General features: G+C 41.8%; 10 protein-coding genes across 32 annotated transcripts in view; 3 read left to right on the plus strand and 7 right to left on the minus strand.

Moving 5' to 3' along the window:
• On the minus strand, nt 3223–6560 carry LOC8054567 (receptor-like protein kinase HSL1). Its single transcript, XM_002462182.2, has 2 exons — nt 3988–6560; nt 3223–3784 (listed from the first exon to the last, which is right to left on the minus strand). Exons 1-2 carry the CDS (start codon nt 6491–6493, stop codon nt 3405–3407), a joined length of 2886 nt encoding a protein of 961 aa, XP_002462227.1. The 5' UTR covers nt 6494–6560; the 3' UTR covers nt 3223–3404.
• On the plus strand, nt 16163–17189 carry LOC8054568. The gene has a single exon (XM_002460012.2). The coding sequence runs from the start codon at nt 16390–16392 to the stop codon at nt 17131–17133; it is 744 nt and encodes a 247-aa protein (XP_002460057.2). The 5' UTR covers nt 16163–16389; the 3' UTR covers nt 17134–17189.
• LOC8067717 (ras-related protein RABA1f) lies at nt 18558–20698 on the minus strand. Its single transcript, XM_002462183.2, has 2 exons — nt 20256–20698; nt 18558–19487 (listed from the first exon to the last, which is right to left on the minus strand). Exons 1-2 carry the CDS (start codon nt 20471–20473, stop codon nt 19055–19057), a joined length of 651 nt encoding a protein of 216 aa, XP_002462228.1. The 5' UTR covers nt 20474–20698; the 3' UTR covers nt 18558–19054.
• On the minus strand, nt 23094–28996 carry LOC8054569 (pentatricopeptide repeat-containing protein At4g02750). Of its 15 annotated transcripts, none has more exons than XM_021452518.1 (6): nt 27366–28996; nt 26162–27186; nt 26054–26059; nt 25126–25176; nt 23939–24746; nt 23094–23844 (listed from the first exon to the last, which is right to left on the minus strand). In XM_021452518.1, exons 1-2 carry the CDS (start codon nt 28815–28817, stop codon nt 26380–26382), a joined length of 2259 nt encoding a protein of 752 aa, XP_021308193.1. In that variant the 5' UTR covers nt 28818–28996; the 3' UTR covers nt 23094–23844; nt 23939–24746; nt 25126–25176; nt 26054–26059; nt 26162–26379. The 15 variants fall into 15 exon arrangements, with proteins under 15 accessions (XP_021308193.1, XP_021308186.1, XP_021308183.1 ...); XM_021452511.1 differs by having other exon boundaries at nt 23939–24743; nt 25971–26059; XM_021452508.1 differs by having other exon boundaries at nt 23939–24743; nt 25625–26059.
• LOC8054570 (bifunctional protein FolD 1, mitochondrial) lies at nt 36220–39709 on the plus strand. Its single transcript, XM_002460013.2, has 5 exons — nt 36220–36539; nt 37882–38201; nt 38583–38819; nt 38918–39085; nt 39381–39709. Exons 1-5 carry the CDS (start codon nt 36278–36280, stop codon nt 39552–39554), a joined length of 1161 nt encoding a protein of 386 aa, XP_002460058.1. The 5' UTR covers nt 36220–36277; the 3' UTR covers nt 39555–39709.
• On the minus strand, nt 39931–43389 carry LOC8075824 (putative glucose-6-phosphate 1-epimerase). Its single transcript, XM_002462185.2, has 10 exons — nt 43145–43389; nt 42913–43029; nt 41947–42060; nt 41823–41874; nt 41317–41454; nt 41078–41176; nt 40907–41004; nt 40509–40616; nt 40343–40424; nt 39931–40234 (listed from the first exon to the last, which is right to left on the minus strand). Exons 1-10 carry the CDS (start codon nt 43219–43221, stop codon nt 40169–40171), a joined length of 951 nt encoding a protein of 316 aa, XP_002462230.1. The 5' UTR covers nt 43222–43389; the 3' UTR covers nt 39931–40168.
• Nucleotides 45779–46999, minus strand: LOC110432725 (translation initiation factor IF-2-like). The gene has a single exon (XM_021453513.1). The coding sequence runs from the start codon at nt 46997–46999 to the stop codon at nt 45779–45781; it is 1221 nt and encodes a 406-aa protein (XP_021309188.1).
• On the minus strand, nt 47509–49902 carry LOC110432571. Its single transcript, XM_021453312.1, has 6 exons — nt 49697–49902; nt 49432–49555; nt 49162–49347; nt 48802–48924; nt 48224–48367; nt 47509–48137 (listed from the first exon to the last, which is right to left on the minus strand). Exons 2-6 carry the CDS (start codon nt 49537–49539, stop codon nt 47679–47681), a joined length of 1020 nt encoding a protein of 339 aa, XP_021308987.1. The 5' UTR covers nt 49540–49555; nt 49697–49902; the 3' UTR covers nt 47509–47678.
• On the minus strand, nt 50141–57833 carry LOC8054571 (putative disease resistance protein RGA3). 3 transcript variants are annotated; one of them, XM_021453311.1, is made up of 6 exons: nt 57384–57827; nt 55238–56383; nt 52529–53039; nt 51699–52024; nt 51444–51606; nt 50141–50554 (listed from the first exon to the last, which is right to left on the minus strand). In XM_021453311.1, exons 1-6 carry the CDS (start codon nt 57696–57698, stop codon nt 50340–50342), a joined length of 2676 nt encoding a protein of 891 aa, XP_021308986.1. In that variant the 5' UTR covers nt 57699–57827; the 3' UTR covers nt 50141–50339. The 3 variants fall into 3 exon arrangements, with proteins under 3 accessions (XP_021308986.1, XP_021308984.1, XP_021308985.1); XM_021453309.1 differs by having other exon boundaries at nt 51699–53039; nt 57384–57828; XM_021453310.1 differs by having other exon boundaries at nt 50479–50554; nt 51400–51606; nt 51699–53039; nt 57384–57833.
• LOC8055524 (putative disease resistance protein RGA1) overlaps nt 61187–69260 on the plus strand; it is a 22238-nt gene continuing 14164 nt past the window's right edge. For 6 of the 7 annotated variants that reach the window (XR_002449660.1, XR_002449661.1, XR_002449658.1 and 3 more), the window contains exons 1-4: nt 61187–61551; nt 62285–63439; nt 64054–66312; nt 66414–66495. Coding sequence is in view for 2 of the 7 variants with exons in the window: in XM_021452262.1 (XP_021307937.1) it covers nt 61264–61551; nt 62285–63439; nt 64054–66312; nt 66414–66495 (3784 nt within the window). In the remaining 5 variants the exon portion in view is untranslated. The remainder of the gene's footprint in view (nt 61552–62284; nt 63440–64053; nt 66313–66413; nt 66496–69260) is intronic. The other variant, XM_002460017.2, reaches the window with a different exon arrangement.

The raw sequence follows: 69260 nt of genomic DNA on the forward strand, positions 1-69260 counted from the left end.
GTTATTCTATTTGTTCTTCAAATTCCTCTTCCAATGTTGGAGCTGGCTCCTCTGAAGAGCTAGCTTGAGCAGCAGAGGGTGTTCTTGATGGTGATTCGGATTTGTCCCATGCTTCTACAAACTTCTTCTTACTAAGAAGTTTCTTTGGATCTTCAATAAAGTTTCTTGGAAGATCAAAACCATTCATTCATCACCCTGCATAAGATAAGAAAATGATAACAACGAAGGGTGTACCTGATTGAGTAGAAATTGATCGGTAATATGACTTTATCCATACATATATATGTTATCAATATATCCTAAGTTTATTGTTCCTTCCCTCGCAATGGCGCAAAAAATGCTTGTTGAAATTTACTACCGTCATTACTAACAATAGAGATAAACCCTACCCCTAGTAACAACACCAGAACTGCACAGTATATAATTAATTTGTCAAATAGCAACTAACCACTCTAACATTCCTAAGCATAAAGTAGGTTGTCATCCCTAATTATATTGCTAGGAATTCAATATAGATTCACATGTTCTATTACAATAGGCAGAGAATAAAAGATATGAATATAATTATAAACTAAATGGGTTCTGCAAGCGAATAGACAATTATACCGTTGTAGCATTTTACCTAGGGAAGTATCCAGGTTGTCGATTTATATTTATACCACTGGGAAGGCTAAGTGTTAAACTATAATCTATTATATTGATAAGAAACTATATAGGATGAATAAATGATATTACCCAAGTCGTATAATCTACTCATAACAGGCAGACGTCACAACATAAATATGGATAAATAATAGTGATAGCATAATCATCAGGTATCATAATTAAAGATAATCATCAGAGCATCTACTAGTCATAATCATAGTTAGCCAATGGATGAACTAGGGAGTTGGATCTAAGGTAATTCTATAACTACGTCAATGAATAACTCTAATTAGTGCAATGACATCTAGAAATCATTGTTAAGTCAACCCTATATCATAATCACATGTAAAGAGACATCAACTAATGAGGGTATTAAGACACAAGGGTCACCTCCTTCGCGACCGCGCCCATGGTAGACCTACGTACGGAGGGTGGACTATAGATGAACCAATGCAGCTGTCACCTACGCGGACTACCACACGTCCCGGCACGTCAGGGTGCACTCGTAGATAAACAAGATATCTAAACACCTGTCTACATATTGTCTACCATCTACCCAACGATCAATTAGGTAAACGCTATACGAGCAATTACATGAATTCAATAAGATCAAACCAACTATCCTAGACATATAATCAAAGTAGACAATGACTATTGCAATTAAGAACATATGAATCTATTAAGAATAAAGTCTCCCTAATATACAATTGAATACTATAAAATAAGAACTAGATCTATTACCAAACTCTTGTGCTCCAAACTGACGCCACGGGCTCTAGATCCTGTTGAAGAACTAGATCTCCTCTACTTCTAATCTAACTAACTAGAACTATGAACTAGAAGGATCTTGATGAACTTGAAGGTGCTTGATGGCTTGAGGCCTTGATGAATAATGAATTGGTTCTCTCCAGGGGGGTCTACCCTATATTTATAGTCTGGTGGGATGCGCGTGCGTCGTAGGATCAAACCGACTTAACCAAGGGCCAAGATGCATCAGGAGAGGCGGTGGAGGAAGCTTCCAGAAGAGGGGGCCCAAACCCTAAGGGGGGCACCGGTCGGTGCTATGGTCGGGCCGATCGGCCCCACCTGGTAGCCGCCAAGCCCCCCCATTGCTTCTGGTGTCTTTTCCATCCTTCTTGAGTCTTCCCACGACAAGGTCATCATTGTAACCTACATGACCAGGTCGTATGTCGCGGGCGCTGTGATGGTGAGCAAGGGCGAGCCAGCGGCTGCACGCGTGGACTTAAATCAGGGGTCATGTGCTAAAATAATATTTATTTGGATGATAATGTCAGCTTCTAACCCTCCTATATGTGTATTTTGGACCTAGATGAGATCACTTAAATACATTAGGGAGTTAGACGTGCGATTTCGTAGTTTGGGGACCTAGATGAAATCACTTAAATACATTAGGGAGCCAGACGTGCGATTTCGTAGTTTAGGGACCTGAACGAAAACCACGTAATACTTTAAGAACCGGCCGTGCAATTTACTCAAAAATTTATATTCGAAAATCTAGATGAAGCTTGCATATGTACATATAATGAATTGCACTGATACAAAGAAAAACATGCAGCCTGCATGAAACATTGAAACCTCAAAGTGTTCATTTCCTATTATTTAAGTTTCTCCTTATCTGATACTTTGTTAGTGAAAAAGTTACATGAAGAGTCAATGGATGGTTGATAGACAAAGTTATTTTTCAAGCGCAGTTTTATCAATTGTTTTTGCTTCTATGGCATGGCAAGCACACAATTTTTGGTGGCTAATGATCTAGGCTGATCATACATCGGGGGATATGCAGAGTCATGTTTTTTTTGCCATATACAAAGATAAAAATTTTATGACTGTTATGCAGCTTGCATGAAGCATTGAAACCTCAAAATTTTCATTTCTTCTTTAAGTGTCTCCTTATCTGTTACTTTAGTACATGACAGATCAAACGAGAAACTCAACCAACTTATGTGTGGCTCCTCCTGTGAGGGTGGCGTGTCGTCATCATCGTCGTCGTTCCGCTCGGTAGGGCAGCCACGCGTGTGTCGATGAGGTGAGGTCCTCCCCTACTGACTTGTCTGCTCAAACACCGAGCAGCCAAGATGAGACTGGCTGGTCACAAGCTGAAGGAATCAAAAAATTAGTAGTACTGCGAGGAACAGAACAAAGGAACAATTAAATACAGTCCTGTTCTTGCCAATAAAAAGGCAGTCAATACATCTGAAACATTATTTAAATAGCAATGTTCCAGTTTCATGTGCAGCTATATATAACAGTGTACAAAGCATCTGAAAGATATATCCAAAATTGTTTTCTATGTATTTATATGTCTCTTAGATGCAGATAAGTGCATAATATTGTATACAACCGTGTTTTCAGTAGTTAGATTGACATCCATAGAAGTTTTAGGTCATTAGGCACTGTATCATGTCCACAAGATGTTCCGAAGTATCTTACCAGAACCAGGTGGAAAGGATTGGAAGATAGACCTTTCAGGAAACAGGTACAAAAGAACGAAAGTGAACCCACCCATGATGGGACTAGCCCATCATGAACAAAAATAAGAAAAATTCCAGAGACAAATTGACAGCAACCAGCACTTTCTCATTCAGAGCCAAAGGCTACTACAGTTACAAGCTTTAGAAATCACCATTCTGTGTTTAAGACCTAGCTAGCTGCTACCTGGAATGAACTTCTCAAGATCAGATTTAATGCAGATTGTTTTAGTACATTATCCCAAGAAGAGCAAACACTACTTTTATCTATTATTGTTCAGATGGGTTTGCCACCCCAGGTCCGACAGGCAGAGTTGCCGCCACCTTCGTCTTTGGCTTGTTCTCTTCCTTGACCTCCAGCAGCATCGTCACCACGGACCTCATTGGTGGGCGTTTGATTGGAAGCTTTGAGACACAGAGCAGTGCAATTTTCAGAACCTTGCACATTTCATTCTTGAACTGCTCAGCGAGGTTCTGATCAAGCACAGACTCTAGCCCGTTCTGCTCAATGCTGGCAGATACCCACGCCACCAGGTCCATCTCGCCAATCTCTGCTGCCATCGGCTTCTTTCCAGTAACAAGCTCAAGGATCACCACACCAAAGCTATATATGTCACTCTTTTCAGTGATATGGAGAGTGTAAGCATACTCTGCAATGCATAACAGATCAATCAGGCATTAGAACTAGTAATATGCAATATATGTTAGCTCTAACCTGTAGCTTCACTTTACTAGAATACTACTTTTCAAAGACTGTATAGAGCAACTAAGGAAAAAAAAGGATAAAGTAAAAAGCTGAGGCACAACAACTTAAGTGAACATGTAGAACTACAGTTAGGCATCAGCAACTAACCAGGAGCGATATATCCACAAGACCCTGCAATGATGGACATCGTAGCTGGGCCATCCCCAATAGCCTTTGCAACACCAAAATCGGCAACCTTGGCACCATACTCGGCATCAAGCAAGATGTTGTTTGACTTCACATCTCGATGAATGATTGGGGGCTTACAGTCATGGTGCAAGTATGAGAGTCCTTCAGCAGCGTTAACAGCAATCTTATACCTCATGGGCCAATCCAAGATGATGTGTTTCGCACTGTGGAGCATATCCCCCAGGCTACCATTTGTCATGTACTCATAGACAAGCAACCTGCTGACACTGTTTGTGATGCTGCATGCAAGCTTTACAATGTTCCTGTGCCGAACTTTGCTTAGTGTTGCAACCTCGGCCTCAAATGAGTCTATCCTTTTGCTTGCCACACCGCTAGGCCAAAGTTTCTTGACAGCCATGGCCTCACCATGAGGCCCAACAACCACCTTGTACACCTTGCCTGCACCACCCTGGCCAATCACATTGCTCTCATCAAGGCTATTGACAATGGCCCTCTCACTAAAATCCACCCTATGGAAGGATGTCAGCACCCAACTAGATTTTCCATCATCCAATTCAGCAACATTCATCTTGTACATCCTGCACTTGTAGCCGAACCAAGTAATGCCAATGAGTAGGATGAACCCACCAACACCTATGATGGAGACTACCGTCTTGATAATCTTGCCTCGTCTGGCATCGGCATCGTTGTTGCTCTGACAGAACCCATAGCACAGGCCAGGGTTGCCCAAGAAGCTGTCCTGGTACTGTAAGCCATTGAAGAAACTAGGTAGAGGCCCTGAGAGCTTGTTATAGGATATGTTGAAACGAGCTAGCTTGAGATTCCCCAACTGCACAGGCAACTGACCAGAAAGCTCATTGTTTGACAAATCAAGTGTATTTATCTCGACGATCTCCGCAAGCTCCGAAGGGACATTCCCGGTGAGGTGGTTATGTGAAAGGTCCAACTGTGCCAGTTTCTTCAGCTTACCAAAATCCACTGGGATCTCTCCAGAGAGAGAATTATTGCTCAGATCAAGATTGTAAAGCAATGAAAGCTTGGCAATCGACCGAGGTATGGGTCCAGTGAAACCATTGTTGGAGGCCTTGAACTCTTGCAGGCTGTCCAACGTCCCCAGTTCGGCAGGCAGAGTACCAGTGAACCGGTTGTCCTGTAGGAGCAGCGTGGATAGGTTCCTGGCACTGCCAATGGCTGGATCAACCGACCCTGACAGTGCATTCTCACGAAGCTCCAGCAAGTAGACATTGGGCAATCCCCAAAAATTTGGTGGCACTGAGCCAGACAACCTGTTGCTCTGCAGCCGCACCCTCACGAGTGTCCGGCACTGCCCCAGTTCATCCGGAATGGGCCCCTCAAACTCATTATCCAGCAACATGAGCTGGTTTAGTTTCCCCAAAGCACAAAGCGTCGCCGGAATCGGACCCGACAGCCGGTTGTCCGACGCGTCCAGGAATCCGATCGGGCAATTCTTCCCAAACTCCGGCGGCAGCGGCCCTGAAAACTGGTTGCCAAAAATCCTCAGGTCAGACAGACTTGGCGCCGCCGTCCCCAGCGTCACCGGCAACGGACCGGACAGATTGTTCTGGTACAGGTGCACACTAGAAAGCATCGGCGCCGTGAACATGTCCTCCGGTATCTCCCCAGTGAGCTGGTTCATGGAGATGTCCAGCGAATGCAGCTTCTCGAGGCCCCCTAGACCCATGGGAATACTACCGGAGAGCTGGTTCGAGAAGAGCTCGATCTGCTCCAAAGAACTCAGATTCCGAATGCTAGGTGGCATTTCACCAGATAAGTTGTTCCTCGAAATGTCCAGATTGACGAGATTCTTGAGCTTCCCGATGGAAGAGGGAATGGTACCGTTGAGGGAGCAGTTGGCGATGAACAGCACGCGGAGGCCGGCTAGGTCGAAGAGCTTCTCCGGCAATGGCGACGGAGCGAAGGAGTTGTAAGCGAGTTGGAGCTCCCGGAGGCCGGTGAGGTTGGCCAAGAACGCCGGGAATTCGCCCGAGAGCATGTTCTGGACCAGGTTCAGCACGGCAAGCGAGCGGAACCCGGCGCCCCACGACGGCGGGACTTGGCCGGACAAGTTGTTCCCGGCGAGGTTGAGGTGCACGAGCGCCGGGAGCGCCGCGACGCAGGCCGGCAGCGGGCCTAGGAGTTGGTTCGCGGAGAGGTCGAGGTGCTCCAGGGACCGCAAGGAGCAGAGCGCGGCGGGGAATGGGCCGCCGAGGGTGAGATTGAAAAGGTGGATCCCAGCGACGGCCGCCGCGGAGTCGTTGGCGCAGGATACGTGCGCCCAGTGGCACGGCGAGCTGTTGTTGGTGGCGGCGGCCCAGTCGGCGAGCGCGCCGGTGGGGTCGCGGAGCGCGAACCTGGCGGCGATGAGGTGGTTGGTGTCGGAGGATGCGCCCGCAATGGCCTGGAGCAGAAGCAGCAGGAACGCGAGGGAGCGGGTGGCATCCATGGCTGGCGGTGGCGGTGGCGGTGGCGGTGGTGGGCGAGTGGACTGTGGAGAGAGCGTGGAGTGGCCGAGTGGGCAGGTTTTGAGGAGGGAGTTGCCTTTTGGTCACAGAATTGGCGGCTCCACGGTTTACGCGTTGGAAGTCACACAAGGGTGATTTTGGTAGGGGAACCCAACGGAGGTACACCCAGATTGGCCCTGAGTAAGGCCATGTTTAGTTAAAATAAATTTGCAAAATCAACACTGTAATTTTTTCGTTTGTATTTGACAAATATTGTCCAACCATGAACTAACTAGGCTCAAAAATTCATCTGCAAATTACAGACAAATTGTGCAATTAGTTATTATTTTTATCTATACTAATGCTTCATGTATATGCCGAAAGATTCAATGTGACAGGGAATCTGAATTTTTTTATAAAATTTTTTGAGAACTAAACAAGGCCTAGCTCAAAAAAAATGGCCCCAAGTAAGAAACATGACACCAAATGCATCTATTAAGGTAATTCCACCCAGATGACTCGCACTGAGTGGGTAGATGTATCACTAATGAAATCAGTGAAGTGTGGCGAGCAATTGGGATTTAGAAAGGATACATTTTTGACAAGTAAATCAACGTGACAATTGTTGACAAGTAATTAGAATCTGTTTGCTTGAGCTTATCTATCGAATATGTCAGTTATTCTTATTGGGTCAATGTAGTAGTTGGTAACTAATCGTTTCTCATCCTTGTTGGGTCAAAATAGCCGTTTGTCGCCACCCAAAAACGTTACTGGTGGACTTATGAAAGTTGCGACAAATGACGATAGCAATAGACCAAAGCATTTGGATATACCTGTATTTATAGTAGGTTGACGGCACAATTCAAGTAACCGATGATTTGGCTGCCAAAACTCAAAGGTAAAAATTTCAAATCACGGCAAAATGGCTAGCACATTCTTTGTAGGATGTCATTTGCCATACTTAAAGGTCATTTACCATGTGTTTTACAAAGAGAAAATGTGAGTAAATTGATCTTGATATTGTTACGGCCAGATAAATAAATCCAGTGACTGGTTTTACCAAGGAACATCCTAGTCTGGTGTGTTCAATCCTTTGTGGCCTTAGCCACTATAGTCAGAGTCACAAGGAGTCACCACAAGGCCACAAGAGATCAGTTTTGAGAAATGCAGCCCCTCACCCCTACTGCTGTGTATCCCTTGCAGACTCGAGGGTAGGCGTAGTAGCAGCTAGCACCTAGGAAACGAGTTCGAGGCCGGGGCGGTTCGGCAGTCCACGAGAACCGAAGCGGCCTCTAGCCAGAGGATAGAGATCGAGAGAAGTGTGTGACAGAGAAGCCGGCGTTGGTGTCCAGTCCAGGCGTAAAGGGCTTTTATGGCTTGGCATTGGCTTCTTCCCGGTGGCAGGCGTTTGGCACGCCTCACGCAGCGCGCTACACTCTCTGCCGTCCACTCCAGCCGGTGTGCAACTGAAGCGTTTCTACCGGGAGAGCGGTGCTGGAAATCGTTTTTGGCTGGCGGCATGGTCGAGCATGGCGTGGCGCGTGCATGCTGCAGCCAAGATTCGGCGGCGCGCGCGACGCGGGTGACTCTCCGCCAGCTTTTGTGCGGGCGCGGGCGGGGCTGGGTCGGGAAGTTTTGGAACGGGATGTGCCACGCCATCGATCGGCGGGAGCGCGTGCTGGCAGAAAACGTGAGAGCGCGAGGAGGACCTCCCGCCGGGCGCCGGTTCCTTGGACGGCGTCTCCCGCGCGGCGCGCCCCGCGGCAGCCAGGCGAGCTAGATAGGAGTAGGATGCAGCGCGTGAGGATGCGCGCGAGGCGCCGGAAGAACGCGCGCACCGCCCGGGGAGGTTAGGCCTGGCCTCCGGGAACGGACGCCGATCGAGAAGCTGGCGGGCGGGCGGGCGGGCGCGGTGCGGTGCCAAAACGGCAAGTGCGCCACCGCTACTCTGCAGCCATCGGTTCATGTGATGCAGTCGTATGCGTTTCCACGGCTTTCTTAAAGCCGCTTTGACTAGAGATGCAAAGATTGCGGGGATGAACTTCACCAAAATCTGATACTCCTATTTCGTAGGCAAACCCGTAATAAATAAAATCTACATAAATTCGCTCGTGCATATATGCAGCCGTCGTCAATAACTTCGCATGCTAGCAACGCAAAACAGAATCTAATTAAAAGAAGAAAAACAAATTATTTACCTTTGGAAACACCACGCAGCAAGGAGATCCCATCTGTATCCATATACTCATCCTCCTTCTCGGCGTGGTGTAATAATTTCGTCAATCTCAAGATTTGTCGGCTTGTTTTTTCAAATGATATGCCCGCATCAACGTAAACATCTACATTTTTACTGTGTGGTTACAAAAAAAGATAACTCTTAATTATTGTTTATATAAACAGTAGAGCGAGAATAAATCTACAAAAGTATTGCATCATATAAATCTATATGTGTTGAGATATAAACAAGAAAATATCAAGAAACTTGATACCGATAATTCATCAAGGGAGCATGTGTCGCATCGAGCCCGCGTTCTCTAGATCCAAGTGAGGCTATAAGGTTAGAGAAGATGCAGCAAGGAAGCTTTTTCCAAATCTTGGACGCACCACTCCTTTCGACGGCAAGGCAGGGATGTGAAAGGTAACACGAACGGTAGTGGCTAATGGTCGAAGACGCTAGCGGTGCTCACGACCACTATATATCGACAAGGGCACGCGTCTCATGTTGGCAAAGTGACGAATAAACTATCCGCAGCGACGAAAGCGTTCATATTTTTTTTATGGTATACAATTAGTATAGAAAATCTTTTCTTCCTTTGTATATTTATTTAATATAATTATGTATATTGTGCAAAAAAATAAGAGGTAAAATCTCTTAAATTTTTCGGGGCCTAAGGTAATCTTCAAATTTCAATAAAATGCTTGTATGGTTTTTCAACCAGGAAGCAAAGGCTATCCTTGTATGGAATGGAGGAATATATAGTACGGTAAATTTACTTGGGTATGGTAAATTTGCTTTGTCAGAAACCTAGATACTAACAAGAGAAAGTAGGTGTACACCATGTGGAAGACTACTTCTGGAATAGAAAACAAGTGACAAGCCTATTGAAATCATTTTACTCTACTGCCGGAAGAGCACTAGGGTGTTTGGTTGGGTGTTAAAGTATAATAGGCACCGTAGTATTTTTGTTTTATTTGACAATTAGTATTCAATCATAGACTAATTAGGTTTAAAAGATTCGTCTCACAAATTATTCTTTAGCTATGTTTTTAGTTTTGTAAATAGTCTATATTTAATACTTCATGCACATATCTAAATATTCGATGTGATATATCATAAAAGTTATCACCGTAAACCAAACAGGACAAGAAAACCTACATTTTCCAAGGCATGCATGTTTGTTTGAGATGCAGTTTTTGTGCTTTTGACTCAAAAGCTAGCGTTTTGACTTTTCGCTTAGGCCTTATTTAGTTTCCATCCAAAAAAATTTTCATTCGTCCCATCGAATGTTTGGAAACATGCATGGAACATTAAATATAGATAAAAAATAAACTAATTACATAGTTTGGTTGAAAATCGTGAGACGAATCTTTTAAGCCTAGTTAGTCATGATTAGCCTTAAGTGCTACAGTAATCCACATGTGCTAATGATAGATTAATTATGCTTAATAGATTTGTCTTGCAGTTTCCAGACGAGCTATGTAATTTGTTTTTTTATTAGTTTCTAAAAATCCCTCCCGACATCCTTTCGACACATTCGATGTGACACCCAAAATTTTTTTATCTCCGATCGCCTTATAGTAATTAGCTTTTGTAAAAAAACTTGTGAATCATGCCAACCATGTTTGTGTGTAATCTTGTGAGATCATGCCAACCACCTTTGTAATATGACCTCCTGACAGAGGAAACAAGACCTGAGATGTTTTGGTCAGAAACTCAATAAGGAGAGGTCCATGAGAGGTCACACGGAGATCCACTTATGTATGAGAGGCCTCAGGGTTATCTACGAAGTTACCTAACCAGAAGCTTGATCCTTACAAGGGGCTCCAGCAAGGATCAATGGAAGTATTATCCTAATTCAAGAATCCAATACTAAGGCCTTGTTTAGTTCATCCTGAAAACCAAAAACTTTTCAAGATTTCCCGTCACATCAAATCTTGGAGCACATGCACGAAGCATGAGATATAGACGAAAATAAAAACTAATTGTACAGTTTGCCTGTAAATCACGAGATAAATCTTTTGAGTCTAGTTAATCTATGATTGGATAATATTTGTCAAATAAAAACGAAAATACTACAGTGCCAAAATCCAAAAAATTTTCGGAACTAAACAAGGCCTAATTAAAAAAATTATTTCTTAAATCCATACAAAATCTATCTATATTTATATCATTTCTTTAGTCTGTAATAAATTATTATCAAAAGGTTCAATATTAACTAAAAGATTAATCATTGTTCACAGCCTGAACAAATATATATCTATATCTATATCTATATCTATATCTATATCTATATCTATATCTATATCTATATCTATATCTATATTTGTACCTATATCAATATCTATATCTTATACTAAAATTAGAGACAAAAATTATTCCTCTGTCCATCTTCTTTTACTTCCCATAATGCCCTCACATAGTCACATCCCTCTCTATCTCGTCCATGACCTGAACTCACAACCATGGTTCCTATACAAGTTAAAATTACACGTACCTAGGCCATGTTTAGTTCCTGAACCATTTTGCAAAATGGTCAAGATTTTCTATCACATCGAATCTTGCGGCATATGTATGGAGCATAAATATAGGTAAAAAAATAACTAATTGTACAGTTCGTCTATAATTTGCGAGACGAATCATTTGAGCCTAGTTAGTCCATGGTTGGACACCAATTGTCAAATACAAACAAACGTGCTACAGTAGCACTTTGCAAAATTTTTCACCAACTAAAGAAGGCCCTAGCTATGATATGGAGCCTAATTCTAAACATATTGGAACAAATCACGCCCTTATGTGTCTTTTAGGGTATATAACAAATCACGTGTCTAAATTTGAGGCACATCTTATCTGTATGATACTGCAACAAGATGTACATACTAGTACAATGTATGAATGTTTTCTAGTCAATATATGTATCGTTAGCGGTGATTATTGTGTGTACTGCAAATAGGTAGATTTTGTCGAGCATCGAGCCCACATCCTCTTGGTCCAAGTGAGGCTATAAGGTTGGGGAAGATGCGGTAGGGAAGCTTCTTCAAATCCTAGGTGCACCCCTCCTTTTGACGACAAGGCAAGGATATGGAAGGTAACATGATGGATAGTGGCAAGTGGTCGAAGACTGTAAGAAAAATGGAACCTTGGCTCATTTAGTTTGGATTTTTGGTGTTTGATGACCATCATGACCAAGCTAGACTAATGAATTTGCAAATGTTTATTTTGTCATTCAACATGGGTGCAAAAGTGGATTGGACTTAGGCAACGTGATGATTAACCACAAGCAAGACATTAGAAGATTTGTTGAAGACCTAAAAGACAAGCATAGTCCAAGACATGGAGGATGGAACCAAGCTAGATGCAAAGATCTTGAAGAAGCATAGTCTAAGACATGGAGGATGGACCATTTAGAGGTGCAGTCCCATGGTATCTAGAAAGGTTCCAATAAGGGTTTTTGGTGTCAAGCTCAGGACGACATGCAGTTATCAAATCGTCCAACATTTAGGCCCAGCTATCAGCGAGGGAGCGGCAACAATAGTCAACTAACGGTCTCCTAGAATTTAACTGTTGGAAGGTGTCGGACCCTAACATGTAATGGTCCGATGGTGTGGTCCTTTTTGTCCGATAGTGCGTAGAGTTGCCCATCAAGGAGGCCAGCGGCTACTTCACTTTGGGTGGCTATAAATATGACCCAACCGGCCACATGGAAAGTGTGGGAGCTCAAGGAACATGTGTATGAGCTGAGGTTCATCTCTAGGAGCTTTGACACCAAAGTGCTTAAAGAATCACTCGATGATTGGCTTAGGTGCTTTTGCAAAGTGCTTAGGTTGATTAGACCACTACTATTGTGCTTGCTCTAGGTTTGGCCCTAGTGTTTAGTGAGGTTGCACCCCAATTGCCATAAGGTGCTTGTGCGCACTGTGTTTGTACTCGGTGGGGCTTGTAGTATACATCAACTGCATTTGTGGTGTGGTCACCATCGTGTACCAGAGGGAATAAGACATACGACATTTTTGCTAGAAGCCTGATAGTGAAGATGACATGGAGCGGTCTAGAAGAGGCTTACCGGAAGGCACATCGAAGAGGCACATACCCACTTGCGTGTGGGAAAGGTCCGGGACTATCGACGGAATTACATGATCGAAAGCTCGACCCTTGCAAGGCCTTCCTTGCGAGGGGCTCCAACAAGGACTAGGGGAAAACTTGTGCGCTACTCGATATCTTGGTAAAAATCAGAGTCATCGAAGGAAGTTTGCATCTCTACCACACTTAAGCTTTCACATTTACATTGTTACCTTGGTTGTGTGTTTTATCTTTCTTAGCATAGTTGATAGGCAAGTTGATAGGATTGGAACGCAGGTTGTATAACTCTTTTGCGGTGGAGATAGCAACACACCTAGCAAACGGTAATTCTACAATTAGATAGTTTACTTGATTGCATAGGTTTTGTTAAGGTTGAAAATTAGAGGTCGTAGTTTAGAAATAGAGTTTTAAGTTGCCTGATTCACACCCTCCCCTTAGGCATCACGGTCGTTACCAAGACACTAGCGGTGCTCACTACCACTATTGGAACGTGGCCTCGGTCTTCCATCATGTGGAGGTAATTATCGATTTGGTGGATTCACGACATGTCGATCCGACCTGAATCTTGCAACCTTAGCACCACGTCAGCTTTGGTTATCAACCATGTCACTATGTAGTTGACCTCATTGAAAGGGCTAATCCCTGTTATAAATCAAAGAATGCAAGCAATAACTCAAAAAAGAATGCAATCTGATTCAAGTAACAATTATGGTTGTATGATTAAGTACTCGAAGTTGGGGGTCTCAAAAAATAACCTACAAACAATGATTGTTCAAAGATATAGATTAATCTGAAGCAAAACTCAAACCCTAACTTGGGTGAAGGCTGCTAAATATAGAGTCTAAGGAGCAGCCAAGGACCCCCTACTTGAGTTTCGGCATGTTACAAGGCCCAACGACCAAAAAGACAGCACCACAACACCCTGATAAATTTTGGACATCCACTTGTTTCAATAATTTCCATTGATTCCGAAGACTTTTGACATAGGCCCAGTATTGAAAAGCTTATCTTCTTATATTTCCATGCATAGGTAGAACTTCCAAAATGAAGTTCATATGCGAACTGGGTGCGCTTAAATCTTGGTTCGTACTGCCTCTAATGTGGTGTCATATGAGCAAAACAACTATCAAAACTGCTCAAGATACAAAAAGTGAATGCTTTTCAAAAGTTAAAATTAAAAAAGCTGGTTTTATAAATGAGGAAGAAAATCATATGACCATAATAGTTGAGGGAGGTAAATTGGACCTTTTTTGTCTTGAGCAGCCAGAAGCCTTTTGGTGGATAATTTTTGAATATTTTTATGAAATTTTAGGTATTTTTATAAGAATATTTATAGCCTAATTTATTTTCTTGAACTTTCGACTTAATCTGATTTACCCCTCTAACGTGGTGCCGCACGAGCAAAACCAATATTAAAACCACTTGAGGTGCAAAAGTGAACTATTTTTAAAAGTTGACGAAGGTTAAAAAAAAAACTAAATTTATAAATTAGAGAGGAAAGTCGGATGACCTTGGAATGTAAATGGGACTTTTTCGTAGCTGTGAATCCAGTAAATATATGGAAACTTGCACAACACATGGACGGTGGACCTGGTCTAGCGATCACAAATACACAAAGGTAATGAAGGCCGAGGATCGGAGAATTAATAGATCCGGTTGATATGACGAATTTGGAGCGAATTCGGCAAAGGTACGGTCGTGGCCAACAGACGGGGTTTAATCAAATGGGGCAGCATCTTGAACAGTAATTGGACTACGTATTTTGACAAACTTGACATTTAATGAACTAAACTTGGTATTTTTGTATAAGCACAATGGCTTGACAATTTTGATATCTCAAGTTTTATGGACTCCTTGTCGTGCGAGACCTCCCTACGCGCTGCGGTAGTTTCTCACGAGGACTCCTCCTCCCCACGTGAACTCTTCTTTTTCCCGCGCCGCCGCCTCCTTTCTTCACGCCACCTCTTTTCTTTCCCCGCGTGCAACTAGGACATACGATCCATCACCGGTCCTCTCCTTCCTTCACGCGACGTGAGGCCGCCTCCTCTCCTTCCTTCACACGACGCGACACAGCTATGGTTGATGTACTCCCTACGATCCAATCTTTTGTATGCGGTTTGGATTACAATCTTTGGCCGGCTTAGGGTAGAAGATGGCCGGTTGCGAGGATGTTTTGGCCGGCTGGTTCAAGTACATATTGTAGAGGTCATTGATTTGGCGCTTGATAGATACGTGTCCTTGGCGATTGATACATATGTGGCCATATGTCCATTGTAATTTGATCTTGTATGTTTGTGGGTACGGTCTGGAGGCCGCGCGCGACGTGAACTCTGTGACCTGCGACTTCGTGGACTACTGGCGCGTGACGGAACTCTGGCGAACTGCGACTTCGTGGACTGGCGGACCGGGAGGCCGCGATTCACAGAAACGGCGGTGACTTGCGACTTCGTGGACTGGCGGCGACGGACGACGCAAATTCCCGCGCAGAGGAAAAATCTCGCGCGAAGCGTGCCAAACAAAAAAAAAGATCTCGGACAAAAATAGTGGGTCCATTTTGGGAAATATTAAGTCAAAAATGCCAAACACTTAGAGATGGACTTATTTTTCCTTTGGCAAAACGTTTAGGGACTGACAAATTCCAATTGCATAACTGTTGGAGATGCTCTTACAAGTGCCTTTCGATGAAAAAAATCTTTTTTCCCTCATACTAAAAAGTTATTATTAGGCCTTTGTTTACTTCCGCTCTAAAATCTAAAAATTTTCAAATTCCCCGTCACATCGAATCTTTAGACGTATACATGAAGTATTAAATATAAACGAAAATAAAAACTAATTACACAGTTTGGTCAGAGTTTATGAGACGAATCTTTTTAACCTAGTTACTCCATGGTTGGACAGTAATTACTATACACAAACGAAAGTGCTATAGTGTCGTGAAATTTTTCTGTACAGAAACTAAACACGGCCTTAAGCTGTTCCTCGCACTCAGCTTTATAGTTGGTGTTATTGGCTTACTCACTCCATCTCATCTCAAAATAAGGACTCTATTTTTTTTGGAAAATTTTTTGAGGAAGTGAAATAACTGTGATGACCCTAAATCAAGCAATTTTGTCCTGTTTTAATTGTTATAACAATCTTAAATTTTTAAACAATGCACAAAAGAAAAGAATTCAACGAAGAGGAAACCCAAACTGTAGCGGATTCAACTCTGAGAACCCAGCAACCCGCCAAGAGTGTCTGCCGGCTATTTCTTTGAATCAGCCTTGGACCCATTTTTGATTCTGGTCATGTCAATTGCCATCGCTTGCAAACAAAGCCACAATTAGTTTTGCACCGAAACCCACAAGCAACTATGACATGAACATTCAGAAAACGAGGTCCCATAAATTTGCACGCAACAAAACTCACAGATCAAAGCTATGGCGAAAGTACAATCCTGCAATCTTTCATCATGTTGCCACCGCAGTACAGAGAAGGGGATATATATATATATACAAGAAATCATTCCAATTCCAAACCGAGCGCAATATAAGAGGACGAGAAAAACTCCGAGATCGATCGACACACAGAGAGAGATTATCGAAGCTGGGAAGGGAAGAGATGATGCCTGCCATTGCCAAGAGCTCCATGGAGTTAGTTCTTGTCCCCTGTGCGGTGGCGACCATGCTGGGTTACCACCTTCTCCTCCTCTACCGGATCTTCCGGCGCCCGCACACCACCATGATCGGCTACGAGAACCACAACAAGCTCGCGTGGGTCGAACGCGTGGCGCGGGCGACGACGGCGCCAGAGGAGGCCGCGCTGGCGCTGAGTGTGATCTCCGACGGCATCTCGGCGTCGACCACGCTGGCGTCGCTCTGCATCGCGCTGGCCTCGCTCATCGGCGCGTGGGTGAGCAGCAGCGGCGCGTCCCCGGCGCTCACGACGTCCGGCGGCGGCGAGGCGACGGCGACGGCGAAGTACGCCTCGCTCCTGGCGTGCTTCCTCGCGTCCTTCACATGCTTCGTCCAGTCCGCCGGGTGCTACGTGCACGCAAGCTTCCTGATCAGCGCGCTGGGCTCCGACGCGCCGGTGAGCCACGTGCAGCGCGCGGTGCTCCGGGGCGGCGGCTTCTGGAACACGGGGCTCCGGGCGCTCTACCTCGCCACGGCGCTGCTCGTGTGGGTCGCCTTCGGGGCGGCTGCCATGCTCGCCTGCTCCGTGCTCACCGTCGCCGTGCTCTACCTGCTGGACAGCAATTCCGTGCCAATGCACCGCCACCAGTTCATGCTCCGAAGTAAAGGGCTGTCCGTGACGACGGCGAGACCGATCGTCGTTGCAAGAGGAGCTGTTATGATGAATTGATAAGTCTGTCATGATCTCAGAACTCTTTCTTATTGTATACGTATTATATTATGGCACAAAACGTGTGAATTACACCGAGATTACCGAGTTGCAACAGGATTGATTCCCCCGTGTCCGACGATCACAAATATCAATGTTTGCTCCACCTTTTGAAAAGTTTGACCAATATAAGGATTTTTTTAAAATATTCAGCTTGATAACATCAAGAACATATGTGTAGATGTACCTTCAAAAACACAGAAGTAGCACAAAGATAGTGTATATTTACTTGTGATCCGGACAAGTTCAAACAAGTGTGCCGTGTGCGTGGGAACGGGAACTTTCTGCTGAATATCCAGCATCGTGGCACAAGGCATGCCAAGCAAGATTGCTTACATTATGGTAGGTTGGTCATGACAAACCCGTTACAATGTGACGATGCACTTGTCCAACTGTCCAGCAACATTATTATATATCAGCTGTAGATAAAGATGTCAATGGGGGCCCATGACCCGCGATCCGATGGGTATTTACTCTATTAGGGTATCAATATGGAGTGAAACCAGTAGGTATACAAACGGAGCAAACCCTTCACCCATTGGGTACGCGGGTATGGGGACGTTCTAGTAGTCCCCATACCCATTTACCCATGGGTGAAAAATACCCAGCCCAAAACTAAAGAAGCCCACCAGCCATTAGTCCACCGGCAGCCCATACACAGAAACCCTATGTAGTGCTAGCAAAGTACTACTCTCTACTACGTGGTTTGTATGGACAATAAACTATTATGGTGTTGTGACTAGTGGTTGCAGCAGAAATTATTATGTTGCTATTTGCTAGGTATATGGTGAGGTGGCTATGTGACGATGTTTGTGAATGGCTATGTGATGATGCTTGTGAATTGCTACTACGTGACTGGTGCTTGTGAATTGTTGATGTTTGGCGGGTATGGGTGACCCGCCGGGTCTAATTTACCCACCCGGGTATGGGTCTGGGGAAATTCCCCCACCCATCACTGTATATGGGGATACCCGTCGTGTCATATTGTTGTCACGGGGATGGGTCTGGGAAGTTCATACCCGATGGGGATTTACCCATTGCCAACACTAGCTGTAGAGAAAGCATTCTGCAGTAAGTAAAGCACAACAATCAATCCATAAAATGCACCTCTGAATCATACTGCCTACTGCATCCAGTGGCCAACTGATTCCTGAAAGTATTTACCTTCCAGCATCTGGTACACTATCTGAAACATCATCTCAATATCTATAACTGATCACTTCATACTACAACAACTGACTAAAAGGTAATAGAGAACTTGATGGCCAAAGAATCAGGCACAAATCAGTACAAATACTGCTTGCTCATGTGAAAATGATTCGACGGACAAGTTACGCAAAATCAAGATTAGCTTAACCATCATGAACAGTAAATATAGACATGTATGAACATGACAATAAATAGCCTGGTGCAGAACATAAACCTTCAATCCAAATTTTGTACATCTGAGAGAATTACATGATATAACCCTCTAAAACACTTGCTGCCTACCAATGACAGATGGGCATTTACCGAGTGGAACATAACCCCTCGTTACATTAAAGACAACGTAAAACTCTTTGCTCCCAGTAAGAAAAACATCAGTAGCTCCAATTACAACACTTTTAGCAGGGTACGTTACGCAGTGAGGTGTGGGGAGGATTCTAATGTCAATTAGTGTGGAACAGTGTAGTGCATATGAACCAAAAAGAAACCATGAATACCAATGACACGGTGAAAAGTTAGTTTTTGTCCCAACTTGGAATCAAATTCTTAACCTCTAGATCATTTCTCTGGAGTACCAACATAATCTCATAACCACCAGGTTAGAGAGAGTCATATTTTCAGTTACCAATCATAAGATCGGCTGAGTATATGGTTCCTTTTCATGGTCATAAGTGATTTAGGATGAACAGCACCCTGACTTCTTCACAGCAGAGACATCATCCTTGCCACCAACGTTGATGGTTTGGCCTCTTGGTGGAGCAGCAGGGTCATCGCCAATGTCAAGGGCCTTCTTGCTGACCACACGATAGATCTGAGTTAGGACCTCGGTGAAAGCGCTCTCGACGTTCATGGACTCCAGTGCGGATGTTTCCATGAAGAAGGTGCTTTCCCTCTCGGCGAAGCCCTTGGCATCCTCCACGGATACAGCTCTAAGGTGTCGCAGATCAGCTTTGTTGCCAACAAGCATGATGACAATGTTTGCATCGGTGTGATCCCGGAGCTCCTTTAACCACCTCTCCACATTCTCAAAGGTCACATGGCGTGTCACATCGTACACAACAAGTGCGCCAACAGCCCCTCTATAGTACGCACTTGTAATTGCTCGATACCTACAGAGGGAGGATGATATATGACAAACTTAAGCTCCATCCAAAGAAAATTTGATAGCGAAATTAGGCAATAAATAGTACAGCTGACCAGACCAAACAAAACATCATATTGGAGACGGTTACAAAGAACATAATTTGACAAAATGCCAACAAAAATAAGCATTATATTCTTAGGGAAATGGTAGACAAAGTCAAAAAAATGTTAGCCAACATTCCACCAGGTGCAAAGCATCACAAGAAAAACGAAGATGTCTACACAATGACACAAACAATACGAAAGGATCCTAGAATATTACATAACCACTGCAGAATTTACATTATGCAGAAGGGCTGGCCAAGTGCCACCACATTATGTTAATTTGTAGACAGACTATTAAACAAGAGGTGCTGCCTAATTGCCTATTGTCCATCACCTATAGAGGTTGCAAAAGAACAGCTTTTTTTTTTTAATGCGGCCAGGAGGGTAGTACAAAATGTAGAATCACGCAACGTATTACCAGATAAGACAATGACAGGACATCACTAAGCCATGATGACACGGAATCTTTCTGGCAGCGATAGTAGGAATTAATGAATTGGAATAACTGTTATGAGGACATTAGTATTGCAATTGCAAGGCTGTTTCTTCACAGAACCAGAGAATGAATGCCTCATGAATGCATACTATGAACATTCAAGATGAATGTAAATCCAACACAAGATGAATGTAAAAAATAAACCGAGAGAGAGAAAAAGAAGAAGAGTGGGAAAGAGAATGGGGTTGAGTACCTCTCCTGGCCTGCGGTGTCCCAGATCTGGGCCTTGACGACCTTGTCGTCGACCCTGATGCTCCTGGTGGCAAACTCGACCCCGATGGTGGACTTGGACTCGAGGCTGAACTCGTTGCGCGTGAACCTGGAGAGCAGGTTGGATTTGCCGACGCCGGAGTCGCCGATGAGAACGACCTTGAAGAGGTAGTCGTAGTCGTCCTCCGCCCTGTACGCCATCGCTGCGCTGCTTGAGCCCCGGCAGGCAGGCAGGCAGAGGCAGGCACTTGCCTTTCCTTCCTGAACCGGCGGTTCTTGGGGCAGGAGGACGGGCAGGTGAGGCCCGCAGCGCTTCTCGGGGGGAGGATGGCGAGGTGTAGGACGGGAGGCGGACGCGGGGCGTGTGGGTGGCGCGTATAAGAAAAGAAGAGGACGAAGCGGAGGTGGGGAGAAGAGAACGTTGTGGCCACGAGGGCCAAAGGGGGCGGGGCGCCGGAAAAATAGCAAGCGGCTGCGGGGCGGACGACGCGCCGCGCCGAGCTGCCTCGCTGGCCGCCTGCGTCAGGTTGCCGTTTGGCCTCGGTGTCGTCTCGTCTGCACCCAACACCCAACACATGCGGCCGGCCCAGGGACAGGCGTCCACCCGGGCATACGACGCCGGCCGGCGAGGGTAAACCCTCACATGGCCATGGCAGGCAACAGGCATGCCTTCACATGATGATGATGATGATGATGATGATGATGCCCAGGACAGGAGCGATTAATCATCCCAGATGAATGCAACAAAAATGTTGGGGACTACCAACTACTGCTATATCATGCGTATGGAACAGGAATTTTGCTTGTTCAAGTCCATGAATCAACTTGTAAACAGTAAACGCAACTTATGCCTGACAGTACTGCCAGAGTTAGGACGGGCGAGCAGCTCTGATTTCTGGAAATGAGCAACATAATTTAATCCATCGTCATGGCGTGCATGCACGTTCATGTTTAGTGGCTAATAAGGCAGGTTGTGAATACGTATTAAGGTCAGTCTCAATGCATAATTTCATGGCACAGTTATCAAGACTATAAACTTTTTTTTATAATACCAAGACTATAAACTAGGTAATCGAGCCAAATGAGTTTCATGAGGATGAAACTCCTCTCTCATCTGATGAAACTCCTTCATTTAATGACCCTGCCAAGTCAGCAATTTTGCTTATATGACACTCTATTTAATGTGCATGACACTCTCATAAAACATGCATTGAAACTGGCCTAATGTGTTTCTATTGGCTTTGACAAATGATGATATTGTCCTATAGTGTATTTTTGAGAGAGAACACATATATGAGCCTGACTGTTAAACATCATAGTGTATGAGACTTTGGACGATCTCTGGTAAGTTCATGAAGAGACAAGAGAGTATTGATGTATATGCTCCACCCTTGTGGGGTAGATTACTAGTAGCTAGGTACGATTTGACACTTGAGTGAAACGTGTTTGTAGTTCATTGTTCAACTTGTAGATGGGTGTAGTTTAAAAGTCTTCACTGATGTTCCGCCTAACATTTTTTATCGGAACACTAGTATATAAAACAATTGGAAGGATGACATGCTTAAATCTCAAAGGCCTAGTCATGTGTAGATAGAGAGGAAATGGTGAAATTTAGTCTCACATTACTCGTTGAAGTGGAGGATGACATACTTAAATATGAAGGTTTCTCCGGTTCAACGAGTCTAGGTTGGAGAGTAAGGTCTTGTTTAGTTCCCAAAAAAATTTGTAAAATTTTTCAGATTTTCCATCACATCGAATCTTTAGACGAATGCATGGAGCATTAAATATAGACGAAAATAAAAACTAATTGTAAAATTTACCTGTAATTTACGAGACCAATCTTTTGAGCCTATTTAGTACATGATTGGACAATATTTATTAAATACAAATGAAGATGCTACATTGTCCATTTTGCAAAAAAAATAGAACTAAACAAGACCCAGAGTCTAGTGTGGCGAGAGAGGGGACTCCATGTACCAAGATTTATGTTCTAGAATTAATCATGAACTTACCTAACTTTCTAACAGTTGTCTAATTTTAGGTGGCTTAATAAAAGTAATATGATGTAAACCTTAGATTTTTGAACAATGTCCCTTTTTCTTCAATTCAAACATTCACTGTATATTTGGTTGGGGGTATTCGAAAGGAGAGAATGAGAATTTGGATGGAGTTCAGATTTCTTTTATTTATTGCGTTGGAGTGGGAGTTTTTGTCGAAAAGGGAATATAAGTTTAGAGGACTAACTCTCACTACTCACTTCAACTAGGGCCCTATTTGGCTACACCCCAATCCACATGCATTGGCAAAAACCAATGAATTTCGTTATGACATACCTTTTTAAGCACTTATCTTTACATTTTTTTAGTTCCTACTCCAACTATATGAACATTTTTTATATTCATTATAAAGTTGCCTACGCATATATCCATATGGGATAAGTATGGTCTGTCTAGTAGAGATTCACCCCGCTTTAAAGCTTATTGCTACAGTAGCTAGGGAAGCTTTCACTAGCTGCCTTGTTTAATTCCCACCCAAAAACATTTCATCTTATCACATCGAATGTTGAGACACATGCAATGAGCATTAAATATAGATAAAAAATAATTAATTACATAATATTAGTTTGCATGTATTTTGTGAGACGAATCTTTTGAACCTAATTAATCCATAATTGGACACTAATTATTATAGTTACAAATATGCCACAGTATCTAAAACTTTTCTTTCCGCAAACCAAACAAGGCCTTAGGGTGCAGTAAGGGTCATGAACAGTAAGGATACAGTAATATGTGAACAGTGCAACAACAGGTGAAGCCATGCGGAATTCTACCAAATAGACCTAGTCTTCACGTGTGCGTCGCATGCATGGTCATATAATTCTGAGGTGATTGCATAGAGATAATGTATCCGCAGTATGCCTAGAGCTGATTGGTTCACTATGAAATTGCGAAACAGGTGTGCTAGGCAATCATCTTCAGAACTTCAGACGGCAATACCACAAATTCACAAGCATAAAGGTTTAGCAGCAAATTTAATAGTAACACGAGAATCCCACCTGCATGGCTACATATATAACTGAAGAATAGCAAACTGCTCATACAACAATTATCAGCATAACAGTTGTTATACTGAATCCATTTTGTATGATTGCATCCTAGTTCTGCGGCCCTTGAAGAAAAATAGCAGATTACAAAGAGCTTCTTCTGTAGCCCTCCACGTGCCTTTCAGTTTCAGCAGACTGATTAAAGAAAAAGAAAAAGCAATAAGAAAATTAAAATCAATCACTTCTCTGATTATTACTCTAGGGGCAAATTAATTATCAGCAACACTGAAAATGAAAATGGTGGCGCCACGAGCTAGAAAGGTTTGGAATTCTCTGAATGTTAAAACAGAGCATTCAGCGTTTCAGAACATTCAGAGCTCTGAACTTAAAGGTTAAAACAGAACTCTGAATGCTTCACAAGATTCAGAATTTTCACAACATTGAGAATTTATACAGCATATACATTGACACTCTTCAGGGCATTGCTCATCAGATCCTCTGGAAAGCCCATCTCAGCCAACTTCAGCACCTGTAGTCGAGCGCAAACAAAGGGTGACTACCACACACCAACACTACGATGTCTTGTATACGCAATGGAATGATATAAGCAGTGTTGACAGTACCTTCTCTTCCATGCCAGTGGACACACTCTTTGTGAAGACCAATGTCCATTAGCTAGCTGTAGCAGCGAATGTTGGATAGTTACGCAGGTAGGGCGTGTTTGGATGGAAGCCTAGCAGGCATTGTCTGGTCAGGCAAGAGATCCTGGCCCCAGGCGTCCAAAATCGTCTGCCTGGGAGGGCTGCCTGGCCCAGGCAAGCTTTTTCAGCCACCATCCAAACAGCCCCGTACTGCAGAAATAGATCGAGACAGAAATTTATGGGGGAAGTCTTTAATAGTGATTGAGTTAACTATCTCATAAGTTCATCCATAGCTCTATGGGGCTGCACAGTTCCTTTCATTCGGTGAGATTTCAGATCTTATACATTATGCATCACTGGACACACAGTACACACTACAAAAGGGAATTACTAAGGCCAATCTGTAGCCTATATAATGCAGGGTCTGGGTCAGCCCTATCAACATTTTCTTGTCTCTTGTGATTGATGCTTGCAAAAGAATCTGCTGTAAAATATTGTCCAAGTAATTACATACAGCAAATAACAGTAAAGTTGATTAAGGAAGAACATTGCCTCTGACCCTAAACAAACATACCAAGAGTAGGTGTGGCCAGTATAGATGATGCAGCATTTGCTCCCTGAACTTTTTCTATTTCAGCCTTCCCCTTTGCTTGGTATTCATGTTGCTTTCTATTCCTTTCTTCCCTCTGTTCCTCAGTCATTTCAGCAGCCACCGATCCTTGTCCCATTGCCTTTCAGGTTCAAGGACAACAATTTTGGCTGTAGTGGCGTGGCCGAGGTTACAACACTGCTGTCCATGGAGAATTGCATACAGTCATATATTATTATTTTTGGAAGAAAGATTACAAATATTGATGGTCATCAGGTTTGTTGCATTATAATTTATAAGGAGTTGTATTGGATAATTTATATTGTATTGGATGGCTCAGATGCCCCGGTGTTCTCAAGGCACTGTTTACTTGCTTGAGTCCACATCCTAGTACGTTATTCACGCTGTTTTCTGTTCTATCCACCCCTTTTACGCTGTGCCTCATTAGAAAGTGTTGTTTGCGGCCCTGTGGCCAATGTTTTTCTGAAACAACTATTAGATTGAAGTGTGGAGCATGGTATATGATAGATAAAAAAATACACATGAACGAAGTTCAGACCAATATATGCGTCAAACTTACTTGAGATGTTCCTGCTGTTGGATATATCTCTAAATGCAGTGCGCCATCCACCTGGCATGGTCATGTTAATTGAAATTTGTTAACTTGTACATAAGCGGCACAATGAAGGAAGAAAAGTTCAGAAAGTGTTAAGGGCACAGCAATACATGGGTCTTGCCAAATAAATATAAATTAGCATTAAAGATTTCAAAGCCAAAATGTGTAAGGACACTATGTACATGAAATTAGTCAATGACAAAATGACATAATATAACAATCTCCTAATATGTGAACAAATCTGTATGTTACTTCTAATTTCTCAATGAAAAAAATGATGCAGCCAAATGATTTCAGATCATGGTATAAACAGTCTGCAATATGTTCCAACATCCAGCAGAGATGAAGATTGCAACTATAATGGAGTGACATGATATTATGATTAAAAGGTACGGTAGAATTTTTGACAAATGTTGTAAAATCCTATCGGTATCACATGGAAATTTCAGGTATTTTGACATACCTAAAAACATAGCTACTGATATTGTAGTTGTATGGTTGATTACAGATAGCTATTGATATAAGAACCTCACTCTTGCATGCAGAATTGGAGAGTGATCTTAATTTCACCCCTTATAGATAGCTGGTGACATTTAATAAAAAAAACTTCAGATTAATAATAGGCTACTCATAAATTAAAAAATGATGAAGCTACAAGCAAACATTGATCTGAGCAAAGAATTCTGCAGTTAAGCAACCACTTAATTTCCTCATCTTTGTGCTCACATGTATTCCTTGATGCATTAATTTGGGGAAGGAATTTTACAGTTAAACCAGACATGTTCATTCATGTGTTCAAGGTCTACTACCAAACAATCAGAATGACAACCGAAGTTGGCCAAGCACACATGTCAATGTTCGCTGCAGGGAGGAATGTATGTGTGGTGCCTACCAAGAGCTGCAAGGGGCAGTAAGCCAGGAAGCAATGATGAGGGACATCAGAAATAAAACAACTCAATCAATGTCTTTTCATTCTAGAGGTATGGATCTCAGTGCTCACCAATGAACTGAAAGCTATTTAATGTGGCAGATCACCAGGATAATCTCTTTCTGAACCAGTAGCAAATTAGAAGGTCTAGTGGGTAGTGGCTAACAGGGCCAGATCCAGACATCAGGATGCCTATTTTTTTTTGGTCCTTAGCCTGCATTGCATAATCATGATTTCGAAGTCCACTGCAGTTCATTCAGAATATCTTTGCATGAAATATCTAGTCATAATCACCAGTAATCACCGCATGAACAAGAACCATCTCTAAAATGGTGAAACCGGTTGGAATCCCGCAATATGATCAGTCTGCCCTCGATCGCAGAGATATACTTGAAAGCAGTGTGACAGTCTCTGCATACTCTCAGGTTCTTTATCACCCGGATGGGCCTCCCAGGAGGAATTTTTAGAATACCATAAGCAACAGCAAGCTTCTCGCTATGATACTTTAGCATGTGCTCCTTCTCTTCCTCCTCCACATCATGCAAAACCATGTCTGTAGCTGATACATATCCAGCCTTTTTCATCCTGATGTCAAGGTCTTCCAGGAAACCATATATGTCTTCTCTTTCAGGATGCACAGAATCACCCACTGAGAAAGTGTGGACTTTGTTCTGCACCTCAATCCAACTGAATCCTGGAACCTTCTTCACACCACGTTCATGCATCATAAGTCTCATCTTGTCCACATCACGCCATTTGCCAGATGATGCATATATATTCGAAAGCAAGACATACATGCCTGCATTTTCAGGTTCCAACTCAAATATTTTCTCAGCTGCATTCCTGCCTAGTTCAGAGTTGCGGTGGATCCTACTGGCACCAAGTAATGCACCCCACATGGTAGAGTCAGGCTCAAAAGGCATGTCCTTCATAAGATTAACTGCTTCATCCAATCGCCCAGCCCGGCCAAGAAGATCTATCATACAAGTGTAGTGTTCAGGTTTTGCTGTCACACCAAAATCCCGGTGCATCGAATAGAAGTATGAAATCCCTTTCTCAACCAAGCCAGAATGACTACATGCTGCAAGTACTCCAACCTAAAAGTTAAATTTACCAAAACATTAGAAGATCACAAGGGAACCTAATGTTAGCTTCTCCAGTGAATGTTGTCTAAAAAAGGAAAAACAGTAGCCAGATACAAATATAATACATGATTGATTGCCAAGAGGGATCTATAGATAAACATGAAATTATCATCAAGGAAGGATGTGCTTACCAAAGTAATATCATCTGGCTTGGTAGATGTCTTCCTCATTGTATCAAAAACCTCAAGTGCTTCCTTGCCAAAACCATGCCGTGCATAGCCTGCAATCATAGTATTCCATGAAACAATATCCCTCTCCTCCATCTCTTCAAATGCACTGTGAGCTTCCTCCATGTTCCCGCATTTGAAGTACATAGCTAGGAGTGCATTTCCAACAAAGCAGCCCACCCCATAACCAGCCTTAATCAACCTACTATGCAGCTGCATTCCACACTCAAGTGCAGCAATGTCAGCACATGTGCTCAAAACACAAGCAAATGCTGACCTATTCACCCACTCACCACAGCGTCCCATCTCTTTGAACAACTGCAGTGTTTCCTCACTGAAACCACCTTGTGAATATGCAGCCAGCATTGCAGCCCATGAGACTGCATCTTTCTGTGGCATCATGTCAAAAATTGCCCTCGCCTCGTCCAGCATCCCAGCCTGAGCATACCCCGTCAACATTGTGTTCCACGAAGCCACATTCCTGCAGGGCATAGCATCAAACAACTCCTTTGCCTCCTCCATCATCCTCCGCTGGACATATGCTGCCATCATTGCATTCCACGACACAGCATTCTTCTCTGGCATGGCATCAAACACCCTCTTGGCCTCTTCGAGCATCCCATTTTGTGCGTATCCAGAGACAACAGCTGTCCAGGTGAACACATCTCTAATTGGAGCCACATCAAACAACCTTCTTGCCTCAGCCATATCTCCTCTCCTCGCATGACCGGACACCATAGTATTCCAGGAAACGACATCTCTCTGTGGCATTCTATTAAACATTTTCTGAGCTTCTTCTATCTGACTGCACTGCACATACCCAGCCATCAAAGCATTCCAAGAAATGGCATCCCACTCTGTCCTTGAATCAAACAGATCCCTTGCCTCTTGGATCCGTCCATTCCGGATATACGCAGCAAGCATGCCATTCCACGAGACAGCATCCTTCTCCGGGGCGAGGTCAAAGTAGTGCCGTGCGAGCGACACCAGACCATGGTTGGCGTGAGACGAGATCATGACGTTGTAGGATACGGAATCCTTCACAGGCATTTCGTCGAACAGGGCGCGCGCGTCGGCGAGTGACGATGACACCCCCAGCGCGTGCAGGAGCGTGTTGTAGGAGAAGGAATCGGGCCGCGGAATGGAGCGGAAGAAGGAGAGCGCCAGCGTGAGGCGTCCGTTGGCGGCGTAACCGCCGAGCATGGCGTTGTAGGTGGAGGTGGAGCGGCGGGACATCGCGGCGAAGAGGCGCTCGGCGTCTGGAACGCGGCCCGCACGCATGTGCGCCGTGATGGCCTTGTTGCGTCGGATCACCTCCGCATCGGGCTTGCCGGTAATGCAGGCGTCTGCAGGGGCGGCCGGCCGCCTGTGGCTTCGCTGCCGCGCGGCGGCGCGGAGATGGCGGGAAGGGAGCATGGGCGGTTTTTCGAACTGCGGTTGTGACTTGTGTGCTTATAACTGTTACAGAGCTTGCTCAAAATTGTGACAAGGATTTGAAGACGATCTAACATCAAGGAGAGTCTTTTTTATATGTACCATTATAAAAGAATTCTACTGTTTAACAGCTTTGAAATATAACTCAATGATATTCAAAATACCCTGTACTCTCCCTTCTTTCTCTTTCAATCTGGTGGGGTCATGCTATAAGTGACATGGGCATCTTCTTCCTAGCGTCGTGGCCTACCGCGCTCGATCGGTGAGCCTACCATGCCGTGCAAAGCAGAGCGTGCGTGGCACGGACGCCAGACATACCATGGCCTTGACGCTCTAGCCCGCCGTCTTTATAATGTGGGACGGCCCGCGTGACTGAGCTACCATGGAAGCCAGCCAGGTCGGGTTGGTCAACGCCTACTATGTAGCTAAGGAAGCTAGGGGCCAAAGAGGAGGAGAAGAATCAAGGACGGATATGTCAGCACCTGCTCTGGCCGTCTAGGAAGCTAGACAGGGGTCACGGCGGACCTATGGCTATAGCGGTAGGGGTGGCTGTAGCTATTTCTCGCTTTGCTATAGACTGAAGTTCTGACCCAACTGTCGGAACTTTCGAAAATTGCTGACAAGTATCTTTAAGTTTGTGTATAAATTTTTTAGATATGCTTATTCCAGCCTTCCCTCTAGGTATTGTTTAGATCCTTTCGGCTAGCCGGTTGGAGCTACAGTGACATCACACCATGAGGCTAGAACGGCGTCGTCTGCAACGGCTTCCCGCAGCCCAACGCTGCGCCGGCGGTGAACGTGACCTCGGCTTCTGTCAATGGCAACGTAACTCCGGATCAGCGCCCAATGCCACCGCGGCTCCGCATGGTCTCACTCACGGGCAACACGTCTCCAGCGAGCTCTTGGATGCGAGGGGCAGCGGCCTACGTTGTGCAGGCTGCCCAGCCTCACCGTGCTAGGGCCAGGGTTTTCTTTTCGGTAAAATTTCACTGAAGTCCGAAAAAAATTATATCCGTTAATATTTTCGGTTAAATTCATATTATGTTTCAAAATTACTCCAACCATACTAAAATGGCCCACTATATTTATTTATTTAATTTTCTCACTCACATATTTCATGGCACTAGCATATGAAACTCCCCCAGCGTCAGCTCGTTTACTATTGCAATGATATATTGTGTTATTTGGTTGATATTATATAAATTTATGATGAGTGATAAATTAAAAAAATTCTAGTAAAATATACCAAAAATTTTAAAAAAAACTAATTTGATTTTATTTAAATTTAGTCTGAAATATCTTATTTATTGGCAGGTGCGAAAAAAAATTTAACCTTGGCTGGGGCTCGCCAGTAACCGCCTCGCGCGCCGACGAGCTCCCATCTGTGTGGCGGCGCGACGCGTGCAGGGGTGCCCACCATGGGCGGCTCGAGGGTATGTCCCTGTATTATATGGAATACTCATAATTTTTTGACAAATACAAATATATGTATATATACACACATGTATAATCAGCATATATGCTAGTTTGTTGAATGTTGTAAATATGTAACCCATATGAGCAACTCTAATAGTCTGGCTAAAATTAATTGTCAAATTCTATTGTTTACCTATTTTATCGAATAGAAAATTTCTAAAAAAAATAAGAGATCTACAACAATCTTGTTATTTTAGAAAGTCTTATAGTTAGCGTCTGTAATAAGCTATATATAGCCACCGAAAATCAAGAGAAAGCTAACTTTCTATTTTACAAAATTAGATAGCATATTAGTTGGTGTCTACTTTTTACTATACAAATTCTGAAATAGCATAAATAACAAAAATAGTTAAACTTTTGAAGTTACTCTAAGCCTAGTAGAACAACTAGTAGCGGCAGCCTATAAACTTATCAGAAAAAAACCCCATCGACGACATTCCTCTAGCGGCGGTGACGGTAAGTGGTCTTTGTAGGCTTTCTCATATACGGCTCCCTCTCAACGCCTTTTTCGTATACGGCCTTTCTCATATACGGCTTGAAGCAGCAACAACAAGGTGAACATAAAAATCCCACATCTATTTTTTATTCTTCAAAGTAAGAATTGAAGGTTTCGTTTTCTTCTTCTTTTTTGTTGTGTTCTGATTTTTTTAAAAAAATATTGTATTGTGTTCTTGTAACATGGATAAAGAATTTATGTATACTTTGATTATTAACAGGGGCGACACTAGGCTCACTTTGCCTAATGCCTTGTTACCAGGATAAACAAATATTTTATCTAGCATATATTTTAAGAAAATTATATGTACTATTTAAGCTGTGCAACAGAATCAATTTTGTATTGATTTTATCCTCTATTACTATTGCACATATACATTGAAAAAAATTTATACGTGGAATAGCCAGCTATGGAATCGTGGCTCCGCCATCCGTGCCCACAGCTCGGGGAGCACACTGTCATGGGGGCATGGTGGGCAGGGGTGTACGTGTCTAGCGGTGGCTGGTGAGGCGCTCGTAGCCATCGGTGTCGACGACCATGGCGGGCAAGGGCAGGGCGGTGCTGGAGGTCTCGTGGCCGACGACGCAGGGCACATCCGGTGGCAGGCGCGGACGGGTGACCCGTGCTGCCCAGCCAATTGAATAGGGTAGAGAGAAAAAATTAAAAAAAAATAAGTGAGGAAGAAAAGAAAAGGAGAAAATAAATTCCTTTGGGCATTTTAGAATTTGCACCACGGTTTGACACTGTTACCAGGGTAAGGCCTTGTTTAGTTCACCCCAAAAAGCAAAAAAGTTTTCAAGATTCCCCGTCACATCGAATCTTGTGGCACATGCATGAAGCATTAAATATAGACGAAAGCAAAAACTAATTACACAGTTTAACTGGAAATCGCGAGACAAATCTTTTGATCCTAGTTAGTCCATAATTGGATAATATTTGTCACAAACAAACAAAAGTGCTACAGTACCGAAATCTAAAATCTTTTCGGAACTAAACAAGGCCTAAGTTGATGCAATAGCTTGGGAGACAAAAAAAAAGATTAGATGTGCTTCCCAACTTTTTGTTCGGTGCGTCTGAATTTTTAGTGGCTTGAAGATAAGGGTCATCTTTTTAATGGTACAAAGGTAAAACCCTCCATCAAAAAACGTGTTTGGATATTTTGTCAAACTGGACAACAAAGATTTGTTCCCTAATCTGTTGACATACACACAAACCTTTTAAGCACTAGTCACGGTGTCACCTGTTAGGTTTTCAAAACTTCAAACGCGAATCACGTTTAAATGTTTATATTACAATGTGAAAAAATATATGCGCTCCTTTTAAAAAAATCATAAAAATTATCAGATCTTGTAACTATGTTTAGTACAAAAAGGTTATCAAACCACTCCCTGTGAGCCCTTTGAAATGCACAAATTTCATTATAGGAATTTCAAATTAGTTTTAGCCTAATTAGGTTACATAAAACAAAGTTCTTTAGGCTGGTATCACATTGAGCACGTGCACACATTGAACATCTAATACTCATACAATAATATGGTTCATAATATATCATATTTGTTATACCTCAACCCACTACTCCGTGTTTAGACCAAACTCCTGGTCTAGGGACAGAAGTAGCTATAGACACACGCTTCCTCACCTATAACAACTTAACCATACTACCGTGTGTAAAATGTTGTAATCCATGAAATTCTTCCAAACAAATAACAAAAAATATATGCATTGAGCTTTAGAAAGTAAAGGAATAAGGTACTTTGCACAAAAGAATATCTATATTTCTTATAAAGATAAACCTCACTACTTATTTCTTTTGGCATGCAAAGTGTTCACATCAGCATCCATTAGAACATCCTGCTAGCACATAGCACATTCAATTATCTCGCCTTGCAAAGTGTCCACATCAATATCTATTTATGTCTTCATTCAAGCTATTCACATTAGCAAACCACATCATTTATTAACATATATTGTTGCATTACTAACACCATACATATACATCTCCCAATTTTTAGTGATTAACACTCTAATCTATTTATATTCCTTCTTCATATCTATAGCAACGCGTGGGAAATCTTTCTAATTTAATACATGATCAATACTATCTAGTAGATCATTGTACCAAGGTTTTGATGTCACCTCTTAGGAACTAGGGAACTCTAGTGAGTGTAAAAATGCTCCATTAAGTTCTTTTTCTTGAAGCTCTTCAAATCACTAATAACTTCAATGGATCTTTACACAGGATGATCAACACCTCTAGCTTTGAGGTATTTACAATATTTGTTCACTCTTACACACCTAATCACTCCTAATGCATATGCAAAGTTACACCTCGCAAGTGGCACTAGATAGCCATATTTGTAACTTGAGGACCCTCTTAATAGTACGACTATGTATCCTTAGTAATCTGGTCATTTTCACTTCTCTAATCACCTCATGGTCGATGAAAGTCAAGCACTATGCATATATCGTTGCCTTCACTTGTCATTCGTCCTTTGCTTCCATCTTTTCACCTTGATGAACTTCTTGCATCATATGGTTTATGCCACCTCTTCTTCATGGCTCTTATGCAGCTTAACACACTTAACCTTTCATCTCACATAAAACCATTAGTCAAAAAATGTTATCATTAATTAACAGAACTCAAATGAGACTTCCACCTCAAAGTGCAAGGTCCAGTCCCTAGCCACGGTGGATCGAACACAGGGGCGACTGGGGCTTTGAAAGGTCCTAATGGCAAGAGGGGGTGAATAGCCTATTAAAATTTTCTACAAATTTCACTAAGCAAGAGTGTTAGTAAAACAAATGGCGAAGCTATTCTATCACTAGAAAAACTAAGCTATGCAAGCCACCTACACAAGTCTAGCAAGAGAGCTAAACTCTAAGTCACCACAAGAAAGCACAACTAAAGCTAACTACACTCCTAACAAAAAGGACTAGGCTACACAAACTAAACAACAAGTAAGATGTGCAAGTAGTAAAGGAGTGAAAAGTGATTGTTATACCGACGTTGTAGAGTAGAGATATATCCAATCAATCACTCACAATCACAATCACAATCACAATCACAATCACAATCACAATCACAAAGAGAATCCTCGGCATAAGATGACACACAATTTTTTACCGAGGTTCACTTGCTTTCCGACAAGCTAGTCCTCATTGTGGCGATACACCCACTTGATGGATCACGAGCTAATTGGCAATCCAAAGCCAAACCCTCAGCAGGTGCCGCACATCCACTCACAATATGGGGATCCTCCAAGCCACGAGCAATCCACTAGAGTAGCCAATTGCGATCTCCCGTGGGGAAAGCTCAAGAACCCCTCACAAATCACTTTGTGAGGCTCAATACAATCTCCAATCACGAGCTCAACACCACCGTTGCTCCAAACCATCTAGGGCGTCGGGAAACACTCAAGAGTAACAAGAAATCCGCAGCAAACTCAAGGATCAAGTGCCACTAGATGCAACTCTCAATGCAATGCGCTTGAATCTCACTCAATCTCACTAAGATTAGCAATCAAGCAAAGAGATGAGTGGAGGGAGTGTTCTCTAGCTCAATGTATGCCTCAAGTAATCAAATGTGCAAGAGAGAACCTCCCAAAGCCGGCCACCTTCTATTTATAAGCCCCTCAAAGAGATAGAGCCGTTGGCTCTGTCATTGGGCTGAAATCGGGGGCACCGGATGCTCAGTAGGGAGCCACCGGACGCTCAACCCCCTGCATCCGGTGCTCTGGAGTTAGCCACGTGTCCACCTTTGAATATCACGCGTCAATCTCTAGCGGTCACCTGCGGACCACCGGACGCGACCAAGTGAGCACCGGACACGTCCGGTACTCACCGGACCCGTGCGCAGAGAAGATCGCAAACTCAGATCTCACTGGACTCATGTGCAGAGAGGTCTGCAAAACATTCCCACACCGGACCTTGAGCATCGGACTCACTCTGGTGCGTCCGGTGCCTTGTCATAAAACCTTGCAGTCTAGCGCGCTGACCATAGCAAGCACTGGACGTGCACACAGTCGCTAACCTGCGTTCGGTGTAGAGCGTCCGATGTACTCTGCTCTCTCTTGGTCAAATACCGACAGTGCACGGGACGTGTTCGGTGCCTCTGAGCACTACGTCCGGTGAGTGTTTCTTAGTGAGAAACACTCCCGCGTCTTCTCCAAAGTTTCCCACCAGCACAATAGAAAATATACACTTAATTTTCTCAAGAGCGCCGAATCCCGCCTCGCAAGCTCGGCGGGAGGAAGAAAGGAACCCAAACCCCTCTCAACCCTAGGAACTCCACCTCCTTTGCAAATGTGCTAACCCCACCAAGTGTCCACCACCAAAGTGCATGTGTGTTAGCTTTTCACAAAAATTTTCATCAAAGGAGTTAAGTTAACACTTTACTAGATCCTAATGCATATGCTCAAGATATGGACCTAGTAGCACTTGATTAGAGAGATGACTGTGATTTCCCCTCTTGATAGTCGGCTATCTATCCTAAACCCGGTCAATCACTTCTCTACTCAACTTAGACTGGCAAAAGCAAAACCCTATGTTTATACCTTTGCCTTGATCACTCTACTCCTTGTTTATCACCATGATCTCTACTTCATGCTTCATCCCATTGTGATCATGTGGCCACATTTCCATGCCACCATGCACCTTCATCACATGTGTTGCTATGCCTAACTCAAATCACTTAAACATAAGGCATTAACAACTTGATTTTATTAATTACCAAAACCAAACTTGAGCTTTCAGGCTTGATCCCCCTACTGCCAACGGAAGCATGGAGCCCCTCCTAAACCTCCCTATAATTTTGTAGTCATTAAAACTTAGGAGGAGCGTGCTAAATATAGAAAATAAGGAGGAGGAGCCCCCTAAATATATTTATAGATCTGTCACTGGTCGCCAACGTTAGATGACATGGTAGCCACGTACAATATGACGTTGTTCCTAATCCGAGTGAAGCCACAGGGAGCATGGCATCGCTGGTGTCACTGTTAGTGCTTCTAACTCCAACATGGGAAGTGCCAATGGATATGCCAGTGGTTTCTAGTTGAGGAAAGAGAGAGAGGGAACATGAGAGAGGAGGTGTCCCAACTAGGATGATATGAGGGCTCACTGTGTTAAACTCTTGACAATGTGGATTGCCGGTTTAGCAAGATTGTGTGTTTTTATAAGTTCTTTATCAGCTATATAAGTTGTAGTGTGCATAATACCTTATTTTATAGGTAGAGGATTACTCGACACCCACAAAGGTTATTAACTGTTTATATAGACTTTCTGGGTCCTGTCATTTTGACGTTTTGCCTTTTGTTCAATTTTTAAGGGATGAATACGCCAAGTGGGCCCTGCTACAGTGCTACGAGACCGAATCTTACGAAAATATCTCCTTGGCAAGCCCACGTGGCCCAAAAGGCCCAAACGTTCACTGATATCCCATTTTCCGACAGAGCGGTGGGTCGCGCCGACGGAGATGGGTGGCGCCGCCGTGGCCGTTCTTGCCGCCGCAACCGCACGCCGGAAGTCTGGTCCGTTCGTATCCTTGTTCTCCAGGGCGGCGCGCAGGCTCCACGATGCTGCAGAGACTGCAGCGGCGGAGGAGGATAAGGCAGGGACGCAGAGTCGGCGGCGGCGGAGGAGCAGCAGCAGCCTCCTTCTTGGACCGGACTTCCTCGACACCTGGGACCCTATATCGCGTGACACGACGCCGCAGGCTCCTCCGCGGTGTGCACAAGGTGAGCGGGGCTTACTGCTTTGGTAAATCGCTGGTTGAAGGCGGGCTCTTTGTATTGCTTTGCTTCGATTGGCCTGGCCGCGGCTGGGGTGGGGGAGGCTGTCCACAGTGCATTTAAAAAAAAATCTACATTTTTTACAATTAAATTGATAAGATGGTGAACCGTTGTGGCATGAAATCAGTTCGTGTCACTTGCAAAGAATTAATGCTCACATACTCTAGTAGTTTACCCTTCAAACCTATCCTGTTGTGAAACTAGAAAACCAGGCACGGCAAACAGAGGAAGCCAGCCCAGGTAGAGAATTATCCTTGTGTCTGTTGTTTGTTGCTGGCGCTCGCATATCATTGCTGGCAGTTTTCTTCTTTGCATTTGGATCCATGGCCTATATCAAGCTTCTTGCAGAAGTCTTATTTAAATCTAAGATTCAGTGGCTTAGGAATAGGTAAAAGCTATATGAGAGGCTCTCGGTTTAGCCTTAACATGAGAGCCCTCCCGATTAGGAAACACAAGCATGTCGGAATCAAAATCATCCAAATAAAAAAAAAGGGAGTGGAGGAGGCTGCCGAGCTAGGGTTACCTCTTCTTCTCCGGCGATCTCCTCCATCTCTAGCGATATCCTCCAACTCTGGTGACCTACGGTTAGGGTCTTGAACAATCATGGGACCTCCAAATAAAAAGAACAACGTTGATACTAACCGATCAGTAAATCGACAATGAGTCTTGAATCTAACCAAGACAGGCTGAACTTTGAAGATTGCACAAAACAAAATGGTCAAATTTGCCTGCATTAAAGGAACAATAATTTAAGAGCGATATTCTTCTGCAAACTAAAACTAATCATTTGTCTGAATAGGCTATTTGAGTCCAATAGGTGAGCTTTGCATTTTGTGGCAAGCGGAGGGTGGCACATGCATGGGTAACGCGGCAGCAGAGGAAGGCGTGGGTGTCATGGCAGGTGGAAGGTGGAGGCCAGCAGGCGGTGTGGCATGTCACATGCTTGCTACAAAGGCTCTTGAAAATTCTTGTAAAAAAAAGGCTCTTGAAAATAGCTCCTGACCTGCGGTGAATGACCTGATGAAGATCTGATGGCCACGAAAAATAGGTGCTACATGGCCCAGGGTCCAGAGCTTGAACCCATGTTTCATATGTTCACTTGATGCAAACGTCAATAACCCATGCTTGGTAGCTGCACTCAGTAAATATACGTTTGGCTCAAGGTTGTATTGAAATTTCAAGTCAACACTTTTGATTCTTGGCTGATTCATTGATGGCATCTATTTCATCGTTCATAATCTTATGCCAAAAATCTGATGCTGTCAACTCTCATTTCTGTATTTTGTAGCTGATTATGATCGCACTGCAACCATTATTGATGGCAAGTCCATTGCGGAGGACATAAGGTTTCATATTGCTGAAGAAGTCTGTCAAATGAAACGTTCAGTTGGACATGTGCCTGGTCTAGCTGTTGTTTTGGTTGGTGATAGAAGAGATTCTGAATCATATGTGCGATACAAAGTAAAAGGCTGTGAGGAAGTTGGAATTAAATCTTTGTTGGCGAAGTTGCCTGGAAACTGTTCAGAAGATGAAGTGATGGATTCAGTGTCAAGATTTAATGAGGATCCATCTGTTCATGGCATCCTAGTGCAGTTACCTCTACCAGAGGTAATGTGTTTTACTGTTTCCACCTCTACCAGAGGATCAATAGATTAATATAGTTAAAACCTTTTCAAATGCACCCCATTAGAGACATTCTGTTTCATGGTTAATACAAAGTACTCCCTCCATTCTAAATTGTAAGTCGTTCTAGCTCTTCTAGGTACAGAGCTTTTTTGCACACCTAGATTACATTATGTCTAGATACATAGTTATGTATATAGAAAAGCCCGAATGACTTACAATTTGGATAGGAGGGATCACCTATTAGTTTCCATTTATTTATCTGTTTGATCAAGATTCAGCTTAATTCACAGACGCCTTTGCTGTGTTCAGTACCTAACATTATAAATTGTTGACCTTTGAATTCTGTGTCTTAATTTTGTGCAGTTTATGGATGAGGAAAGGATTCTGAGCACCATCAGTCTGGAGAAGGACGTTGATGGTTTCCATCCCTTAAATGTGGGTAATCTTGCACTCAGAAGCCGAAATCCTTTGTTTGTGCCCTGTGCTGCAAAGGCTTGCATTGAGTTATTGCTTCAATCTGGGATTGAACTGATGGGCAAGCATGTAGCTGTCATTGGGAGAAGCAAAGTTGTTGGATTGCCCACTTCCTTACTTTTACAGGTAAAGTTGTCAAAAATCTCAGTCACATCTATGATTTTTATGCATTTTTTGCAGTGTTGTTATATGAAGACATTACTTTGTCATTGATTTTCTTTCAGCGGCATCACGCCACTGTCAGTGTTATCCATGCCTTCACAACAAATCCAGAGGCTATTACCCGTGAATCTGATATTGTGATATCAGCTGCTGGAGTGGCCAATCTTGTAAGGGGAAGCTGGTTAAAGCAAGGTGCAGTGGTGATTGATGTTGGGACAAATCCAATCGAGGTAAAGCCAGCAGTGTTTATTTTCTTTCTGTCAAGACAGTTCTATGTTGTTTGTGCATTTTCTCCGGAGTTGTTTGTCCATCAATAACCAGTTTATATGATAAGTAATGAATCTAAATTAATGATGATTATTCTTAATTATTGTCCCAAATTAATGATAAATATTACTTCTAAAAGTGTTCTCAGTTTATTGGTGCAGTTTTCTTACAGAAAAATCTGTAAACAGTGTCTGTAATGTTCCTAACACTTGTCCCTTTGTGTTTAGCCATCATCATCTGATGTCCCCTGTTTTGCAGGATCCAACCAGTGATTACGGTTATCGCCTAACTGGAGATGTCTGCTTCGAAGAAGCAGTGAATGTGGCCTCTGCTATAACTCCAGTTCCTGGCGGAGTTGGACCAGTAACGATTGCGATGCTTCTTGGCAACACACTTGATTCAGCAAAACGCGTTTATGGCCAAAGTGACTGAACCCCCTGAACTGTAATTTTGTCATGCTTGTTTCTGTAAATTAGTTTTCTTTTCTTTTGCTCCTCCCGTTGCTCTCTATTTTAGCTGTATGAGTGCTGGGATGTACCATATTCTCGCTCAATAAATATTCTGCTTAGCTGTTTTTTTGGTGACCATATTAGCCTATTACCTAGAATCAACACACAACAGCAGGAAACATGTAAGACACGATTTCTTTGCATTTTTTTTATAAGAGAAATAGGCCTGACGGAGAACGTTGTTGATTTTATGCCTCAACTACATTAACGTTAAGAGTAGAATCATAATGCATATCCAGCGAACTGGACAAACATATTTCAGTAGCAGAAGCAAAAGATATCAGATACTCCGTATGTCGAAAATCAAAATGGGCACTCCCTTCCATTTCAACAGAGTCCATGCAGTTCAAATTATACATTTGCAATTCAGTACACATCAAGAGACTGCGGCAAAAAAACCATGATTTGCATCATTTATTCTTTTTATTAGCAGAAAACATCACATGTATAGCTATTGTGATGACACTGCCATGAAGAGTTACATTGGGGGAGCACCATTTGCATCTCACTCTACTTGATGCAATTGCTGCAAGGTCTTCAGACTAGTTCAATTTTCTGTTCTGCCACCCAAGATTGTTTTGGCTCCAGTTGTACCATTTCAATCTACATGACAAAATTATTTATACCATCATCCAAAATCATGCAATTATCAAATGTGAGGATTCCAGGAAACATCAAACACTAACTCAAGTTGCACAGTTGTTGTAATACCTTGGCGTTTTCCACACAGACAAAATCTTTGTAGCAGGCCTCCATCTGCAAGTGAGGATTCCACAAGACTGCATCTGACCAACTGCATATGAAAAATAACAACCATAATAATGTGGACTTCAAGATGTCAAAACAGAGTCCTTTATATTTCCAGATCTCCACCTACTTTGAATTTGCGATGGCAATTTTGTCACCCAATCCATTGTCCAGGATGAGCTCACTTGGTGCACCAAGGTAGATGCAGTCAACGAATCCTGGAAAAGTCACCTCTTCCCTGGATGGTATTGAGTGGATTAAAAACTTATGCTCAACAGCATACCCATACTTACAAATACACTAGGTGATGCAGCAACTCTGAACACCTTAGACAAAAGTGGTACTAAATGCAAATATTGCTTTCTGCTCCCAGTCACATACAGTGATATTAATGTAAGGCAGGGAACCTAAATACTGTGGTAAGATCGGCAAAAGTCCAATGAGGCAACAAAAGAAACCAGAGTCTAATTTGTTTTTTCATGCATAAAACAGAGTTCCTCATAACTATTGACAAAAATCCAGACTGACCTCTCTTCTTTGCCCTCCAAAGGATTTTTCGGGTCAGGATCCTTATTGAGAGTTTTGCAACCTTTTAGACCTTTCACAGAAACACCAGCTATGGAAGCCTGTAAACCAAATATGTGAACATCAACTACATGGTATTTCAGAAAGGGAAGGTTCCAGGAAACTGCAACTTACAGAGAAATAAGTGTGGAGTGCTGAGTTGAATGAGAAAGGCTTGACATCCGTATTTATTATTTCTAGAGTTGTTGACAAGCTTGTAGAGTGCAGGGAAACCTGCAAATATTTTTAAATACACTCAAATCCATATGCTGCAAAGCACAAGGCTACCACTTCTGTGGTCAATAATATGATAAGGTTATGAATGTGTATGGACAGAAAACATCAAAGCACATAGTACACTGCCGGAGTTTAACCTTGTACAGTGCATGGAAGCTGAAATCCCACATAGAACGACTATAAGAGTCATCTTTCAGTTCCAAAGTTACAGTTGGATCTCCTTCCATGACTTCTGAATCTGTGATAGACCAATTCACATTCCGTGCAAATCCATGCTATCAAAGTAAAATTAGCCTTGGTAAGGTACAAAGAGTACACTGAATATGTGTTTCGTTATCATGTAGAATATTATGAAATGTGATAACATTATGCTACATAGCTGCATCATTAGTATAACCACATCGATAGTGGTACTATGATTCATCAAACCTAGTAGACGTGATGGAATTCCTGAAGATAAAATTTGACAGCTAACTTGGGGTCCATTTCTTGATTTGCCAAGATACGTTCTATATTTAACTGTGGCATCAGCAGAATTTTATCATTAACTTTTTGGGACCAAATATCCACCAAGACTAATGCTTCGTATCATATTTATTTTTTGTGTTAACATGGGTTACAATAGAAAATTGGTTTCACAAACCTGCTGCATAGGACCTGGGCCAAACTGGGGGAAACAATGTGGAATTCCACCACTGCTTTCAAAAAAAGTATGTAGTTAGCATGCTATTGGATAAAAACCTGATGTTCTATGGCTTGAAACTAACCTGATGGGTTTCTGCCCGTTAAACACAGCATCTGGTCGAACAAAGAGCAGGTCCTTGCCATTAGGGACTTTGAAAGAAGTAACACATGCTCCAAACAGATAAATCTCAGCCTCGCTTCATGCATAAAATGATTACACATTTAGTTGGCACTTGACAGTAAATGAAAAATAAGCGAGAGTTAAAGATAGTACTCCATCAATTCCTTTTTATAGGGCATATTAGGATTTGAAAAGATCAAACTAAATATAATTAGTCAAATTATATGCAACTATATGGTAATAAAGTAACATCACTAGACTCGATTTGATATATCTTTAAATATGAACACTAGTTTTGTGGAAATTTATATTGCAAGAGAAATAAGCGGCCAAAGTATTTTTTTTTCCAGAGTTCTTTAATTCAAAACCTAAAATGTCCTATAAAAAGAAGAGCACTCTAAAAAGAAATATGAGGAACGGGGGAGGAGGGGAAGGGGTGTACATTATTTTTGGTTGCACAGCAAAAGGGATCCAGGATAAGTTTATAAATGCAAATGTACCACCAAGGTCAGGTTAGGAGGCTGCCAAACACAGATACCATACCACAGGAAAATGCATCTGATAAACACTATTTGCAAATCATAATATCTACTAGGTAAACCAGCGAAGGAAACCATGCATAATTAGTCAAACTCTTGTTACACTTCCCCTTCCCCTAATCTAGTATTGTGAGTTGTGACTCGTGTTGCATATGCAGTTGATGCAACCTATAATGCTCCCCTCATCTTACCTAAAGCCCCCAGTCAAGCTCCCATCTCTCCCCAAACTCATCTCCTAAACCAGAAGTACACAGTCCCTCATCGCATACATCTCCAAATTCATCACCTAAACCAAGAGTACACAGTCCCTAATCCCATACAGATTAGACACGCAGATTGATCGCTTGATGTGATTCCCGGACAAAAGAAGAAATGAAAAAAAAAAGTACCTCCCGTGCGGGGATTTGAGGTCGATTTTCTGGAGCCCGCCATTGCCCTCCGACACCGCCACACCGGGCGCATACACCTTCTGCCCAACGCTGGCCATGGCCACCACACCAGAGCGCCTGCGTTCAAGAACCACGAAGTCGAACCGACCAAGAATCGTCTTTCTGCTCTTAACCGTCCACGCGGATCGAGTCGGATAAAAACAGATTTTAGCAGCGGTTGCAGTAATGGTACCTGAATCGGCGGGATGAACTGGAAGAGGAGGAAACGAAGGAGAGCGAAGGGAGGGTGGAGGCGCAAGAAGCCGCCATTTCTGTTTGGCCCCAAGTGAAGCTGCTGCTTGAGCAATTGCGCCCCCTTCCTCGGAGAAGCTGAGACTTCGCTGGTGTTTGCCTAGTTTAGAGTTGGAAAATGCACCGGATCTTCTGAGCTTCAAGTCTGCGTGCTCTTTTATGTGTGCTACCATGCCCCTCAGCCTCGCTTCGTGCATTTTAAGCAATAATATTTATTTGTATATATTGACAATAGTGCTCTAAAATTATAATTGAAGCCCACAACTTAAACATAGTTTGCCCCCAAAAAATTTTCCTCCAACCTATTCCTATGCAATCTAATTGCTTGTAAAAAATAAACTGATTCCGGTGAAATTTCTATATAGTTTTTATGAAATTTCTAGGTGAACTAAGCCACATTTGATCTAATCCACTAACACGTATCTCCCATATAGATCTGGTTAGAACATCTAGATCTAGGTTGTGAATTTGACATGACACGTACTCTCACATTAGCTATTCAATCAAAAGATGATTATTGAACTAGAAATACAATCCTCGGACTATATCAGATTTGTTTAGTCACTTCAAATTACTATAGTGCATTAGATGATTTAAAATCTAGGCATTAAGCATACATAAAGAAGGATTACTATTGCTTTTAGATATATTATAATTTCCAGAGTTCTTGAATGACTACGTGGATTACTGGCCTCAGAAGAAGAGAAAAGCACAAAGGAGCCTATAGTCTGTTGTCACACAAAGGATCGAAAGCCCTTCTGCGGAGGCGCTTTATTTTTATTTGAAAAAAGTGCGGAGGCGCTTTATATCCTTGATGAGGAAGCAGGAGTGGTGCAAAACCCATCTTGTCCCATGCGGTCAATTTTATTCTATGGATATGCCCTTCGAACGACTGAAAAGGCACTTGGATATATCAAAACATCCCCAACCGTTTTGCATAATTAGTTTGGCAAATGAGAGAGTTTGCCAAGTCTCAAAAAATATAATAAAAGTGAAAAGAGACAATCTCTAATGGTTTGGCATTAATCACTTCGCGCCAATTTACCAATATCAAGTGTGAACAGGTTTGGCATATATGCCAATCCTTTCTCTCTTTTTGCCAAGTTAACAAAATTGCAAAGTCTAAATGTCAAACCGTTAGATAAGTGTTTTTAAGACTTTTTTGTAAATACATGAATGCAAAGCTTATTTGCAAAACGGTTGAGGATGCTCTCAAATTCTCAATGGCTATATATATATATACTTTTCTCTCTTTGATTGATCACCCCCTTTCTGCTCTCTTCCACATTCTCATATTTTCTCCTTTAAGGCATATATATATATATATATATATATATATATATATATATATATATATATATATATATATATATATATATATATATATATATATATATAAAGTTGATCACGTTTTCTCAGAAGTTGCGTTATGACTTATGCAGAGCTATATCATCATTTTCTGATATTATTATTATTATTATTATAGACAGTGGTGGACCCAGACAAACTACACAAGGAGTGCTACATTAAAGAAGAGGTGCTAAATTAATTGAAAAGGAATGAATTTGAAGTTTTAGACAGCCCCTGTTTAGTTCTTGCTTAAAAAAACTTTTCGTTCCTTTACAATGAATGTTTGGACACATGTATAAATCATTAAATATAAATTAAAAAAACTAATTATAAATTTTGTATGTATTTTGCGAGATGAATGTTTAAATCTAATTATTCCATAATTAAACACTAATTACTTATAGTTATAAATATACTATAATATCTAAAATTTTTATTTTTGCAAACTAAACAACACCTTAATTTTCTCTAGACTTGTATCTCTCGGAGATTCCGGTGCTGCGTCTCAGCAGCATCGGGCCCTTCATCCGGCCTTGATTGTAGACACGTTACATTAGATTTTGGTATAAAACTTTATCTTATTCTAATATTAGTTCTTAATACTTCTTAATATTATATTAAAATATGAGAAGTTTGTTGCTAACTTTATTTTTTTATTTAGATTAGGATTTCTATGAAATATAATATATCAATTAGATGCATGTAGATTATAAACATATGAGTTTATGAAGCGTTTATATGACATAACAACACATAGTGCAAAAGTAGTGGAAGCATCCTCAAGCATAAATTTAGTTAAATTAGTAAATCAGTGAGATATGCAGGAATTGTGTTAAAACTTTTACCACAAATCAAGCATCACATTAAATAAGCTATCATAAAATTTTCATAATAATTAGAGGAGATAACTACAATTTTAATTTTACATTGAAAAGCAGAGTCAAGCATCTCCAGTAATACGACAAACATTTTGTACCTAGGCCCCTATACTTTCTTTATTTTCAATATGTTTTGATGTTTTTTTTGGAGATTTTGCATTAGAAATTCTAGAAAATTTTCTATTTTTATTTTCCTCTTCTATCTCACGGAGGTGGACACAGACGGGAGGCGGGAGGGGAACAGATTTTTTTGGAAGACTAAAATTTTTATGATTAAATCTTAAGAAAAGATATATAAATATATTACGCACTTTTTCATCAACAGTTCTAGATTCACACAAAAACCATTATACATTTTTTTTACAAATCCATACTCTCTTCATCAACTCATCGCTTCCCACACGTTGACTTGCCCCTTCCGTGCTCGATTTGCCGCCATCCTCTGCACTCTTATCGCCAGCGCCACCGCCGTTGCTCGTCGTCGCAGTCGGTGCAGCATGATCTGTTACGCACTGGAACCGGCAGGGGCGCGGCCTCGGCTTCCGCGCCGCCTCTGTGTCGCTCCCGTTCTCCATCATCAGTGCGCGCAGGCACCTCCTCGGCCTTGGCCTCGCCGTCGCTGGTGCCGCCTCACCGCCACCTCCTGCTACGCTCTTCTGCTGCGGCGCCGGCGCCACAACGAGCGGCGGTCTTCTCACAGGATCCTTTGGCTTCTCTTCCTCCCTCGGGATCGGCGTTGGTGTCGCCGCAGCAGGCTCCTCGCGCGCGTTCTTGATGTCCACGTGCACGCCGGGATTGCCGGCGGTGCACGTGCTCTCTTCCATCGACGAGTTGTTCACGCTCTGCACGTTGCTGTTCACGTTCGCGGCCACCGCCGACGGCCTCGAGCCCGGACCCGGCGCCGGAACCCCTGGCTCTGCGGCTCTCGGCAGTGGTGCTGGCGCTTCCATGGGGCCGCCGCCACTGCCGAGGACCATACTCGCGCCGACATTGTGCCCGGCGAGCGTGATGACGCGGTACCCCTGGCCGCTCTCCGGCCTCGCCACCGGCGTCTCGCGCGCGGCGAGGCTCTTGAGCCCGTCCTCGATCTCCCGCCGGTACGGCGCGCGCGCGCCGTCGAAGAGCCGCGACCGCGGGAAGCCCGAAATGGCGATCTTGGTGTCGTTGCCGCGGTTGCTGTCGTCTCTGCCCGACCTCTGTTCCTGGCCGGCGGGCGGGCCGCCCGAGAGCGTCAGCTCCAGGTCGGCTGTGGACGGCCGCCCGCCTCGGAGCTGCGACGAGTCTGAGCTCTCGACTGGAATCGTGTCCGATTCGTCAGAGGACTCAGCTTGGAGAGGGATATCTTCCACCGCGGCGTGTGGCGCCGCCCTCCGCTGCGCAGGCCCTGCTGGAGTTGGTGGCGGCGGCGAAGGTGGCTGAGGTCGGGGTGAGGATGGCATTGTCCAAGGCACTGGTGACGGCGGCCGTGGTTGCTGCCGCCATGATCCCACACTGCTTCTGTACGGAAGCCAGAAGCGAAATGGCTCCGGCCACGGCGGCAACGACGACGGTGGCCGTTCACCAGACATGGCTCTGCCTTGGGGTCGACGGCCTTGACGGAAACGAAACAACTGGAGGTGTTTGCATTGCATTCGATATGAAGCTATGTACTGCTCGCATAGTTTCATTGGTTTCCATTATCCTCGGTTGCTGATTGCTTGCAACAAGGTGTTGCCTTGGGCATGTCGAGAAAGGTAAGGAATTGGGGCTTTTCCTTGGCTTGCAGCTTTGGAGAAAGGATGAACCGGCAGTTTGTCAACTGGATTAAGCAGGGCATCAAATCGGGCAAGGTTCAGTAATTGGTATCAGCCTATCAGGCGATTTAACCACCTGCAATTTTCACCGAACTTCAGTAGTTCAGTTCACACGTTCCCATAATTTATCACAAAAGATGCTGTAATGGACATGCTAAACATGAAGATCTGCTGTAAGGATAAAGCAGTCAGGAAAATGTTCAGGGAGATTAGTTCTTCCTTCCTTCTTTCTTTTAAAAAAATGTTCAGGGAGATTAGAATGGACTAAAGGACAATCAAAACCATTGGAGCAAGTAAAATTTTATTCATATAAAATATATATAATTATTGAACAACCAGCTTGTACATGTTCACAAAGAGCCATCTTACACCATATTAACTACAACCAGCAAAACCTTAAAAACTAAGATACAGATAAATGGGCCCTAAAATGAGTACTGCTTCATAGCTTATCTTACAACAATTGACTTGATAATCTAAGGGACGATCCATGCCGTCCACTTTTTCTTCTCTGTCGCCACCTTTCCTTAATGTCACCAGACTCTCTTGTTGGATCACTTGGGCTAGCACCACCCATTTCTTCAGTATCTTGCTTGGTAACGGTGTTGTTTGAGATGCCCCGCAATCGAGCAGTTTCTGCTATCAGGTCATTCACCAGCATCTCAGTTGTCCTTGTGGTAATCCCTCTCACGTACCACGAAATGGGTGGTGGGGGTAAAAGAGCAGGCTCGATAAGCTGATCCAAGGTAATGGCACATCCAACTCTTCCCCTGCCACCAGTACAAGATTCATATTCCTCCAATGTATGTGGGTCTAGAGGAAGACATAATTCCTTGTCAACAAAAAGGGGTTCTATCTTCCAGCAACCCTCAAATTTCCTCATAAAACCGGTCCGCCCCTGCCTAAACTTTACCTGCACAAGGTATTGCATGGAGCAAATATCAGGCAACATACTGCATGTGCTGACCAAAAGATAATGGCAATGTTTCAGGTTTTTACAGTGTGATTTTTTCTGTTCTGGTCAACAAAAACATGAACGGATAAGATGCCAGACCACCACAGGAACTTCCAGATTGCTGCCTGCTCCACTTCAACTATTTGTCTTGATCCTTCGTCAAGCAAGACTTTCCTAGATATTACTTCCTGAAAAAGTGAAACAATATCGTAGCCATGAATGCCTAGCTCTATTATGAGATCCTGGACCCTTTTCTTCTCATGAGAAATTTCAATGGCTTATTATTTTCAGTATAAAAATATGAATTATGCATGGGCCCTCATGTTTTCTTGGCTCATGTAGTAGTAAGTACACCTGGCCCATCACTGAACTATCCAAAAGCTCCTTATGTATTCTCTATGCAAGAGCACTGACTATCGAGTTATTCTAGCTACGAGATGTACAACTAAAGCTTTAGCATCCAATAGAACACAATTCAAAAGCAATCCAATTGAAAGAACATTTTCCAAACATCTTCAATTGAGGGCAGTCAAAAATAGAGTTCACGTATTCAGTCAGCTCCACCAAGCAATCACAAGTACATATCAGTTAGCTCAATCTGAAAAAGCACACCTGTACACACCTTGATATTCTTGAACACCCTTTTGTTCTCTGGATCAATTATGATGTTGTATACTGCATCTGGTGGTAACCCTGCCTTAAATCTCAGATTGAGGTTGCAAAGGGAATCTTCTGGTACAGTCACCTGTAAACATTTGATCATGTAAAGCATAAGTTCTTAAACTGTATGAAGTATGAACATTCTTGAAAGTATGTCAGAAATTATTTCAGCCTTGAGATCAACAAAAGCTAACTCACTAAATTAATAGGGGTTTCTAACATATTTTGGTATTCTAATTCAGTGTAAGTTTGGCACTAAAGCAACGGTAAAGAAGCAGTATGGATACAGAGAGAAGTGTTATGCAGCAATCAACGTAGATACCTTTATTTCTGGCGGCTCGTCGGTCCAGCTAGGATTGTCCCACCAAGCTTGGAGCTGCCTATCCAAGCGAAACTCCGCAGAAGCTGAAGCAGCAGCAGAACACGACTGTTTCGCCTTCTCTGACGATACCTCAGCACTCATGCGGCGGCCATGACCATCCTTGTTCAAGAAACGCCCAAAATGCACCTATGGCAAGACGCAGGCAACAACAAATTCACATCTGCAGAAACAGTTCCGAACCCGTTGGTCTTTCCTTTTTGACAAACCGACCTTAAGAGAGCTCTGAATCTTATCGGGAATCTGCATCAGGCTGTTCAATCCCAACGCAGGTCTCCGCAGCCAGCCATCCCAACGTTCGTGCCTGGTGCTGTCTCCCATCAAGAAACCCAATGCCCTAAAACAAGTCACCAAAACAAGAATGAAATACGAGGCATCGCAGCCCCAGCAGCTTGAAGAAATGGAGAAAGATTAAGATAATTAATTAGATAAAAAGACTATTATGATGGAGGATAAAATAAAAGGAGAAAAATCTGACCTCGGGCCGATAGAGGAACTGGAGCTCCGTTCCAGGTGTGGGGATGGCTCTGGAACGGGAAGGAAGCAGGAGTGACCAACCGTAGAAGAGAGCCGCCAGAAGGGACGAGGAAGGTCAGAGCTCCCGAGTTCCGTCGCCCGGTCGCCGTCACGGCGAGCTGAGCTCGGTCGGTCAGTCTTTCTCCTAGTCCAATCTCGATCAAGCCCTCAAACGTGAAGGGCCTGGAAATAGAGTCTGATGGGCTTTGCTCCTTCGTATTGGGCCCCCATGTATATTTGAGGCCTGAACTTGATGGCTACTGGGAAATTGGCTGATGCAACTAATAATTAAACTTTTTGCTAAAAACACTAATAATTGAATTTTTTTCTAAAAAAAAACTAATATTGAACTGCCTTTTCTCAAAAAAATTAAATAAATAACTAATAATTGACAAGGATTGCCGTGTATAATATGACAAAACATTCACCAAAATTCAAGACATGATATGTTCTTTCGATGTACAAGTAGCCGTCAAAGTATATAAATGTTTGGCTGTCTGCATTTCAATCGGGACACCATATAAAGAGAGGTCAATTTAATCAGCACTTTATACAGAATCTAAATGTTTGGCTGTCTGCAGTAGTACTAAGAAGAGATATCCGTATCAAACAATCCCTTGGTTGGACCCATTGCGCTGTACACTTAAGTGATATTCTCCACCGTAGCGAGTAATATGGTTATCATTTCTGTGCTTGGCAGCGGTTGCTTCGTGCAGATGTGCAGCCATGTCCATGTGTGATGAGGATGCTTGGTGTTCATAAATCTGGCCATCGCCTGTTAGCACCTGAGGTTCGTGGCATCGCTCTTCCGGCTGTAAACCTATCAAAAGTCCCAAGTAAACATAACAAATCAAGTTAACTACTAGCTATGATCCAATTCACTTGTTTGGAACATTTATATGGGCTTCAACCTACATGCTCGAACATTTACATTCTTCTACCATGGTAGTAAACCTTAAACAAGAACTTTTGATGAAGAATACATTATCGTGTTCATGTGATGAAACTAAGTAGATATAGAAGCAAAGGTTTCGAAAGTTTGCATTTGCCTCACAGGTTATTGGACATTTTGTTTTGGACCGTAGGTAGTACAAGAACTTCACTCTGTGCAAAATCTTTATTCACATTAAACACAATTTGTATTCTCTTATTAGCTCTATTTTCATATATTACAATTTTGCTCTGACCAACCATGATAATTACTCATGTGGACAAATCTTTTCTTCTTATGTGGAACCCTACTCTATTACAGCTTCGACTGTTTATCATTCATCAATGACTATATTCATGAAAAGAGAAGAATATATGATCATAGTCATGCAAACGTATCATTGCATTAAGAAGAGAGAGGTCTTAGAATACAACACACCCAAAGAGATGAAAAAAAAGAGAACAGGGGATAATGCCTTAGAGCTTCTTATAGCCTTAAAAAACCACAACAATACTTTTTGGAAAATTCAAGACCACTTTTATAGAGCCTTAGAGCTTACAAGAATACTTCTCTCAAGTAGTTCCATTTATTATTTCAAGTTCAAAACTGAAAAAAATAACATATTTGAGAAATACATTTACTAGATGTTGCATTTTTGAGATAGTGAAAAGTATTTTGAACTAGGAGGACCATCCCATTTGGTACGTTAACATATGTTCAAATAAAGATCTGACCTGTTATTCAATGTTTCAAATGTTTAGATATGTAAGCACCAAACCTGCTTTGTCATTGGACACTGGATTGTCAGTTGTTGAGACATCTGAAAAGGAGCCAGATGCAAATAGTCCACTAGAACTTGATGCAATGGAAGAAATTCGAGATGGAGATGATGGGAACTGGTGTCCAGGGCTTAGTTGTACTTTCTCTCTAGTTGAGTTTGGCTACAAAAAAGAAACAAGAACATTGGAAATAACTATTGTTACGCTACGAAAAATATGTAGAAACAAACATGGGAGATGCATCGCAAGTTTACCTTGTTAATAAAATTAGGATCTTCACTTTTATGTCCATCCATATGATAAGAGATTGTCAATTTTTGCTTCAGCTTATTTTGTGGATAACTATCAATGTCTGAGAAAGTTATTCCTACTGCCACATCTTTGTTTGCAGACTCCTTCAGAATCGTATGTGAGATAGCACTACTTGATCCAACTTCCTTGACTTGTTCTGAGCATGCATTGGATTGGGAGCTTAGAGAACATGACTGCACTATGCAATCCTGGCACCCCAAAACCTCAATTTGGAGCTTTTTGCGGTTTGAAAGTGACTTAGGTAATGCTTTGAGTCCAACACATTGTGCTACATTAAGATACTCCAAATTACTAAGTTTGTCAAAAGCAGATGGTAGATATTCTACACTAGGGCAGTGTGAGAGATTTAGAAACTGAAGAGAAGTAAGGCATTCAAAGGACTCCGGGAGTTTAAGATCAGAACAAAATGAAAGGTTCAGACCTTTCAAATATGCAAGCTGACCAAATGATTGGGGGAGTAGCTCAAGTTTTGAGCATTTTGACAGACTCAAAAATTGAAGTGAACAAATGTTGCCAAAAAAGTCAGGTAGCATTCGGAACTCAAAACCACTCAAGTTTAAATCCACGATGGAAGAAAAACTAGAGAATGATTGCAATAATCCATCAGGCAATGTTGGAAGCTTAGAACACTTCGAAAGGTTCAAAAAGCGAAGTTTCCTGAGATTTTCCAGAGATGCAGGAAAACTCCTAACTTCAGGGCAGCATGACAAGTTTAGGTAATGTAACTCATGCAGCAAATCTAGGTTATTCAATAGCTGAAGTTTCTTGCAACCTTGGAGATTCAAATAATTCAGCCTCTTTAAGTTGGCAATGAAGGCTGGTAGCTCAGTTACTTCGGTATCTGACAGATCCAGTGTCTGAAGCTTATGAAAGCCACTAATTTGGGGAGGCAGATCTACAATGGACAATGTTGAAGCATCAAGATATCTCAGTTGTTTCAACTGAAACACTGGAGCGGGCATCTCCTTCACAGAACACCCACTGATATCCAAAACACGCAAAAATTTGTTCACTGAAAGAACTTCGCTGACATGCTGTAATTCTGCACCAGTTGTCTTGAAAATTAGTGATCTTGCCTTGGAAGGCCAAGCCTTACTATCTATTGATTGTAAGCTAGAAGCAGAAACTTGCGCATAACGGTAATCATAATTTCTGTTGCAGCGTTCATTCTCAGCATCTAAGATCACAAGGATATCTTCACCAGCAACTGACCTAGCAAGATCGTGTGCCAAATTATTCATGCAGAGCTTTTCATCAGAAGTATTGGATATTTCAGCATCAGTCTGTAAATGGAAACGAGGTTAATTAGCTAGCTTACTCAACTAAACCACAAAACTATAGCGCAAGAACATTTTGGTTGAACTTAGGAGAGAATAAAAGGATATGAGAAATAGGCTACCTCAAAAGAGCAAAAATGCACAGATCTTAGTTCATAATAAGAGCTTATTTCCATCAAAGAAAATATAATAAGAGCTTATTTCCAAATGTATTAATATCATGTCTAGTTATGCAGACTATTAAAGAGGATGTGTGCAATATATACTGTGCATTCATCAAAATTTGAGAAACATTACTAAACAAAGTTTAAAAAGTAAACCAGATGGGCCTAATTTTTTACACTTTGGCCTTTTTTCTGAAACAAATTTACATTTAGCCCCTTAAGTGACATAAACTCATCTTTGGACCCTAGGAGTCGGCGCCATAACTCACTCCGAGGTAACACATCTCGGCGCCACAAATCTTGGCTCCGAGGTGCCTGGCCATGCACAACAGGACATCCTAGGTAGTACTGACGTGGTTGGTACCTCGGAGCCACAAATCTTGGCTCCGAGGTCGGAGCCACAGATCTTGACGCCGACCTCGGAGCAGAGATCTGTGGCTCTGACCTCGGAGCCATGGATCCTAGCGTCGAGCTTCGATTTAGAATCTACGACCAAATTTTACTGCCTGAGGCTACTCTCATTTGTTCCTCCTCCCTCTGAGGCTCTTACCCTCCATAGAAGCAACTACATAATATCGAAGTCTCTAGACATTGAAAATAAGCAAAATACATGCAGTTCAAATACATTGCCTAACTACATCGCCTAGTAACCTAACTAAATATATTTCTAAATTTGCTATTTGCCTATATAAAATAAATTTACTAACTACATTGCCTAACTACCTAACTACCTATCAAATTTAACTATAGAACTAGATAACTATAACTAGATTAGCTATATACAGAATTTAATTATAAATGTAGAATTAAATACATTGCCTAATCTAGTTATAGTTATCTAGTTCTATAGTTAAATTTGATAGGTAGTTAGGCAATGTAGTTAGTAAATTTATTTTATATAGGCAGATAACAAATTTAGATACATATTTAGTTAGGTTATTATGTGATGTAGTTAGACAATATATTTGGACTGCATGTATTTTGCTTATTTTGAATGTCTATAGACTTCGATATTATGTAGTTGCTTTTATGGAGGGCAAGAACCTGAGAGGGAGGAGGAACAAATGAGACTCAGGCAGTAAAATTTGGTCGTAGTTTCTGAATCCAAGCTCGGCGCCAGGATCCATGGCTCCAAGGTCAGAGCCATAGATCTTGGCTCCGAGATACCAGCCACGTCAGTGCCACCTAGGATGCCCTGCTGTGCATGGCCAGGCACCTCGGGGCCAAGATTTGTGGCACCAAGATGTGTTACCTCGGAGCCATGAGTTCTAGCGCTGACCCCAGGGTCCAAAAATGAGTTTATGTCATTTAAGGGGCCACGAGGCCGGGCCCACTTACATCTGGCAGCTTTTCTAGGACATAGTCAGCCCTCACAGACCAACACCAGTATTTTCTGCACACTTTGTCCTCACTCATGTGCATCTGGGAAGTACTTCTCGGTCGGTCACCCATCCCTAAATTTCTTTAGGCTAAGCACGCTTAACTTTAGAGTTCTTTGGAGATGGACTTCTGAAAAAGAAGTTACAACTTGTTGGTATGAGTGTCCTATTAATCCTATTAAGCCCTAGGCCGGGATGTTACATCAAACCAGATGGGCTTGCTTTGGGCATCAACAGAAATCCTGATGACCTAAACTCAAATTACACAATTTAAGTATGAGTCTGAAAGCAAATACCATCTGGTGAATCTTATCAGATCTGAAACTTTTGCAACCAATCTTTGTTATGTATGGTATTATCACTTCTGCAAAAAGATAAATGTGTATGGTATTATCATAATTCATTTAATAAGTAAATGAACTTTATGTGTGATGTTTGTCATATCTTATATCTGTACAAATGTGAATGACCATAGTAATTGCCTTGACATATTCTGCATGTAGTTACTCTTGTTAATACTACAATTTCCATATCCATTATAACAGGACATTATTATGTGAACCTTCTTTCACAGAAATGTATTTATTAAAATTTATTGAGATGGATCTTACTATGGTGCTTGTAAGAAAAAAAAATATCTTAAGTACAACCGTAAACTTACCTGATGCCTCTCTAGAACTTGAAGGAAATAAATATCTTTAAGTTCATCAATGTATTTCTCAGCAGTAACATCAAGCGGCAAGGTTCCATGTCTGGATTCAATCATGTCAAGTGCAATCCATTGCTGAATAAGTTTTTTCTTATCAATGACATGTCCTTTAGGGAAGATTGAACAATATGCAAAGCATAACCTTAGCTCATGGGGCATACAGTAGTATATTATCTTGAATGATGGAAATATTGGCATAATTTTGTTTTCAGGAAAGTCTTCCTCTATTTTCCACATGTCTTTATCCTTTGCAGCTATCCATATCTCACGCCTCTGTCTTTGAGCATTCACCACAGATCCAAGAAAGTTGGCTACCAAGGGTATTCCTTCACATCTCCTAACAATTTCTTCTCCATATTCCCTGAAAAGTGGGTCATTATGACCTGCCATTGCCCTTTGAGAGAATATAGTTGAACAATCATCTTCTGACAACAAAGGCAGTTTGTATGGTGGCACAGTGGATATCAGCTCAGCTACTTTACTGCTGTGAGTGGTCACTATGATCTTGCTTTCAGTCTTTCTACCTGTAAGCAACATCTGCTTCAGCTCATTCACTTCTTCATATTTGCCCCACAAGCTATCCAACACTATTAAGCAGCTATACCTATTAAGTATGTCTTGAACAGCATTCTTGATTGACTGCATCTGCATGCTTCCCTCAACCCTTTCTGTAGTTTGCAAAACTATATCTCTCCCAATTTTTTCAAGGTTGACATTGCCCATGGAAATATGAACCCATATCCTGAATCTGAATGCCTCTGCTCTTGCGTCATTGAAAATAAGTTGTGCAAGGCTCGTCTTCCCAAGGCCCACTGGCCCAACTATGGAAATAATGGTAAGTTCTTTCACATTTATCTGCATCAACATGTACATAAGATGTTCCAAGTCTCGATCCCTCCCAACAATTCTGATGTCATTGTTTCTGTATGATGTTGTCTGCTTTTCATCAAAATTTACCACTGAGTTAATATGCGAGATGAAATGATACTGGGTAGGTAAATGTTGCCTCGTCTGTAACAACTCCCTCTTGGATTTCATCTTATGAACCATGCTAACCTTCGAAAGCATGGGATTGGATAAAGAGCAGAGTAAAGATCCCTGAAAATTTGCAACCACATTGACTCTGTAAGTTTGCGTCCACTGTTTCAGCAGCAAAACACAACTGAAGAAGTGTTGGTGTAATTATTAAGAACAGAAGCCTAAGGTCCAGCTGTATTAAACTTTAGAATGGCATGTCCTTTTACTATTTTTAGATTGGTGATAAGTGGTTAGTGTACATTGGTGTAATCCACAGGTCATAAGAGTCTAAAATCTGGAGAAGCACATTGGAAAATCCAACATAAACAACTCGCCCAATTATGCTGTGGGTGTGAATTTAACTCTGGACTTTGGTCAGAGAGGTCAGGTGCCACATTGTTAAGCTATATATGCAGTGGTAGGTATTCTAAAGCCAGGTCATAGACTTAGTGGATGATAGCTTACATAGGTTTACTACTTTACATACTGATAAGAGACAAGAAACATGATTGCATCTTTGTCACTGAACTAGGAAGAGTCTGCAGGAAAAACTACCACAGCAGATCTATAAAGTACAAGTGAGGAGACAAACAACATAACTAATAAAATTCCAGCAGCCAAATGAGCATCACACTGCTGCTGCTGTGATAGTAAAGAAGGACATGAAAGGCCAGGTTATAAATGCAGATTACTGGAGCTGCTAGATTATACAACAAAGGAAACTGGATTTCAAAATATGGGTGAATAGAGGATTCAATCATCTCCGGGCGCATAAAGTTTGAACTTGAACAAAAACTTGTGCAAAGAGAAATCAGCAACTTAATGGTTCCAGGTGCAACTGTTTATGCTGATCTCTGCAATTATTTATGTGCTAATTTTTCTTTTTAAACCCGAGAACAAATTTAACATCCACATAGGTGATTGTATACCTTATCAATCCACATACAAATATACCAGTAATCTTTGGTGCACCGGTTTAGGCATTACGTGTTTGGTAGCACCTGAGTTGCTCTTGCTCCGACCTCCTAGAACAAATTCCCTAAATAACTAGGAAAAAATAAAAGGGGATTATCGTTCTTACCTTCTGAGCATAGTTGCTTCTCTCATATTCCTCCTTGGAAAAGTAGTACCCATCAACCATGTCTTCGATATCGTAAGCCAGAGACTTGATCTGGCCCAGCCAGTGCCGCAGGTTCGCCCTATCGCGCCCGAAGGAGTTGTTCTCCGCGTTCTTGAGGAGGCCTTCAAGGTATACCAGGGTGTCCTTGATGCCCTCGAGGTCGTCGCTGAAGCTGCAGCACAGCTTCGCCTCGCCCTGCGCGACGCCGATGATCTCGTTGATCTTCCGAGCGACCTGGTTCACCGTCGCGGCGACGAGCATCTCGGGCCCGACCATGGCCGCTGGACGTCGTCCCGAGGGCCGGCAGGGCAGATAGAGAGGGGAGACGAATGAGGAAGAGCGTAGTAGCACTGGCTTGGCTGGAGTCTGGACTCTGGACCGTGCGCGGAGGCGAAGGCGTACGCTCGGTGCACGATGACCCGCGTGGTCGCGTGGAGTGGAGGCACGCGCGTCCCACAAAGCACCGGACCGGCTGAGCAGTGAGGACGTCGGCGCTGGAGGCACACGACCGGTCTCATACGATCAGTCTCAAGTTAGTCAAGTTGAAGCAATAAAAAAAATATTCGTTCAAAACAAAAGTACTATTCTCTTTGCCTCTAAATAACTAAATTTATAGAAAAAACATGAATATTTATATCTTTAAATAAACTTATTATGAAGATAAATTTGATGATCCATCTGACGATATTAATTTTATATCATAAAATTAATGTCTTTTTATATATTTTTAGTTAAACTTGTTTCTTAAAAAGTGAAATGATAGTTATTTAAAGATAGAAAGAGTAGTTAAGAGCATGAATGGACAAAGCATTGGTTTCTTGACTTTGACTTCAAGAGTCTTTGTGGTCTACTTTTTATAATTGTTCGCTTGAGATTATTAACCGAATCTACCAGCCATTCAACAATATTTTTCTCTCACAACAAATCAGTCAACAATACTTTCTGCCAAAGAATATTATAACACTCTCTCTCTCTTTACAAAAACCTTAATATATATTTTATTCTATGCTTGAATACCAAGACATGTATAGTCTTTTGCTTATTTAATTTGTATTATGAAATATCGCATAACACTAGTACCGGTGAAGCGCCCCTGGTAAACCAGGAACTCAAATGTGATACAATACTAGTTTCAAGAGGCTAGTAACACATTTATTACATCAGATAAGTTTCAGCGCAGTAGTCTCGGTAAGCGTGGACAAGGAAGACACGCTATAATAATAAGACACCAAAATACAACATAGGTCCAAAGGACCCAGAAAAAAACGATATCACAATCGAACATCTGACGAGTCCCAATGCCACAGGCTTAGTTGGGTGCAGACACGACCTTACTCGAACGCCACTTCGGGATCGAAGTCCGGATCTTCCTCTGTTTAATAAAGCAAGGGTGAGTACAAAGTACTCAGCAAATCCAACCTTACCCTACGGAAGGGGATAACAATATATATGCATATAGATAAATCAAGGATGAGGCTTAGTTTTATTTGCATAAAGCTATCTTTTTACAATGCAAGGTTTCATTTCACAAGTACTGTTGTAAAAAAACTCTTTTTCCACATATGATAGTATTTTTGAAAATGGGGGTTTGATCACAATTTTAAGTGTTGTTGAACCCTTGTTCCCACAACACAATGGCAGTCAACCATTTATTTCCAAAATCACACTCACTCACATGTTTTCACTCATCCCAACCCATCTAGTTGTTGAAACCAAACCATAACCCGTCCGAGACCGCGGACACGGCTATCCAGATAGATTTACACACTGCAGAGGTTGTACACTTTTTCCACAAGTAGGATACCATAACTTACACCGTCGTGCAAGCACAGATCCATCAAAGTCGTTACCCTCCATAGCTAAGTAATGGCGCTCACCACGGGAACACTAAGGCCACATCTCATGATACCACAATAATTCACAAAGCTATTTTCATATATTTCCACAATTTCACATACATCACTTAGTGTCCCGTTGCACACCTGCCTCCAGGTGATTGCCATACTAACTAGAGGGATTTAGACTAAGCCTTTCCCATGCAAGGCGAGTGGTTGTACGATAAATGAGTTAGGCAAGATGAATCATCAACTCAGTCCTTGATCGAGACAAGGCGGATATCTTCACGCTTAACCCCGCAAGGTATAAGCCACAACACCAGGGCATCCCTAAAAGAGATCCCATCCGCCCTATCTCCATGGTAATCACATCTATAACTTGTTCATTAACCCTTTCACAATACCCATAATTTATTTTCACCACTCACACCTTTTACTTTTAAAATCATTATATTTGAGAAAATATAGCGATGAGTATCCAGGATGAGTAACAAGTCCTAAGCATACTAAATAATAATATTTCTGTCATAGCATATTATTTGTTCCTAGGTTCGAACAAGACAATTACCGGGTAATATCAATTCAAGGATGGCTATTCAACAGGTTTTAACTAAGCAGCAAAAATACTTCGTACATATATCGTACATGCAATATTTAAAACGGCTTCTACGGGTTGTGTTTAAAAATAGGATCAATATGCATCAAAGGGGATCGGTTGGACTTGCCTCTGTCGGCGTCCTCGGCAAACTCCTGCTGACAGTCCGGGTCCTCGGCGTCAAACTCGCGGTACTCGTTTCCAACGTTCTCGTTTTCCGGCTCGTTCACTCCGTCAGCTAAAATACGCGACGAACGATACAGACAACAGGCACAGATAAATAATCATATAAATTCAAATGAGCTCCAAAAATTATGAAATTAATATGGGAGGTAGATCATGATTTTAGATGAATTTAGGAAAAAGAATTATTGAAATCAGAGTTAGCATGTGGCATTTGTGAAATGGCCGGACTTTAATTATGCGAAAAAAGCTAACGATGATTAAGAAATACATGCTTCATGAGATGAATTTTGGCTGGTAGTGCATGTTGCATGCATGTACTATTTGGAGTTAATGCTTATGGCCCACACATGCATGGTTAGAGAGAAATTAGCAGAGGTCATTAGAGCTCGTCTGTATGTCATGGTTCTATTCGTGGAGTTCTTGGCAGTGAATCGGTACAGACAAATACAAGAAAAAATACAAAAAAATACTACATAAAGACAGAGAAGAGCAAGGAGATGTTCATGAGCTGCTCACCTCGTCTTGCGACGACAGTCGAGCTCGGCTTGTGCGTATGGCCGTATACGGTATACGCGAAGTGAGAGCGAGCGAGTGAGTGAGTGAACGTGTTTCTCGGGTGGTGAGAGTGAGCACCCGAGGCTGGCTTTTTATAGGCCAAAGCGCTCAGCTGCGTGCCATTAAAAATGCTACTGTAGCGCATGGTCGGTGCCTAATTTGCATGCACGATGCATGCAAATGGACGGTGCCTAATCACCGTGTCCTTGCATGCAGGTGTATGCAAATGGACGGTGGCATGTCCTACATGCATGAGATATCTATTCGTGTAGGTGCACTGCTATGTTTTCTTGCATGTAAACTTGCTGGTACTCGCTGTTATTTGTGCGCGAAAAAAAATTTGGATGGATTAGATGGAGATACTATAGAGCTCAAATTATTTTATAGTTTTTGAAATATATTTTGAAAATAATTTTTAATACGAGTGATTTTTGAATGTGAATTTTTGAGATGTTACAACCGGTGATATATTAGTAATTGCTAGTCCTATCACAAAGTACACCAAAGTAGAATTATGCCTACTAGAGATGAAAATAGAACACGGATATTATATTTGTTTAATTTCCATTGATTCAGATACGCATAGTATTACAGCGGAAAATATCGGCGCCGTTTACCGCTGGCCAGTCATTTCCACCTCTCGCCTCTGCGCCCCTCCACCGAAATCGCCATGCCGCATGCTCACGCCGCCGCCGTAGTGGACCGGCTGCTGCGCAGGCTCGGTTCCGCCGCTTGGCGGCTGGAGGTGCCCCGGAGTATAGACGGGGACCTAGCGCATGTGTGGAGAACTCTGGTGAGGTTGCAAGATGTGCTGGTTAGCCTGGAGATCCGTCCGGAGGTGCAAGAGTGGATGGGGGATATCAAGCAGGTCGCGTACGATGTTGAGAATCTGGTCGATGAATTGGAAGACCACAATAGCATGGAATCTCAGATGAGCGGCTGCGTTGCAGTTGGAGAGGTTTGGTTCGATAGATCCTTAAAATTATTGCCGATGCAAGTCGTTTTTCCATTATTTAGAAATGGATATTTATATAAGAAATTTTAGTGCGAATTACTTGGGCATGTTTGGTTGTTTGTTCATTGGTACACTGCTTTATCAAATACTGGCCTTTTCAGGTCATATGGCAAATATTGAACCTAGTTTTACGATTGAATATCCGTAAAGAAGCAGTGACTATTGCAAATGCGTGCAAAGTTGGTGTACATGTTTTACCATTTTCTTAAAATGTACTTACTGACACGAACTTGAGCCCCCCGAGATTCAATTTTGCATCGGTGGAGCTTGTTGGATCCGCCCCTGCTGACCCGAGAGGCCACCTTCTCTACCTCCACAAAAGATCAAAAGAACACTTAATTCGAAAAGTATGAGAAAGTTATCTTTTTTTTTTATCTATCTCTGTAGTTAACTACTAAACCTTGTTTAAACAAGGAGGATTAACTTTCAAGATATGATCTAAATTTAAACTAATTTAGGAGGTTGTGGACCTAATCCTCTCTGCCCATGCAAATCCTAAATGTGTAGTAAACATGTTAACTGCTAAATTTATGACATGGCCAGTATCATTCAAATTTAAATTTAGGCAGTAACTTTTTTCATACTTCATTTAGGAGTTCTTTGTGATGGATATGCTCATCATGACACATAACTAGAAGCTGATCGTCTTTGCGGTCATTTTAAATAAAATTTACAGGAAGCACCATCCTGCTGTTCATGTTCATTTCTCATGCATAGTACAAGAGCAGACAGAATGAAGTCAATCAAAAGAAGGTTGGACTGTTCAGTAAAAGATTCTGTCGTCTTCAGTTTGAGCCAGTACCCTTTTCCTGATGTTGAGAGATTTGATAATGAAGCATTTGATAGAGCTGCAGTCGTTGGAAGAGATAATGACAAAGCAAAGATAAAGGACATGCTCTTGCAAAGTAATGCAGAAAAGTTGTCAATCATTCCCATTGTTGGCCTTGTGGGGTTGGGGAAAACAACTCTAGCTAGATTAATTTTCCTTGATCAGGGAGAAGGTTGGAATTTTGATCTTCGTATCTGGATATGCTTAAATAGGAAACTAAACATAAAAATGATTGCTAGTGATATAATCTCGCAATGTAATCATACAGAAGAAAAGTTTTTAGATGTTCATACAGGCATGGAGATCCAGGAAAACTTGCAGTTGCTAAAGAATTGTTTGCAAGAGGCACTCCGTGAAAAACATTGTCTGATTGTATTGGACGACCTTTCTAGCACAGATAAAAACCAGTTGGATGAATTGAAGGAAATGCTGAAGGGTACAAATGAGTCTATCAAGGTTTTAGTGACCACGTCCAGCGAAATAACTGCAGAACTAGTGTACACCATTCCACCGTACAAGTTGTGTCCTTTATCTGAAGACGACAGTTGGAAAATATTTTCTCAAAAGGCTTTTGGGAATTGCAATTCTGATAATACTGACCTTAAGAGAATTGGAAAGGAAATAGTAAAAAGGTGTGAGGGAATACCATTATTAACTCATTCTCTTGGTTTAGTTGTACAAAATCAAGTCACAAATGTGTGGTTAGCTGCAAGGGATGAAGAAATATGGAAACTAGAAAGAAGAGTTGCCACTAAAATAGAATTTTTTTCACCATTATACCGAATATACAATGACTTCCCCCCAACTATTAAATTGTGCTTTCTATATTTATCCATATTTCCTAAAGGATCTGCAATAGATAAGGAAAAACTGATCCAACAGTGGATTGCACTCGAGATTATTGGTTCAAAACATGACTCCTTGCCTCCTTATGTGAATGGGGAGATGTGCATTCAGGACCTTTTGTCAACATATTTTCTCCAAGTTCGAGATATGCACTCAGTAAGTTACTACGTACTTGTTACCTTGGGAGTCTTCATTTTCATGTCTAGTATGCCTTTAAGCCTTAAACTATTTACAGTCATAACTTAAAGATTATTGTATACTTTATCATTTATTTAATGGTTAATTCCATGTCCTTGTATGCTTTTCACAAAATAGATATTTACTGAACAACAAATAGTGTAAAATGCAGTAATCTACTTTAATTTTGGAATGTGTGGCCTATGATATGTTGGGAGGAGGAAAGTTCTTTAATTTCTCATATGTTAATTTGTTATGAAACATGTCTACTTGTTGAGTTTAGGTAATAATATTTATTTAGATGTCAAATGTCTCTGTGATACTTTGCAGAAACCACCAAAAGCTACTTTTTGACTTTTCTAGATACATTACTTTTGCTATGTATCTAGAAAAGCCAACACGTCATGTAATTTGGAATGGAGTATGAAAAGTTTGGAAATGGAGTTATTTCTATTGATGCACAAAACAAACATCATGGAAAAGATGGAACTACAAAGAAGCCATATGATTTAGTTGCCAAGCAACTATAATAGACAAAATTGAATGACATCTAGCACTTTTATTACATTTATTTATGTGCTATTTATTTTCAGGTTTATGGAATGGATAACAGAATAGTTCCTACAGCGTTCTACATTCATAACTTTGTCCACGAATTTGCAAGACATGTTGCTTGCGATGATATTGTAATTTTGGATGGTACCGAAATGCTAAAGGGCTGCGCAAAATGGCAAACCTTCCAATATGCACTCATGACATGTTACCAGGGGCAGTCAACACTTTCCCACTCACAGCTTACAAGGACAAGGGCATTGCATCTCAGGAACTCTGAGGCGATAACACTTCATTGTGAAGCATTTGAATTACTGAAGCATTTGCGTGTTTTGAATCTTAGTGGATGTTGCATTGGAGAATTACCAGCCTCTATAGGCTGTCTAAAGCGTCTAAAATATCTTGATGTTTCTGGTGTGCAGATTCAAACCTTGTCATCCCCGGTGAGTAGGTTGACAAACCTTGAGGTATTGGATCTATCAGAAACATGTATGAAGGAATTACCATCTTTCATTGGTAATTTACAGAATCTAAAATATTTAAACATGCAAGGCTGTGATAAACTTCAAAACCTGCCTTTATCCCTTGGTCATCTGCAAAGACTTGAGCATCTTCGACTGTCATGCTGCAGAGGCATTGCTGTGCTACCAGACTCTTTGTGCAATCTTAACAATCTTCGAATTTTGGATTTATCAAGATGCACTATGCTGCGACACTTACCTGCTCTATTTGGTAACTTAGTGAACTTGGAGGATCTAAGCCTATCTAGTTGCTTCAACCTTAAGCAGTTACCAGAATCTTTTGGTAACCTTTATTTTCTTAGGTTCCTGAACCTATCTAGCTGCTATGAACTTCAGAAGTTTCCTGAATCTCTTACAAACCTCGAGAAATTGGAAGTTCTTATACTCCGGAGATGTTGCAGACTTCAAATTCTCCCTCCCTCCTTTGCAATGATTAAGTACCTTCGAATTCTTGATCTGGCTGGCTGTGAAGCACTTCATGTAAGTACTGAGATGCTAACAACCAATCTGGAATATCTGAACCTACAACGGTGCCTAAATCTTCAGACTCAGCCATACTACTTTGAAAACTTCAATAAGTTGAAGTTTTTGAATCTTTCCCAGTGCCTCCCTACCGTTGATTGCCTGAATTCTGTTAGTTACTTGTTCAACTTAGAATATCTAGACCTGTCAGAAACTTTCCTTGACATACCTGTGTCTTTTGCAAGGCTTCGGAAGTTGCACACACTTAACCTCACTGGTTGTGCTCCAATGCATCGATCCTCTAATGTACACCAAATATGGGCAGGTATATTAGCAAAAATTACAAGTCTCAAGTCTGTGCTGACGACGGACCCAGTATTAGCGGCCTCTCTTCCAGGACATGTCGAGTGCTCTGCTCACTACCACTCACTCACAACAACTGATGAACTTGTTATTAAAGAGATCACAGGCAGTTCCAGAGGCCTTCATATTGCCGAGCAGTTGAATCTGCAGAACCGACTGGAGCTTTGTTTCCTTAAGCTGGAGTGGGTCCCTAGGTCCCAATCAGCTCAAGATGAACTATTGGAATATACAGATGAGGAAGTGCTGGAGAAGTTCCAACCAAATGAGACCCTGGAACATTTTGTGCTAGTTAAATATACAGGCTATGTGTTTCCTACATGGATGATGAACAAACTGACTTCACTCCCATACCTTGTCAACCTTTGTTTGTTCCACCTGCATAACTGCAGTGCACTCCCTCCAATTGGCCATCTAAGAAATCTCCGCTACTTGCATATTAAAGATATGCCCAACCTCAGAGATCTAGAGATGGGTCTTTCTGGGGGGCCTGTGTCCTTGGGGAAATTGACTCACCTCAAACTGGAAGCACTGAATTTAGAAGAGCTGTCTATACTGTTGTCAGCCAACAATGAGAGTCCCTGTTTCATGTTTCCCAATCTTGAGGAGTTATCCGTTCTATCTTGTTCTAAGCTTGTCTTCAAACCATCTCTGCCAAAGTGTGCGAAATATGTAATAAAAGAGAGTAACATGGTTCTTTCATGTGGGCAACCTCTGGGGCCATTGTCATCTCCATCAATAGAAAAAGTTGAGATAAGTGGGTGTACGATACCTTCTGGTTGGTTGCAGTGGCTTAGATCCATGCAGACTCTTGAGGAAGTAGTGATAGATGGTGAAGCTCTTTCATCTTTTGAGCTCCTGAAGATACATGGAACTCAAGGATCATCTGGTAGTAAGATTTCAAGTGAAACTGCAAGTTCATCTAGGACAAATATGTCACGTGAGTTGACCACTGAGGTAGTCGACCACTTGTCTTCCTTTTTACTTTTACAACATATCTATGTTTTTCATAACATCACCGACGCTGTTGAAGAACATTTATCTCCTGTTAAATATAGGATGGTGCCCTTAAAGATATTGGTATCGACAGCTCAACAATCAAACCTTTTCCAAGGTTTAGCACCACTTCTGAACTCTCAGGTTAGCTCAACAATCTCCTACTTTCTGGAAATAAATAAAATATTTCAATCATGGTCTTTGAAACATTATTTTTCAATTCACTCCCAGCATAGGCGCGATGGTACTAGAAACATAAGTTTTAATTGAAGCTAGGTTCATATGCATTCAAATCAAGTTAAAAGTTTCTATTGATAAAAATGTTGATACATATGTATGCTCTCTCCTGCTCAAAATTTAGAGCTGCCATAAACATCCCCTTAAAAGGTTGTGTAATATAAATATCAAGTCTAATATAAAATGAAAGGTTCCATATGATCCTGATCTAATACTAGGTGTTCTATAGTATGGGAATGTTATGACTTTGGGAGTATTTTTATGACTACTCGGGTTGCACTCATTAACTATAAAAACAACAAAACCATGAAATGGGAAATAAATGATGTTCTTTTGTTGCTCTCAATATTTATCAACTTATGATACACAAATAGTTATTTTTACATTAAATTCATAAAGTACTCTTATGTAACATAGAATTAATGCCATTAGAGAATCTAATACTCTCTTGTCCTGAAATAAAGGGGTCTAGAGTTCAAAATTTGTAAAAAAAATTATAGGGGATTCTATGTGAACAAACACCCTAAAAGGTAATATTCACATGCATGCCTACCATTAATGTCTATCACCAACCTAAATATGGTAATCGGGGAGGGCTATATGCGTCATTTGTCTTACCACATAATATGTTCTAAAATTACTTGGATACCTTATATTTTAGGATAAAGGGAGTAGAACTTATATTAACCCTTTTGCCCTCAATCAAGAGTTCAAAATGCTAAATAAGTAAACTTTACCCTCTCTTTCTCCCTTTTGTGAATAATAATAATGTTAATATAGTTTTGTTACCCTGTAGCAACCACACGGGCCTATTTCCTACTATGTAACTTAAAATAAACTGACAAATTCATTGGTATGTGATTCATTAAGGGAACTATTTTCATGATTGGTAACTATAAAAATATATAACTATTGCTCATGCATGCATGTATACTTGGTATATATGGTCGCACACCACATGTAATAGTGGTAGAAGTGGGTATTTAGAAACATATGAACATATATTGGTCTGCTTTATGGTTCTTTCTTTCCATTATAGTTAATTATTGGGTCTGTGGCACACATCATATATATATATACGGTAGCGCTATTCTACACCTTAGGTGTAGAATATTATTCTACAACGGAAGTCAAAGCTTAGCAGAAAAAATACTGAGCAGTACTGAACACTATCATTCATGACTACACCTAGGACCCTGAAATACTGAAAAATACTGAAACACAAGTACTGAACAATACTGAATTTTGTTCAGTATAATAGTTTGGTGTAGAATACTATTCTACACCGAACTGTTATACTGAGCAAAATTCAGTATCGCTCAGTATTCGTGTTTTAGTATTGTTCAGTATTTCGTGGTCCTGAGTGTTGGATAAGTTGATACTGAACACTCTCTAGTACTACTCAGTATTTTTTCTACTCAGTTTTGACTTGCGGTGTAGAAATAGCGTTACCGTGTATATATATATATAGATGCATTTTTCATACTCCTAGGAGTAGTTACTCTCATCTTCAATAAACCACATTGCGTATGTGTTCATACTTATTTATCGATTTGAGTATGTTTATATACACATAATAGGATACTCTAGATCTTAACACATGAAAAATCCAAAGGTATGTATATTTTTTGATTTATTACTAAAATGCCACTACTGTAGTATGTAAGTATAACCACATACTCTATGTATGCATGCATACTTAATAAACATATCACCCTAGATGGTCTAGTATAATCATATACTTCGTCTACATATATTTCTTCTCGTCATATACACCTAAATCTAGAGATATAAACATGGGAGTAACTACTCCTAGGAGTAAAGTAATTTTCCTATATTATATATATATATATATATATATATATATATATATATATTATGGTTATTTTTTTAATAGTAGGTGTTGGTAATCTTAAAGTAAATTTAATGGGATATTTTAGTTAATTCTTTTGTAATGGCAAGTACAACAATTTTGATGCAAATTTAAGATGTTACTAGGTTATGTGTTACAATGGAATAAGTAGGCAGGGCTGTCCGTGGGCAGGTGTGAGGTGGGTGACCGAACAGGGGGCCCGAAAAGCATGGGCCCCACCTCGCATCCTCACAGCCCAGTAGCCCAGCGATTCAGAAATCAGTCAGAACGTAAAATCGCACAAAGATAGAACCTCAGCCCAGCGGCAGCATGCATCCTCTTGACTCCCGTCCTCTCGACTTCAACTCTTCGTCTCGCCTCTCGCGTCATTGCCATCAATGCAACTCAGCAATCAGTAGCACAGTTCATCAATCACCTCTCGCGTCGTTGCCATCATAAGTTTTGATATTTCGATGTTCTTGAAAAAAATGTGAATTTTATCCTAATGATATCATTGCATACAAAATTTTGTTCTTGAAAAAATTTAGGGCCCAAATTTGCATCTCGAACCTTAGCCCCAAATTCCTGGAGACGGCCCTGTAAGTAGATAATCTAGATACAAATGTGAGGGATATTTAGATTACCTATTATAGTGGCCTATGCGGATAATTTAGATTCATATTTAGGTGGTTACTTTGTGTTATTTCTTATACAATGTGATTATTCTTTTTAGAAAATAAAATAAGTCTAATGCTATTATTGTGATATTGTCAATGATGGTACAACCTACTGAATTGATGGCTGATGTTTTTTAGTTTTG

The sequence above is a fragment of the Sorghum bicolor genome, chromosome 2 (assembly GCF_000003195.3).
Source record: "Sorghum bicolor cultivar BTx623 chromosome 2, Sorghum_bicolor_NCBIv3, whole genome shotgun sequence".
NCBI classification, from domain to species: domain Eukaryota; kingdom Viridiplantae; phylum Streptophyta; class Magnoliopsida; order Poales; family Poaceae; genus Sorghum; species Sorghum bicolor.

What these genes read in the sequence shown, in the direction of transcription:
- LOC8054568 (XM_002460012.2), top strand. Translation starts at nt 16,390, where the DNA reads ATGATGCCTGCCATTGCCAAGAGCTCCATGGAGTTAGTTCTTGTCCCC.
- LOC110432725 (XM_021453513.1), bottom strand. Translation starts at nt 46,999, where the DNA reads ATGTCTGGTGAACGGCCACCGTCGTCGTTGCCGCCGTGGCCGGAGCCA.
- LOC8054571 (XM_021453309.1), bottom strand. Translation starts at nt 57,698, where the DNA reads ATGGTCGGGCCCGAGATGCTCGTCGCCGCGACGGTGAACCAGGTCGCT. An exon ending in GAAGCAACTATGCTCAGAAG is followed by an intron (nt 56,384 to 57,383) that starts GTAAGAACGATA and finishes GCAAATTTTCAG; the next exon opens with GGATCTTTACTCTGCTCTTT. An exon ending in ATCCTAATTTTATTAACAAG is followed by an intron (nt 51,607 to 51,698) that starts GTAAACTTGCGA and finishes TCTTTTTTGTAG; the next exon opens with CCAAACTCAACTAGAGAGAA.
- LOC8054570 (XM_002460013.2), top strand. Translation starts at nt 36,278, where the DNA reads ATGGGTGGCGCCGCCGTGGCCGTTCTTGCCGCCGCAACCGCACGCCGG. An exon ending in TCCTCCGCGGTGTGCACAAG is followed by an intron (nt 36,540 to 37,881) that starts GTGAGCGGGGCT and finishes TGTATTTTGTAG; the next exon opens with CTGATTATGATCGCACTGCA. An exon ending in TGCAGTTACCTCTACCAGAG is followed by an intron (nt 38,202 to 38,582) that starts GTAATGTGTTTT and finishes AATTTTGTGCAG; the next exon opens with TTTATGGATGAGGAAAGGAT.
- LOC110432571 (XM_021453312.1), bottom strand. Translation starts at nt 49,539, where the DNA reads ATGGGAGACAGCACCAGGCACGAACGTTGGGATGGCTGGCTGCGGAGA. An exon ending in AGATTCAGAGCTCTCTTAAG is followed by an intron (nt 49,348 to 49,431) that starts GTCGGTTTGTCA and finishes GTCTTGCCATAG; the next exon opens with GTGCATTTTGGGCGTTTCTT. An exon ending in GGGTGTTCAAGAATATCAAG is followed by an intron (nt 48,368 to 48,801) that starts GTGTGTACAGGT and finishes TCACTTTTTCAG; the next exon opens with GAAGTAATATCTAGGAAAGT.
- LOC8075824 (XM_002462185.2), bottom strand. Translation starts at nt 43,221, where the DNA reads ATGGCGGCTTCTTGCGCCTCCACCCTCCCTTCGCTCTCCTTCGTTTCC. An exon ending in AACGGGCAGAAACCCATCAG is followed by an intron (nt 41,875 to 41,946) that starts GTTAGTTTCAAG and finishes TTTTGAAAGCAG; the next exon opens with TGGTGGAATTCCACATTGTT. An exon ending in TCTGTGTGGAAAACGCCAAG is followed by an intron (nt 40,235 to 40,342) that starts GTATTACAACAA and finishes TTTGTCATGTAG; the next exon opens with ATTGAAATGGTACAACTGGA.
- LOC8067717 (XM_002462183.2), bottom strand. Translation starts at nt 20,473, where the DNA reads ATGGCGTACAGGGCGGAGGACGACTACGACTACCTCTTCAAGGTCGTT. An exon ending in GACACCGCAGGCCAGGAGAG is followed by an intron (nt 19,488 to 20,255) that starts GTACTCAACCCC and finishes CTCCCTCTGTAG; the next exon opens with GTATCGAGCAATTACAAGTG.
- LOC8054567 (XM_002462182.2), bottom strand. Translation starts at nt 6,493, where the DNA reads ATGGATGCCACCCGCTCCCTCGCGTTCCTGCTGCTTCTGCTCCAGGCC. An exon ending in TTGTGGATATATCGCTCCTG is followed by an intron (nt 3,785 to 3,987) that starts GTTAGTTGCTGA and finishes TATGCATTGCAG; the next exon opens with AGTATGCTTACACTCTCCAT.
- LOC8054569 (XM_021452513.1), bottom strand. Translation starts at nt 28,817, where the DNA reads ATGCTCCCTTCCCGCCATCTCCGCGCCGCCGCGCGGCAGCGAAGCCAC. An exon ending in AGCCAGATGATATTACTTTG is followed by an intron (nt 27,187 to 27,365) that starts GTAAGCACATCC and finishes TTTAACTTTTAG; the next exon opens with GTTGGAGTACTTGCAGCATG.